Source organism: Lissotriton vulgaris, chromosome 1_1, assembly GCF_964263255.1.
Source record: "Lissotriton vulgaris chromosome 1_1, aLisVul1.2, whole genome shotgun sequence".
NCBI classification, from domain to species: Eukaryota; Metazoa; Chordata; class Amphibia; order Caudata; family Salamandridae; genus Lissotriton; species Lissotriton vulgaris.
In genome coordinates, this window is record NC_141685.1 from 942,188,287 (window position 1) to 942,260,375 (window position 72,089).

The 72,089-nt window shown below is 46.0% G+C and overlaps 1 protein-coding gene across 1 annotated transcript; it reads right to left on the reverse strand.

Annotated features, from left to right (window-relative positions):
* Positions 1 to 7,927: 7,927 nt before the first annotated feature.
* LOC147748236 (keratin, type II cytoskeletal 7-like) lies at positions 7,928 to 34,768 on the reverse strand. Its single transcript, XM_086959160.1, has 9 exons — positions 34,049 to 34,768; positions 31,341 to 31,552; positions 27,559 to 27,619; positions 26,049 to 26,144; positions 25,270 to 25,434; positions 24,544 to 24,669; positions 10,925 to 11,145; positions 9,603 to 9,637; positions 7,928 to 9,508 (listed from the first exon to the last, which is right to left on the reverse strand). Exons 1-9 carry the CDS (start codon positions 34,451 to 34,453, stop codon positions 9,300 to 9,302), a joined length of 1,530 nt encoding a protein of 509 aa, XP_086815286.1. The 5' UTR covers positions 34,454 to 34,768; the 3' UTR covers positions 7,928 to 9,299.
* Positions 34,769 to 72,089: the final 37,321 nt, after the last annotated feature.

A 72,089-nucleotide genomic window follows, 5' to 3' on the forward strand; every position in this document is an offset into this window, starting at 1 on the left:
CACCTCTAACCACTATCATCCAATCACAGGACATCACTGTCACCTCCTATGCCGATGACACCCAACTCATCCTATCCCTGATGCAAAAGACAGTCACAATCAGAACCAACTTCACCAGCTGAATGATCACAGTAGAAGACTGGATGCGGACCGGCTGCCTACTGCGTGACGGTGAAGTGCGACAAGATGGACGTACTGGTCTTTGGCAACAAGACCTCCCCATGGGACTCCATCTGGTGGCTGTCGGAGCTAGGACCAACGCCCACACCTACAGACCATGCAAGATATCTAGGGGTCATCCTAGACGACAAGCTTAACGTGACAGCTCAAGTCAATGCAGTGAGCACCTCCTGCTTCCACAACCAGTGCAAGCTGCAAAAGATCTCCAAATGGTTGCTACAGAACACCAGATGGACCGTCACACAAGCACTCATCACCAGCAAGCTTTGACTATGGTAACACTCTCTACGTTGGAATCTCCAAACAACTCCAACACAGGGTTCAGACCATCCAGAACACTGCTGCAAGACTCATACTCTACCTCCCATGCCACACCAACTTCTCACCCACACATACACAGCCCCACACAACACAGGAGCAGAATTCCTGACGATCCGCATACACTTTCACCAACAAAGCAAGACACTTACACTCTGCCTCACTCTCACTCGCATACACTCCCCACATCCACAAAAGGAAAACTGGAGGCCGCTCATTCTCCTACATCTCAACCAAGACATGGAACAACCTTCATTAACACATCAGCGACTACTCCTCACTTCTTGAGTTCCGTAAGAAGCTGAAGACCTGACTCTTCATATACGCACCTTGGGATAAAACATCTAAACACCAATCGAAGCACCTGGATACCCTCTCGGGTGATTAGTCTGATATGCAAATCAACATACCATAACAAAATTAGACGATTAATCAATTTTTGTGGAAAGTAGATGTAAAATGAGTTACATTAATCAAGCTGGTTGTTTAATAAATGCTCCCTTTAAGAATTTTGGCCTACTTAAAGGGTCAAGCCACTTGTCTTTTTCGATAAATTTTATCCTGCATAGTTTGTCAACTTGGAGACTGGTTTGAAAGGGTGACGTTTACAGTAACGATAAAACCTAGGTTTCTTGTTTGTTTTGCTGACTGGGTGACAGAGTTGTAATTTAGGAGTAGATTGGATGTGGGGGGGGGGGGGGATTTTTATATCGGACAATTTTGTGTCTTAGCGCACTACTTTAATTGTAGACATTTTAGGCACTGATTGTTTGCATTTCATTTTCAAATATTTTACATCACCCTGACCTAGTTCCAATGAGCAGCAGAGAGCTTTAGAAAGAACATCTGTGTTGTAGAAGTCCCCTAACACCAGGCCCTCTCTATAGGGAAGAATGATGCGTGGATGACCAAAACCCGCAGGTGATGGGGTGGAAACATGAAGTTCACACAACACTAAACAGCATTTATGCTGATGAGGGAAACTGCACAAGATGTGCTCCAGGCAATTTGAATTGTTTATGTGAATTCACACAGGACGCCATGGCACTAAATGTACCTCCCCACCATTTCCACATCTAACTAATCTTCCTCTGGCTGGAATACAGATGCAGAAGGCATTATGGACCACTACGAGATATGATAGCGACCACTTGGTGGTCTTATACTTGACGATGTGCTATGGATGGCAGGGCTTGCATAGCCTGAAGTGGGGTCCACAACGTGTATTAGATTAAAGATAGACCTGCTCAATAATATGATTGTCAGGAGGGCAGCAGGAAGTGTCTGCCCTCCATAACAATGCTGGGCTTGACCTAAGAGGAGTTGACCAAGCTTTATATGTGGACAATGATTCTTTAGGTACGATGTGAACAACTCGTTGGCAGAATCTGATAGGTTGGCTACCAAGTACTAGTAACTGGTTAATACTGAGTGATTTGCTGTTCTGAAAGGTACAGAAGAGTGTGATAAACATTATCTAAATTATTTTATATATTACCACAGGGGGCATAAAAATCCATTGGGTGGTCGTAGGCCTGGTGAAAAAACTTCAGTGGATAGGTTGTTTTAAAGTCCAAGGTTCTAGGAGTATTTTCTCATGCTGTAGCACGATGTGGCCATAATGGATTTACTTTTTTGCAGTGTTTCTAGAGGATTGCATGGATTCTATTTACCTGAGGCAGGAGTGAACTAGAATTCAGTGCCCTCTGGGCTTTGTTGATTATTTTCTGAAAGGCGTGTTTACTTTTTCAAGGGCTTGGATGTTTGTAAATTTAAAGTGCCCTCTCTTTACTTTTAATGGCCGCCAGATTGTAATCCTGAAAAAAATCCACGACAAACAAGGCAACATTTTAACCTCGGAAAGAAAGAAAAGCGACGTGCCAGCAGCAAGATGGCATCTCCACCCTTCATATACCTTTTATGGAAGTGGCATAGTGGTAACAAAGATCCCAGGCGGTGACTGCTTGAGGCTGCAAGAACCAGAGTAAATATTGACCAGTATCAGAAGCACAATGCTGTGGTTCGCTAGATAATCGACAGACAAGGCTGCCTTCTTGCAAGGATGGTTTGCTAAGCACACAGCAGTGTGTGCTGGGGCCCTCTCCAAGCATGCTTGGATGAAAGAGCTCCCTGGGTGCGGGGGCTCTCTGTTTGTCTGCCGTGCAATGATCTACCTGGCCCTGTGCGCAGACAGAAGGTCACAGGTAACAGCACCAACACTAGTTAAAGCACACAGCCTATGCACTTTTTATGCAGATTTATATAGCTCAAACTCGACCCGAAGGTTACATAGCACCAGTTACGTTACACAAGGACGCATTCATTTTATTGGTCGGCGATTAAGTGATGTGCTAAAAATCGCAGGTGTTGAGGCGACTGCTGATGCTGGAACCGACTGCTGAGGCTCGAATCTGGTTCCCCAACTCCAAAGTCGGCATCCCTCTCCCCTTTCTTGAGTGGGAGTGGGGCCGAGGCAGCCCCCTCTGAGCCTGTTTCAAGCCTTCTCGGAGGCTGACTGTTGCTTTTCTCAGCCTTCGCTTGAAACGTAAACAGAGTTAATACAATGAGGGCCTTTGTTGGGCAGACCGCGGCTAATGCCACAAGGCTGGGGTAGGAAAACAAGAGTTGTGTGTGCCTAAGGCCACTCCCCAGCCGCTCCCTGTCCTGATGCAACGCTTCGCCTCTCCCCGCTTCCCGCTTGCACCGTGGCTGATCCGCGACACTGATCGCAAAACAGAGTCTAGGAAAAAGAAAACGTTGCGTTTCCACTGCTCCTTCTGACTTTGTAACTCACAACCCCAAGCATCCTGGTAAATGTGCAACCTCTTACTAATTGATAACGGAACACCCTAAACGTGTGTGTGTGTCTGTGTGTGTGTATTCTATCCCACAACTGAATCTTGAAACCAAGGAACTGGACAGATACCCAGTCTTTGTAAACACTGTTATGTTGTCAAATGTTGTGTTATGTTATGCTGTTATGTTCTGTGGTATGTTATGTTATGCTATATAATGCGTTGTGTTGTGATATGGCCCGCATTTTATTTTGTGCTCCGTTATGTCATGCTATGAGCATCTTTATAGCACCCACCATTCACAGGACATCAAAGCACCCTCTTGCTCTGAGCGCCTTCTTTCGGGATGTCTACTGACCGCCCATGTCTGGTTGTTTGACTGCTGATGGTCAGCTGTCTGTTACCTGCCTCGTTGAGAATGGCTTGTGTTGGTTAACGTGAAAGTAAAGTGAGTTCAATCCTGCTAAAGACTGTCCTAGTGTGCATGGGTGGGGTATAAAAGGACGTCACTGATTTTGTTGACTACCTCACTCAGGGATGCAGGGGAGCACAGCCCATGCTCACTGCATCCTGGATGGAGGGACCTGGGCCTGGTCCACTGATGAAGGCGCTTACATCAGCATTTCAGGGACACTATGAACAACATCCTGTGCAAATGTATCCAAATAGGCTTTTATGGTATTATCCACTCATATCCTGATTCTATGCTCTCCAGTTATGCCCACGTGAATGTACACCCCCTTTTTAATCCACCCGCTGCACTTGATCCCGTCTACTGGGAGGACATTAACTGCCCCAGTGTTTGGAAGATGCCCTCTTGCTGCTCCCAAGCCCCTACCTACATTTTTAAAAGCAGGTATAAGGGATACTCTTCCAATTAAAAACAGCAGCCTCGTCTAAAGTGTGCTTATTTACTCATAAAACTGGGGGGTGTGGATATGTACACTAGAAGTGGCGGAGTGAGGCGTTATCCGTCATGGCTTAACGCCTCACTCCGCCACTTCTGAAAAGCAAGGCTGCACCATATTTACAACGATATGGTGCAGCCTTGCGTTTTCGCCTGCGATGACGCTACACTTAGCAGTGTAGCACCAACGCAGGCACCCTTGCACAATAGTGCAAGGGTGTCTGTGTGCAGGGGAGGAATGTTGATGTGTAGGAAGGTGTCCCTTCCTGCACATAAATAAGCCTGAAATACAATTTTGTCACTTTCATGTGTGCTGCTTAACACAGCTCACATGAAAGTCACAAAAAGGCTTTTTTAAAAAAAAGATTGATTATGTACAGGAAGGGGGACCTTCCTGTACATAAACAATACTTGTTCTTTTTCCATGTGTGCTGCACAAGGCAGCACACATGGGAAAAGCAAAAACGAGGAGAAATAATGCATTTCTCCTCGTTTCGCCAACTTAAGACCAGGCTTTCCCCGGTCTTAATTTTGGTGCTGCCTCCGATGTTCGCCGCCCTTGTACATAGGGGGCAGCATCAAAATGAATGGGTGTTGTGGTGGAACGCACATCGCAACACCCACTGCCCACCCCTTTCGCGCTAGCCGTGAAAGGGGGCCTCATTTACAAGGCAGCGTTAAGCAGCGTTAAGTGGTTTAACGCTGCCTTGTAACTAAGACTAAGCCCCTATCGCCACCACGTCGATAAAAGTGACGTTCCCGTGGCGATGGGGGCTTGTACATATGCCCCTGGATATCTTTAGCACATGCCTCTTTTGTCCCTTTCCATTTGTGTACAGCGTATAAACAATTAAGAAGGCTCATCTCATATCACGATAATGCTTGCAGGAAATGTAGGGTGCTATAAGAAGATGTGAAGGCAATGAAAATGACAACAAAACATGGTGCTTGTGGTTTAAACTATTCAACGCAAGGAGCTATATGATGGGGTTCTGTGATTATGTTTCAAGAACACTGAATATAGGAGGGTTCATGGCATCGTCGTCATATCTTGATATGATTGCATGGTAACGATTCACGGGGTCAAAGGCAGAAAGGTTTGCAGATATCAGCAGAACCCAGAGATAGCATTACTGGACCTTAATGACGCGTGTCCAGGTTTTGTACCTGTAAATCAGATAATGGAAGGAATTTTCCATCACTGGGCTGCATGGAAGGAGGCCATACTTCATGGAGGAACTTTCAAAACTATGAACTACAACTTTGAAACCAATAAGAATGTACACCACAATAAACAGGAATGAATAGCTCAAATGAAGGGTTTCTGTGAAATGCAAGTGATTGATCTACTGAATATAGACTCCAACAATAGTGTGGCTTGGGAGATTAGTCTCCAACTCATACCGTGGAATAAAATATCAAAGGTAAGAATGTATAGGGAAATATAGATTTACTATTCCAAACTCCATTTACGTACCTTGAAGATAGATGTATTGCTTAGGCACATATATGTGGAGTTAGGTATAAAAAATCCAGACTTGCCTGTCAATATTCTATTTTTCATATTCTGTCCTCCATATTGTTGATCCGATATTCATGGGGCAACCAATACAAGCCTAGGATGTCACTGAGGGACTCTGGTGATATTGTACGCCGAGAGACTACAGCTTAAAAATCAAGATGCAACTCTGGGCTTGTAATTCACAAGACTCTTAAGTGCTTTTATATATCCTAGCCCTCACTTTAGTTTAAAAGGGCATGAAAAGCATTTTTGGGGCATCAAAAAGGAAATAGCTTTTGGGAAATATTACACAGAATACTTTAGCACTGTGTTCTGTTTGCTAGCCTGTGGTGAAAAAAGTACAAACATTTTATGTTAAAGCGAGTCAGCTGATGAGGTTTTTCCTTTGAGTGAAAATGTGTTTATTTATTTAACAGCTAATACGTTGTTTTGTATTTTATCCAAAATTCGAATTTATTTATTTTGACAAATGATAATGTTATCAAGAAGGGGCTGAGTCTTTTCTCAACGCAGGCAGCTTTATGACAAGACCAGTGACTCCGCCAATATGTATAAGTCGGCGGGAGGATCTTTGGTGGTGGCTCAACCTCAGTTTGCATTGAAAGTGCTTTTTTGCATCGGATAGCCTAAAAACAAATGCAGTGGTATAAAAGTCTTCGTTTCACCACACCCCTGAAATATATGATATATTTCATATGTCACTGCGAAAAATAGAGAATACTTCATATGTCACAGTGAAATTTAATGAACATTTTGTTCCTGAATGGTAAAAACAACCAGAGTATTTTGATTTCAATTTGTGCTGTAAGCTGTTCTTTTAGAAAACCGTTTCTGAAGTGTCTCCCATCTAAAGACAGACTACAGGCCATATTTGCAAGCCTCTTTGCATCGCTCTTGCACCACGAAACGTGGTGACGTGGTGCAAGAGTGACGCAAATTAAAAATGAGATGTATGAAGCCTCGCAAGGAGCCTTGCATAGCCTTGAGGGGGTTCATAAATCTTGACTAAATCGCTGCATTCCATTACTCTGCGCCAGGGAGGCATTTAGATGGCGTTGCGTGGGTGTTCCCAAGCAACATCCATGGATTGTGATGCATTTACGGATTTACCATAAGTGATAGAGACCTGGGAATGCGAGAAAAACCTATGCCTCCCCAGGTGAGGCGTAATGAGTGGAAATCTGTTTATTTCTTCTTGTTTTTTCCTCTTTGCATGTGTGCTGCAGTGTGCAGCACACATGCAAGAGGTGCCCCTTCCTGCACAAATACAATCCTCCTTACAATGCAGGCACCCTTGCACCAGGGTGCAAGAGTGCCTGCATTTGCGTTAGCAGCTAAAAGAGCGCTAGCGCAGGGAAAATGGTAGGAATGTGCCGTATTGCCTTAAATACGGCCCATTCCTGCCCTTTCCCTGTTACGCAGCGCAGCAAGGTGACTTGCTACACTGCACTGTGTGACTTGCCCATAAATATGTCCCTCAGTTTTTAATAACAAAGTAAAGGGTGTTTTTTCTGCAATTCTACATTCTTATTTAAGCTTTTATCTTACCTTGTGTCTACAGGCAACTAAATGCTTTTTAATAAACATTTCCCTGTTTGGAAAAAAACCGTTCCCAAGCAAACTGACCTAAAATGGACATGTAATATACACAAATTCCAGGTCGAGCACTATAGTCGTGCATTGACATCTCGGGATTCTGGTTTCACTCAGACTTATATAGACACATGTTTGGACGCATTTGTATGCATGTATATTGAATTAATTTACAAAAGCAGTGGTTATCTTGAACATCTGGCACAGCTCTGACCTTCCTGGAACAATGTAGACACTCAACAGGCTATGGACCTTTATACCCAATTACCATGAAATGTGTATGTCTGTTGCCACACACAGCCACTTGCCATGTTCTCTATAAGCTCTCAAAGACTTTAAAAAAATGCTATTTATTGGAAAAGGATGCCATAAGCGGGGAAAGGAACTGGTTGAACATCAGTGTTGTCTCTATGTGGGAAAGTGGCCTACTTTGCAGAAACTACATTCAACAACTTTTCAACAGACATGTGACCCAATGTCTGATTAATGTCCCAGTCGCCACCCAGAATCTAAGAGCTTGGATCTGCCAACACTACCTTTATTCTTGGCACTCATTGAAGCACAGGACCAACCTGGCAGGGTTGGCGGAATGACGATAACAACAGCAGGCAGTTTGGACAGAAAGAGTCAAATTTATTTCAGAGCCTCTATGCAAACAAAACCCCCCATACAAATGAGAAGGGGCAAACCCCGCCCACATTAGGCATGCAGCACCATTAACACTTGCTAAAACAAGACAACAATGTTGTGGAGAGGGAGAGGTCTGTAAAGGGATCCTTTCTGCGCCAGCACTTTGGGGACAAAGGGCATGTGGCATCTTATACGTAGCCATTTTCTTTCTTTCTGGGTCTTCAATGTGCTGACTAGCACAGTGCTCGTTGTAACGGGGAGCTAAATTGTACCTGCGATGTTTAAATGTATTACTAAAGTGATGCCAATCAACTGGTCCATATATATTAAAGACAATTCGATTTAGCACCATTCCGCTTGCCCCACTGCATACCAATGTGTTCACATCAGATCTTTGCCTTTTTGGCACAGGAATGGTGTGAATGGCAATACTGGGGGATCTCTGAAGCCAGAAGGGGGCTGAGCCAGAGAAGATAAACCAGGGCATCATAGAACCCTGAGAAGACCCCGGTATCCCGCTCGGAGTCCTAAATGACATGAGATAGGGAAACAGCCTCAGGGGCATAGAGGTAGGGGCAAGCTAAGCATTATTATGCTTCCCAACCCACAAGAGCTTCCAAAGACACTGCAGATTCCTGGACAGAGGACAAAAGAGACAACAGACAACGAGAAAACAGCAAGGAGCTGAACAGTTGGGGGCAGGATTCAGGAAGGAGAAATGCCTTTTGACAGCTTCAACAACCAATCACGTTATTCTGTGTGGCCAGGGCCCTATGCATGTCCGGTAGGGGCCAGTCTCCCTGGGGTCTGGCACTTAATACAACCTGTGCCTTGGGACTAGCTTTTCCTTAATATACGTAGGTGGCTGCGCCTGCATTGTGGGGCGGGTTGGCATTGGCACTTGAGGTGTCAGGTGGCTTTTCTCATCACATTGCAAGCAAATCTACAACTATGATGACAACCCAACAGCAAATGGCTGCTGTAAAATGGGTTTGCAAAAGCAGTCTCTACCCAGTGGAATCACCCACACATGGACGTGCTTCGGCCTAATTGGCACACCCTTGTAGCCATTGTTGCAATGCAGGCACCAGTACCCCTTTCATCAGTCACAAAGAAACTCTGTTTCTTTGTGAAAGCCCTTGCTTGCCTGACGTTGCTCCTCAGTATTAAAGGTGCCTGAGCCACTAGAAGAAAATCTTTCCAATCATGGGCTTAAGTTGACCTGGTGTGTCAAAGAACAATGTGCCAGGCAATTTGGGTGACAGGGGAGGTGATGTGGTTTATAGCCGTGCTGTCAAAAGGCAGGGAGGGAGAGTCTTCGGGTTTAGACAGCAGGTGATTTGTCGAGTGAAACTTATTTCCTGATGCTTCTGGATGATGAGGTTGTTACGGCGTAGGTTTGAACATGGCCTCCGCTTCCGTAGCCACCAGGGCTCCCAAAGTTGAGTGAACTGTTGCCCATAGACGAGCTCAAGCCGAAGCCGCTGCCGTAGCCGCTTCCGCCACCACTTCCGTACCCGCTGCCGTAGCTGCTGCCACCACCAGCGCTTGAGTTTACAACAGCTGTTGAGGAACAATCAGCGTTAAAGACCAGGTTGTGCCAAGCCGTGAGTGAACAAACACAGAAAATATGGACCAGAGAACACAAGATACTTACACATGCTAACTTTGCTCATGGAATCGTTATTCAATCTGAAAATTGAAGGAAAATAGAATTATTACATTTATGTGCGCATGTATGTGTGTGGACCTCCATAGCATTGCAAAATTCAGGCATTGCATACCAGCGAAGGAGTACAAGAGGGTATTTGAGACAAGGGGCTGTAGGAGTGAGGATACGTGCAGGTCAGGCAAGATTGCTAAGAGGTGGAGATCAGAGAGGTATTGGGGAATCTCTAGAGCTGAAAGGATGGATCTGGTAGAGGTATGGCGATCTTGAGTTACAAGTGACAAGACTTAACAGAACCTGTATGCATATCCCCCAGATTCTAGGCAAGGCCTGCAGCCTGCAGCATGCAGTTAAGTGCACTCTTGTAGCTAGAGGGAGCCATATTAACAATTACAGAGCCTCAGCTTCTTAAAGTAGAACAGCTATTTTTCAACTAATTGTTCTGCAAGAAAAATGAGAAGAGGAAAGATCACCGCTTGTAAAAGAAACTAACGTTTGCATGCAGGATCCTTCTTAAAAGGGAGGACAGGGGCACTGCATGAAGTTCTTTTGTACATCTGCCTGTACGTGGAACAGAAGGTTTGTGGTTCGCAAACATAACTTTCTTCAATAGACAATACAACACAACTACTGTCCAGAACGCGCCATTGGCTGCTCGTCAGGACAAGTTAGGTCTTTGATCGTCCATGGCAGGAAGGCAAGTCTAATAGCGGCGACAACTCAATGCCTGGAGCACTCAGGTGCCCATTGCTCTGCTTTCCTTCAGTTTGAATGTGCATGCTCACAGCTTTTGCTTGGGCCTTGACTCTAGGTAACCTGGGCACCACAATGATCTAGTTTGTCAGACCTCACTTCATTGAGAATGCATGTGAGTGGGAAAAATGCGCCAAATACAACAACTTACCACCTATAATGCAACAGAACAAGCCAGCAAATGCACACCAAAGTTAATAAAATATAAATAAGCTGCTCTTTTGTACTGCGAGGGAGATTTGCAAACAAAATGAATTACAGTTGTGTAAATGCAACAAGCATCGGAGTAAGGTGAAACTCATCTAAAACTAACATTCTCTAAATGTGAAGTAGAAAAGATCGATTACACAAGATAGACTTCCTCCTCTAGCGACAATTGGTAAGTCCTTTTTTACGAACATACTCTACTTGCATTTTGCATTTGGGGTCAAACCTCTGGTTATAGGGCTGCAGGGCCGGACTGTGTGATGCACAGATGATCATAGGGTACATACTTCTGGCAATGCTTATTCCTGAGTGCAGCAATGCTATAAAAAACACTGCCACACACAACCCACCTGCTCTCCTCTCCCTCCAAGAGTTTCCTGTAGGTGGCAATCTCAATGTCCAGGGCCAGCTTGATGTTCATCAGCTCCTGGTACTCGCGCGCCTGTTGAGCCATGTCCTGTTTGGCCTTAAGAAGGGCAGCCTCCAGTTCGGCCAGCTTTTCCCTTGCATCCTTCAGCGCAAGCTCACCCCGCTCCTCAGCTTCTGCAATGGATGCTTCCAGCTTGGCACGCTGAAGAGAAACAACAACAAGAAGGGGTGACTGGTCATAGTCTTCCACAGACCTATGGCCACTTCAGACAAAATAATACATGAAAGTCCCCCACCCTCAATTTTCAAATCACATGCTCATGTATCTTCTTCTGCTAAGGCCTCATGGAAACACATAAAAAAGTGTCCCTGAATGGAAATCATTGTGCAGTCTGACCATGTAGGGAATGGCCTCTTCTTTTAGCTGAGAAGCAAACCTCGCCTTTCATGGCTCAGCTCCAACCCCTCTCCTTTCCTCACTGCTTCCTCCCTCGCTCACCCTTTCCTGACTCCTCCTGTCTTATATATATAACATCTTTATTTAGATATATAAAACATATCTCCTGTCTTCTTTTTTCAGTTTCAGAATTGGCATCGAGGTCTACATCTCCAGATGTACTGCACAATCCGATTATTTACTGGCCCACACAGGGAGCTTGGATCACCGGCTAGTCCAAGGGGCTCTCGGATGCAGTGTGGCCAAACTCAGTCAACCATAGGGCATAGGCAGCTCCAGCAAAATGAGTTATTTTTTACCAGATAGCTACACCTACCAAACTGCTTATACTTTACTGGCTCAGCACAAAGGTGAATAAAATCAGATTCATATGATGATGGTATATCGTGCCAATTCTATATGATTTTATTACGCATGCTACAAACAATCTGGTCCCATGAAGCTCTTAAAAGCTACGTTTTGATCTGATGAAATGGTATTATTCAGGCATTAATCGCTTAGGCTACCACTTCAGCTCCTTATCGCCATCAAAGACAACATACCAAAACAATGGCTCTGTGTGAGTGTTTTTAATATATTACTAATAAATGACAAAAGACGTGTATGGTAGTTAGAACAAGTTCAGTCATGTCCTTCCAGTTCACCAATGCATATTTCTCCAAACAAAGTTTTCTGTATTGTTCTGTATGTTTTAGTGGCTTGGCAGCCTCAGCGCCATGATTGTAATGTTTCTACTTGGCATCATCACCCAATCTGGCCAGCGGCATCTTACAGTTTGGTTTGCACCTGAACTGTGACTGGATGTATTTGTGAACTCTTACCAAAGCCACTAGTAAACTGCCTAAAATCTATACAACACATTCCGCACACACTCAAGTAAACAAGCTCAAGCAATGGAAACAAAAAGTAAAATAACAGGTGGGATTCTGTCTGACTGAAAGACCCAAAAAACAGCTAAAGGAGCAAAGTGCATTTGTGCCATATAAAATAGCTTCCAGGCGCTTACTCGGCTGCCCTGAAACATCCACATTCAGAAAGAAGAGAAGGAACTGCAGCGTTTAGCTCTCGTGATGACTGCCACGAGCACGTGTTGCACTGAGATGTACCCTTCTTCAAGATCCTAACCTCTTTAATGAGGCTCCTCCGCTACGTTTGAGGGCCCTATTAATAATCAGCTTCAGGCTCTCGCTGGCCCATCAAGGGTATCCTTCCTTTTATTACCACCTCCTCCCCAACTGATGAAAATAAGCATGGCAGCTATGATTCCATCCATCACTGACAAGAGCAATGAAAAGCAGCAAACTGGCCACTTGCCAATACTCCGGAAGCCATGACTTCTTGGATCCTCGCCCGTTTACTTCCACGACCTAAACGGAGAATCGTATGGAGGTTATCCAGAATGACTGACTGACTGACTGACCGATTTCCTGGCCCCCTAAAATTGGAAGGCAGAGTCGCACTGCTCTACAGGGAATTTGGGTGAATTTCTGACAGTCGGAAGGACAAAATGGCTCGAGTAGCGTCTGTCACACATCAAGCTGATTGACTATCCCAGCCTTACAGGCCTTTCCTAATTCCTGACATGTTGGTCGGTCACTACATATGGAAAGTCATTGGCTTTGTAGAACACTGGTTCTTTCAGCACGAACTTTAAGAAGCAGCAGTTTTGGCAGTGGCATTTTTCTTTCCGACGGCAGCTAGACTGGCACTATCAGTTCCGCTTTGGTGGCTATGTTTGTCTATGCAAAGACCTTTGGGGAACCCCTCAGTCCCCTTATTCAAATGAACATTTTTATGAACACCCTCCACTTGGTCGTGCATGTCAATCACTCTTCCTACCCTAGCAAGTCTCAGTAATCATTAGCACAATATGCACTGTACTTTCTGCAAACGTTTAAGGGGGTTACTCTTTACTTAGGGAATTATGGCTTTGGCCCTCAGCACTGAAAATGAGGTCCTTTGGAAACATCCTTTAATAGGAGCCATAGAACTCCCCTTTATTCCTATCCGGTCGAAAAAGAGAGGAACTTCATTCAAGTTAGTCCTCAGTAAAGAACATATTTGGGAACTTGAACACACATTACATTTGGGCCTCAACAACACTTCAGCATGCCAATCCTGTAAAAATCAATGTGGCTGACAAATGGTTCTGGGAAATTGGGATCTTCAGTATGTTACTGTAGGTCAGCCTCCAAGCCTTTTAGAGAACTGACTGCTAGGTTCCATCAAATGAGGCAGCTCATCGACGGGGAGGTCGCTCTGATATCAGGTGATGAACAGCACTTCTTGGCTAAATAGATAGATGCTCAGAATCAGCTTCAAAACCCTGCAAAAGCTGGACTCCAAAGCAGCTAGAAAAAGCTACAAAACCCTGCAAAAGCTGGACTCCAAAGCAGCTAGAATCAGCTTCAAAACCCTGCAAAAGCTGGACGCCAAAGCAGCTAGAATCAGCTTCAAAACCCTGCAAAAGCTGGACGCCAAAGCAGCTAGAATCAGCTTCAAAACCCTGCAAAAAACTGGACTCCAAAGCAACTTTGTGTACGTTTCAGTGACTACTTCCACCTCGTCTCAAGAAACAAGAGTCAAAGGGAATTTGTCCTCAGCCTTGAAGAGGCTGCCCGAGTCCGACAGGTTCTTATCATAACAATGGAGGGAAGAGCTTTGTTGAATTCGTGTAGGACTGGTCATTGCTAGATTTCACAGTCAATCTTTGTCAGAAAATATTCAATCCGCTCTTCAAATCACCATTTTAATTGTTCTTTTTGACCCCTTCCAGTTCAAAACCTGACATTTTTCTTCAGCCTGACCTTGCGGCCAGGAATCGATATAGATAGATAGAGATAACCCACATATGCATTAGGAAATGGTGTGCCCAGAGACATTTTAATGTATTGGCAAAGTGGCCAATTGCCCAGGGCCTCCAACTTCCGTGTGGTCCCTGGGAAAGTAAACTTTCTCTTTATCTAGCTCACCTCTGCCTATTTCCACATCTCAGCCTACCTTTACTTTTGAGTCTGTCTTGATTTTCCCAATGGCATTTTAAGACTATTGGGTGGAAATGTAAACACATATTTCAACAATTTTTATCTTTTTCCCGTTTCTTAAAGTTCGTTTGGCATCATGAAGCCTTCATTCAGCAGAAAAGAGCCTATACAATTGCAAAACAGGGGCCCAAACTGTGTCTTGCCCAGGGCCCCAAAAAACCTTAAGACGACACTGGACGTGCACTTTACAAGGTTCATCCTTGGACATGGGCTAACAAGTCCAGCAATATTAAACTTTTTAGGACTCAAGACTAAATAGTAGCCCATCCTAGGGGCTCAGATGTACCCCTTCTTCCTTGCAACTGGTCACTCTACGTCTCTCTTGCCCAGATCAAACAGTATTTTTAATGTACCTGCTGCAACCTTCTTTCATTAAATTACTTAACTTTACAGAAAGCCTGACATCTATTGCTTCAGAGATTCCACCTTTGTTATCATGTCATGTACTGTGAAGCGCTCTGATACCCTACGGCAGAGGTCTTCAATCTGTGGGGCGCGACCCCCAGGGGGGTCGTGGAGTCCTGGGAAGGGGGTCGCAGATTCTGTTGGAGCGTGCAGCAGTTCCTGGCGTCAGGCTGATTGAGGCCGGGTGATCACGGTGGAGGCCTAATTCACGCCTCATTATCAAGTAAAGGTCTTCTGAAGACCTGTGAAGTACTCGGGTGTGCCTTTCTGTGTGTCCCGAAGCTGTTTCAGCCGGGCTCACTTACACGTGCTGGGGAGTGTGTGGAGGGGGGGGGGGGGGGTTGGGGGGGGGGGGTGTCTGGGGGAGGAGGCTGTAGCCCTTTGAGTTCAATCAATGGACTTAGCTGTGGGGTTTATTTTTATATTTAACGTTTTATATAGCGCTAGCTTAACCCGTAGGTATCAGAGCGCTTTACAAACACATAGCAAACAGCAGAAGGACATTACAGTCATTGGTTCAAGTCCCACATACCTGGCGCCTGTGCAGGAGAAATGTGCCTGAAACTGTTCTTCACCGTGAGGTGTTTATACAGCCTGTCTGCCCCCCCCCCCCCCCCCCAAGCAGGGAAGCACAGAGATGCCCTCCCATGAGAGAGGAAGAAGGAAGAAGACACAGAGAGATACTGACCCCACCCCCATGAGAGAGGCACAGAAAAGGTGGGTGGATGAAGGATGAATGTATGTGTGGATGGAAGGATGAAGGGTGGGTGGATGGATGGATGGAAGGAAGGATGAAGGATGGATGGGTGGATGTAAGGATGAATAGATGGATGTGTGAAAAGGTGGGTGGATGAATGATGAGTGGATGGATGTAAAGATGAAAGGGTAGATGGATGGATGAAGGATGAATGGATGGATGTGTGAAAAGGTGGGTGGATGAATGATGAGTGGATGGATGTAAAGATGAAAGGGTGGATGGATGGATGAAGGATGGATGGATGTGTGAAAAGGTGGGTGGATGGATGGATGAAAGGGTGGGTGGATGAATGATGAGTGGATGGATGTAAAGATGAAAGGGTGGATGGATGGATGAAGGATGGATGGATGTGTGAAAAGGTGGGTGGATGGATGGATGAAAGGGTGGATGGATGAAGGATGTATGTATGGATGGATGTGTGAAAAGGTGGGGGATGAATGATGGGTGGATGGATGGATGGATGGATGGATGAAAGGGTAGGTGGATGGATGAAGGATGGATGGATGAAAGGGTGGATGGATGAAGGATGTATGTATGGATGGAAGGACAAAAAGGTAGATGGATGAAGGATGGATGTATGGGTGGATAAAAGGTTGCATGGATGAATGATGGATGCATGGATGGATGTGTGAAAAGGTGGGGGGATGAATGATGGGTGGATGGATGGATGAAAGGGTGGGTGGATGAAGGATGGATGTATGGATGAAAGGGTGGATGGATGTATGGATGGAATAATGAAAGGGTGGATGGATGAAGGATGGATAGGTGAAATGGTGGATGTATGGATGGAAGGATGAAAGGGTGGATGGATGAAGGATGGATGTATGGATGGATGGGTAAAAGGTTGCATGGATGAATGATGGATGGATGGATGTGTGAAAAGGTGGGTGGATGAATAGATGGGTGGATAGGTAAAGGATGGACGTATGGATGGAAGGATGAAAGGGTGGATGGGTGGATGGATGTGTGAAAGTGTGGGTGGATGAATGATGGATGGATGGATGTGATGAGGTCTAACAGGCGCATTTATGGTTGTCGATAGTTGTTGATGATGAGGAGTACCAGTTTCTAGAATCTTTTGTCGTAAGGGGGTCCTTACGCCTAAAAAGGTTTTACAAGGGGGTCTCAGCATCAAAAAGTTTGAAGACCTCTGCCCTACGGGGTCTAGTTCGCGCTATACAAAACACTGAATAAATAAATAAATAAATATCGCGCCCCGTGGCACCATTAATCCTAGAGTGTGTATCTTTGTCATACCTCCTCCCACCCCACATGCTACACGTGATTAGACTGCACCCAAGGTTTCTTGTGGTAATAAAATACGCATGAGTTCTGCATGCACCACAGCCGCGACCCTGCCCTGTACTGTGCCTCTATTCATCTGGACGCCTGGACATGAGAAATCCCGGTTCTGTGTAAATCTGCAAAGCAGGCACTCTACTGAAGAGTGAAGTTTAAAAAAAGAGCAGAAGAAGGTGTTGCCAGACCTAACAGTTCTGTCGCGTTCCTTCCCTCCAGCTTTTCTGCAGGCTTTGTCTCACCTGTGGCAGCCATCTTGTTTCCCTGTCTCTAACGGTTCTTTTTTGCTTTGCCCCAGGCTGGCATCTCATTGCCTGACAGTGCTGCACGGTATTGTAATATTTTAATGGAGGAAAATTGGACACAATAGAGAGCAGGCTTTACCTTGTGTCAAGTGAAGCCCTCAGTCTATGCATTATTCACAGGTGCCCTTTGAGGAGAAGCTTATGTTGTGAGCAGGTGCTCCACCCTGCCCGAAGCACACCGCTCAGGGAGCGTGAATGAAGGCGGGGCCCTCGAGCAGCCTGCTGCTGCCTGCCTCCTGTCCCTTCCAGGCACCATTATCGCTAATCAGACAAGCTCTTCAGCATCCACTCGACAAATTGCTGAAAGCTGGAGGGCGAGGAAAAGACGGCAGGAGCTCCTTGGGTTGGCAGCCGCTTAAAAGGCAGCGGTTTGTTCCGAAGCAAGATGAAACTGGAGGGGAACAGCCCATCACACCCTGGGTCGATTGAGATGCCAATAGATGCATAGTAAACAAATGGTTGAAAAGTCACCATCCCCCAGATGCATCAAGAACCCATTTTGCTATTCCTCAATAGCAAAAAATAACAATTTGCTATTAAGCAATAGCAAAATGCAATGCATGAAGAAATCACTAAAAAAATAGCGACTTCTTAAAATTCCTTAATTGCGACTCGCAAATTGCGAGTCGCAATTAAGGAATACCTCCCCATTAATTACTATGGGCCTAGAGGCCCAAAGGAATGAATGGGAAGACATTCTCAATTGCGAATCGCAATTAGCGAATCGCAAATTGAGAATGCGATTTCAAGGGTGCAGTGGTGTCCAAAGGACACCCTGTTGCACCCCTGAAATTGATCTGTGCACATATGTTGCACACACACATGCCCTTAGGGCAGAGGTCTTCAATCTGTGGGGCGCGACCCCCAGGGGGGTCGTGGAGTCCTGGGAAGGGGGTCGCAGATTCTGTTGGAGCGTGCAGCAGTTCCTGGCGTCAGGCTGATTGAGGCCGGGTGATCACGGTGGAGGCCTAATTCACGCCTCATTATCAAGTAAAGGTCTTCTGAAGACCTGTGAAGTACTCGGGTGTGCCTTTCTGTGTGTCCCGAAGCTGTTTCAGCCGGGCTCACTTACACGTGCTGGGGAGTGTGTGGAGGGGGGGGGGGGGGTTGGGGGGGGGTGTCTGGGGGAGGAGGCTGTAGCCCTTTGAGTTCAATCAATGGACTTAGCTGTGGGGTTTATTTTTATATTTAACGTTTTATATAGCGCTAGCTTAACCCGTAGGTATCAGAGCGCTTTACAAACACATAGCAAACAGCAGAAGGACATTACAGTCATTGGTTCAAGTCCCACATACCTGGCGCCTGTGCAGGAGAAATGTGCCTGAAACTGTTCTTCACCGTGAGGTGTTTATACAGCCTGTCTGCCCCCCCCCCCCCCCCCCCCCCAAGCAGGGAAGCACAGAGATGCCCTCCCATGAGAGAGGAAGAAGGAAGAAGACACAGAGAGATACTGACCCCACCCCCATGAGAGAGGCACAGAAAAGGTGGGTGGATGAAGGATGAATGTATGTGTGGATGGAAGGATGAAGGGTGGGTGGATGGATGGATGGAAGGAAGGATGAAGGATGGATGGGTGGATGTAAGGATGAATAGATGGATGTGTGAAAAGGTGGGTGGATGAATGATGAGTGGATGGATGTAAAGATGAAAGGGTAGATGGATGGATGAAGGATGAATGGATGGATGTGTGAAAAGGTGGGTGGATGAATGATGAGTGGATGGATGTAAAGATGAAAGGGTGGATGGATGGATGAAGGATGGATGGATGTGTGAAAAGGTGGGTGGATGGATGGATGAAAGGGTGGGTGGATGAATGATGAGTGGATGGATGTAAAGATGAAAGGGTGGATGGATGGATGAAGGATGGATGGATGTGTGAAAAGGTGGGTGGATGGATGGATGAAAGGGTGGATGGATGAAGGATGTATGTATGGATGGATGTGTGAAAAGGTGGGGGATGAATGATGGGTGGATGGATGGATGGATGGATGGATGAAAGGGTAGGTGGATGGATGAAGGATGGATGGATGAAAGGGTGGATGGATGAAGGATGTATGTATGGATGGAAGGACAAAAAGGTAGATGGATGAAGGATGGATGTATGGGTGGATAAAAGGTTGCATGGATGAATGATGGATGCATGGATGGATGTGTGAAAAGGTGGGGGGATGAATGATGGGTGGATGGATGGATGAAAGGGTGGGTGGATGAAGGATGGATGTATGGATGAAAGGGTGGATGGATGTATGGATGGAATAATGAAAGGGTGGATGGATGAAGGATGGATAGGTGAAATGGTGGATGTATGGATGGAAGGATGAAAGGGTGGATGGATGAAGGATGGATGTATGGATGGATGGGTAAAAGGTTGCATGGATGAATGATGGATGGATGGATGTGTGAAAAGGTGGGTGGATGAATAGATGGGTGGATAGGTAAAGGATGGACGTATGGATGGAAGGATGAAAGGGTGGATGGGTGGATGGATGTGTGAAAGTGTGGGTGGATGAATGATGGATGGATGGATGTGATGAGGTCTAACAGGCGCATTTATGGTTGTCGATAGTTGTTGATGATGAGGAGTACCAGTTTCTAGAATCTTTTGTCGTAAGGGGGTCCTTACGCCTAAAAAGGTTTTACAAGGGGGTCTCAGCATCAAAAAGTTTGAAGACCTCTGCCCTACGGGGTCTAGTTCGCGCTATACAAAACACTGAATAAATAAATAAATAAATATCGCGCCCCGTGGCACCATTAATCCTAGAGTGTGTATCTTTGTCATACCTCCTCCCACCCCACATGCTACACGTGATTAGACTGCACCCAAGGTTTCTTGTGGTAATAAAATACGCATGAGTTCTGCATGCACCACAGCCGCGACCCTGCCCTGTACTGTGCCTCTATTCATCTGGACGCCTGGACATGAGAAATCCCGGTTCTGTGTAAATCTGCAAAGCAGGCACTCTACTGAAGAGTGAAGTTTAAAAAAAGAGCAGAAGAAGGTGTTGCCAGACCTAACAGTTCTGTCGCGTTCCTTCCCTCCAGCTTTTCTGCAGGCTTTGTCTCACCTGTGGCAGCCATCTTGTTTCCCTGTCTCTAACGGTTCTTTTTTGCTTTGCCCCAGGCTGGCATCTCATTGCCTGACAGTGCTGCACGGTATTGTAATATTTTAATGGAGGAAAATTGGACACAATAGAGAGCAGGCTTTACCTTGTGTCAAGTGAAGCCCTCAGTCTATGCATTATTCACAGGTGCCCTTTGAGGAGAAGCTTATGTTGTGAGCAGGTGCTCCACCCTGCCCGAAGCACACCGCTCAGGGAGCGTGAATGAAGGCGGGGCCCTCGAGCAGCCTGCTGCTGCCTGCCTCCTGTCCCTTCCAGGCACCATTATCGCTAATCAGACAAGCTCTTCAGCATCCACTCGACAAATTGCTGAAAGCTGGAGGGCGAGGAAAAGACGGCAGGAGCTCCTTGGGTTGGCAGCCGCTTAAAAGGCAGCGGTTTGTTCCGAAGCAAGATGAAACTGGAGGGGAACAGCCCATCACACCCTGGGTCGATTGAGATGCCAATAGATGCATAGTAAACAAATGGTTGAAAAGTCACCATCCCCCAGATGCATCAAGAACCCATTTTGCTATTCCTCAATAGCAAAAAATAACAATTTGCTATTAAGCAATAGCAAAATGCAATGCATGAAGAAATCACTAAAAAAATAGCGACTTCTTAAAATTCCTTAATTGCGACTCGCAAATTGCGAGTCGCAATTAAGGAATACCTCCCCATTAATTACTATGGGCCTAGAGGCCCAAAGGAATGAATGGGAAGACATTCTCAATTGCGAATCGCAATTAGCGAATCGCAAATTGAGAATGCGATTTCAAGGGTGCAGTGGTGTCCAAAGGACACCCTGTTGCACCCCTGAAATTGATCTGTGCACATATGTTGCACACACACATGCCCTTAGGGCAGAGGTCTTCAATCTGTGGGGCGCGACCCCCAGGGGGGTCGTGGAGTCCTGGGAAGGGGGTCGCAGATTCTGTTGGAGCGTGCAGCAGTTCCTGGCGTCAGGCTGATTGAGGCCGGGTGATCACGGTGGAGGCCTAATTCACGCCTCATTATCAAGTAAAGGTCTTCTGAAGACCTGTGAAGTACTCGGGTGTGCCTTTCTGTGTGTCCCGAAGCTGTTTCAGCCGGGCTCACTTACACGTGCTGGGGAGTGTGTGGAGGGGGGGGGGGGTTGGGGGGGGGGTGTCTGGGGGAGGAGGCTGTAGCCCTTTGAGTTCAATCAATGGACTTAGCTGTGGGGTTTATTTTTATATTTAACGTTTTATATAGCGCTAGCTTAACCCGTAGGTATCAGAGCGCTTTACAAACACATAGCAAACAGCAGAAGGACATTACAGTCATTGGTTCAAGTCCCACATACCTGGCGCCTGTGCAGGAGAAATGTGCCTGAAACTGTTCTTCACCGTGAGGTGTTTATACAGCCTGTCTGCCCCCCCCCCCCCCCCCCAAGCAGGGAAGCACAGAGATGCCCTCCCATGAGAGAGGAAGAAGGAAGAAGACACAGAGAGATACTGACCCCACCCCCATGAGAGAGGCACAGAAAAGGTGGGTGGATGAAGGATGAATGTATGTGTGGATGGAAGGATGAAGGGTGGGTGGATGGATGGATGGAAGGAAGGATGAAGGATGGATGGGTGGATGTAAGGATGAATAGATGGATGTGTGAAAAGGTGGGTGGATGAATGATGAGTGGATGGATGTAAAGATGAAAGGGTAGATGGATGGATGAAGGATGAATGGATGGATGTGTGAAAAGGTGGGTGGATGAATGATGAGTGGATGGATGTAAAGATGAAAGGGTGGATGGATGGATGAAGGATGGATGGATGTGTGAAAAGGTGGGTGGATGGATGGATGAAAGGGTGGGTGGATGAATGATGAGTGGATGGATGTAAAGATGAAAGGGTGGATGGATGGATGAAGGATGGATGGATGTGTGAAAAGGTGGGTGGATGGATGGATGAAAGGGTGGATGGATGAAGGATGTATGTATGGATGGATGTGTGAAAAGGTGGGGGATGAATGATGGGTGGATGGATGGATGGATGGATGGATGAAAGGGTAGGTGGATGGATGAAGGATGGATGGATGAAAGGGTGGATGGATGAAGGATGTATGTATGGATGGAAGGACAAAAAGGTAGATGGATGAAGGATGGATGTATGGGTGGATAAAAGGTTGCATGGATGAATGATGGATGCATGGATGGATGTGTGAAAAGGTGGGGGGATGAATGATGGGTGGATGGATGGATGAAAGGGTGGGTGGATGAAGGATGGATGTATGGATGAAAGGGTGGATGGATGTATGGATGGAATAATGAAAGGGTGGATGGATGAAGGATGGATAGGTGAAATGGTGGATGTATGGATGGAAGGATGAAAGGGTGGATGGATGAAGGATGGATGTATGGATGGATGGGTAAAAGGTTGCATGGATGAATGATGGATGGATGGATGTGTGAAAAGGTGGGTGGATGAATAGATGGGTGGATAGGTAAAGGATGGACGTATGGATGGAAGGATGAAAGGGTGGATGGGTGGATGGATGTGTGAAAGTGTGGGTGGATGAATGATGGATGGATGGATGTGATGAGGTCTAACAGGCGCATTTATGGTTGTCGATAGTTGTTGATGATGAGGAGTACCAGTTTCTAGAATCTTTTGTCGTAAGGGGGTCCTTACGCCTAAAAAGGTTTTACAAGGGGGTCTCAGCATCAAAAAGTTTGAAGACCTCTGCCTTAGGGCATGTGTGTGCGCAACATGAAACTTTGAAAAATGCACTTTAGTGCATTTTTCAAAGTTTTTGCAAATTACCTTGAAGTTCAACTTCATGGTAATTTGCTAGCCCTATTAGCGAAATCGCTATTTTTAAAACTTTAATGCATTGCATTTAAGGAATCTCAATTTGAGATTCCTTAAATGCAAGTCATCGCAATTTTGCGATTTCTTAATTTGCGATTTTTGCATTCGGGATGATGCATCCCAAATGCAAAAATATACCTGTCGCAAAGAGGCAGATTCTGAGAATCTGCCCCTTGCAAGCGGATTTAACCTTGATGTATCCATGCCCATGTCCTTTAGCCTGGTCATTTCCCTGCCTCCTGCTGCTTCCTGAGACCTTATATATTCTCTGACTTTATTCTAGCTGCCCTTCAATCCTTACTACTTTTCTAGTCCAAATTCAGATTCCTCTGTGCCTCCCCCCTCTTGAAGACTTCTGTACCTTACCAGTGAGCGGGCACATCTGGACAGGATGGTTCCTCAGCATACCTTTTGGACACTCCCAAACACAGACAAGCTCCTCTCGAGAGGGCTACTGTATAGAGTAATGCCCATGGCTTCAAGAGTGAAACCATTAAAAAATGGGAATATGACCTCTCGGCGCAAAAAATGTCTCACCAGGTAATGTCTGGGATAACTATTAGCTTTTTCAGCTCCCTCTCCCCTCCTTCACTCTCTTTGCTGTAAAAAATAATTGCTCTTAAACACGCTCCCAGTCCTCCACCATCACTTTTCCCTGCTTCGTCTCTACCCCCATTTGTTGATGTCCTGAATCGTTGTTGCGAACTACTACTTTCGTACAACTACTTGCTTTGTAGCCAGGTCTACACTAAATAAATCATATATATACACACATAACGCCAAGACAGGTTAAATTATATCAAATCAGTTTATTGTGCTCGCCTATGAACAACACGAAAATTGAGACTGATGCTCAAGCCTTTAGCGGTGCCTACTGACAGTGAGCATGTATGGTTTATTTAGGTTCTCTTCAATATAGACTCCCTCTCCCACCTGACGGAACACGCCTAAGAGTGAGAGATCGATCAGTGTAAGGACTGTGGTGCCGCTACTTATTGTTCCTATCTTTACACCTTTCTATGGGAGTTGATGGTGACGCATGCTGACATTCCTCTGTGTGTAGAGTTCTATAGATGGTAGAAATGCTCAGCGGAACAAATCTACAGCTAAAAGTTCTGTGCAACCTAAAAATTGCAAATGCTCATCCATGTGGGGCATCCAGAAATTGAGTACCACCGTGTTTGTTAATAGTGTCATCATTTTTTTGTGTTCTTACTACCCCAATATGTAATTAAGACAATATATAAAAATCCCTATTCTGCCCAAAATTGATAATAAAAATCATCTTGTGATCACAGTACTCTTGGAGACACTTTGCAAAGGCTGTCACCACTGCCCTGCCAAATCTTTTGTTTTCAGGAATCTATGGACTGTTTGTAAGGCTGGAGAGTTATCGCACTGCCTTACCTGGTTCTTGACATTTTCGATTTCTGCCTGCAGCCTCTGGATCATGCGGTTGAGCTCGGAGATCTCGTTCTTGGTGGAGCGAAGGTCATCTCCATGCTTGCCGGCAGTCTCCTGCAGCTCTTGGTACTGGAGTGGGAGAAACAAACAGCAATATAACCAGGAGTCTTGCATTAAACCACGCATAGCATGTTACCACAAGAAGGCTGCAGCTTTAGAGATGGCCCTCCAATAGGGTGCAGGGTGAAGGCATGGAGAGGAAATGTTTTCGGCCACTTTCAAAGTACTGTCTAGATCCCAAGCTCCCGGAGAGGCAGCCAACTGGTCTTTTCATGAAACTGCCAGTCTACAAATTCTTAAGCATCATCTATTTTCCCTCAGGAGGGTTTACTTACTTGCAACACCAGATCATGTTAGAAGAAGCAGATGAAAGAAATGTAAAAGGAAGAGAAAGGACTAAGCATAGCTTACACTGGAATCCTCTGGTTTTCACTTCTCCTTTCAGTCAATTAAGCGTCATTGTGCCCATTGGAGACTGAAACAAGGAGTGAACGGAGGCCTAAACCACAATAGACTGGTGCATGTGGTCTAGACATATAGTTCTTAGGAAAAGCAATTTAATGCTGCTACAAAGGTGGATGCGAAGGGAACTTCAAAGATATCACTGGCTATGATGCAAAGGTCTGCAATTTTTATAGCCAGCTGTATACTCCTGTCCATTGCACTTACCTTGGATTGGTAAAGGCCCTCAGCTTCGGCCCGACTCCTGTTGGCAATATCCTCGTACTGTGCCTTGACCTCAGTAATTATGCTGTTCAGGTCCAAGGCTCGGTTGTTGTCCATGCTGAGGACCACAGAAGTGTCTGAAACCTGTGTCTGCATTTCAGCAAGCTCCTGTTGGTGAATAACGGCACAATCAGAAGGGCGGTACTCCACATACTAAATGGCTGACCTATAAGGAAATCAGCAGACTAGATCTTCTGGAAGACCAGTAGGACTCGGACAAAAACAGAAAGAAGTCAGCTTACAACCATACACATGAACTAGTATTCAGACCAAATGACTGGGAGAGGCTACAAAATATCCCGTTGTGATTTGTTCCTAAAACAAACCCAAACCTCATTAATCATTTCCCTCTACATGTAAACTGATTGTGACACATTGAATCCCTGCCTCCTCCCACTCTTTACCCATCGTTAGAAGTACAGCTCTAACTCCAAGATCTCATTGGTGACACTGATGTACTATGCAAGGCCCAGTGCCAGAATGAACCACACTAGAAATGGGATTGTAAGCTCTACAAAGAGTCAAATCCTACACTGTTTAATACATTTTTGTCAAGTTTTGGATATGCTCTCGGGTCAGGGAGCATGTGAAAAGTGCACGCTGGTTTATTGAAAATTGAATAATTTGGTGATATTAAGGTTGGTGCTTTGTTTTGTGCTGGAGCGGTCCACTGTCCGAATTGTGTTGTAACAAAAAACTGTTTAATACATTGTTGGCCTTACCGCCTCGTAGACGGCTCTCAAGAAGTTGATTTCATCAGTCAGAGCATCCACTTTGGTCTCCAGTTCCACTTTGTTCATGTAGGCAGCATCTACGTCCTAAAACAATAAAAAGTGGAGATCAGCTTGCAACAGGTTGGATCCATTGTGGGCTGCTGCTGTACTGCGCAACCTCTGTTCCATATGCCATTACTACATGGGCAATGCATAGGAAGTGGCTTGGTCTGGAAAGGCCAGTGGTAACACAAATATTCTTCGTCCTTCGTGCCTACCCTTTGTAGCCGGCAAACCACTGCCCTGCCTACCCATCTCCAAAACAAGAACACCTTTCAAGTTGTGGTTGGTGTGGGAGATTGTGAAATATCCTCATTAGATTGCATTAATTCCATTATTTAATTAAATACAATATATAAATACTATGTGTACACAAAAAGCAGGTGATTATATGTATGTATTTATACAGTCAGCCAACAGAAGCTGGTTCCCCTGACACTTGTGAAAGCGGGCTCGCTGCGAGGTATAGAACTTCTCTAATAATTCACCAAATCACTTCCTCTAATATAATTTCAACAAACATGTGGTAGCCCAAATATTTGAAGTGTGACAAATGTATTAATTGCAGCGAAAACGCTCGGCACGTTTCGGACTGGATTTATTCCTTGTTCACGGGTATTAATACAGTAAATAAGTATCATTATACCTGTACAATAAATACATTCATCAAATTAATACAGTGGATGATAACAGTAATTTAAAAATATGTTTTTTCCTTTTCTAAATTAAGTAAATTTATAAAGAAAAAAATAGTTTATCTGGTTTACATGAATATTCGTCTTGATTATATTTAATTAAAATGAACTGTTCGTTTATTAAATAGGTTGGCAAGTAAATTAAAACATTGCAATTACGGTATTAAAATATTTATATTAAAAAGCATAAAATAACATTGAGAAATAGAAAAAAAAATAACTCAGATGACATCACGTGATGTAGATATAGGGATGAAGGATTAGCTTCCTGAGTTTCTAAGAGAATTCCTTGCTGTTTCTTGGGACACATGGCGTTGCCCCTCAGTCTGTGTGAGACCACTGGCCTCTAGGCCCCTGGAGAGTTTATCCCCACCTATTGACATTTTTATGTGTTTAACTTGATAGAACCCGTCGCTTTGAATTTTGATACTTGTAGTTTTTCTCCAATATAAAAAAGGAGAAACACAAGCACCAAAGTGCAAAGCAATGTCTGCTAGAAAACCCAAATTGGCTGAACACTGCCCAAGTTACTTGAGAGATTTATGAAAGCAACTAACCCTTCTCTCCACTGATAACCATGAAGATTTCACTTCAAGCATTTTTCCTACAAGCCCATTCAACTTTCCCCTGAGCACCCTGAAGCTGCCTCCATTTTGACTGGTACTGTTCACTATGGATTGGCTGCCCATTCGAATGGCCTTCGCCAGGGTCATTCGCATCCTTAATGATAACAATAACATGTTTCATTCAAGTGGAACACTCACCTTCTTCAGCACCACAAACTCATTTTCTGCCGCTGTGCGCTTGTTGATTTCATCTTCATACCTACAGGAAGAGAGCAAGGAAGATATTTAATAATGTGCATGGCATTAAATATGGAACTTGGGATACGGTGAAATGAAAGGTGGACAGTGGCACTAAAAGCCCGCCTCATCCTGAGGTGGAGCATGTCACACGTTGGATGTATTTATCAAATCCGGCAATCGATGGAACAAGTGGCAGCCATGGATTGCCCAAGTCTGACCATCGATGGAATGTGCGGCATCCATGGAACGCCCAAGCAGCTTAGTTTGTTTTCCAGTGCTCTAAACAACCTGGTCAGTTGACCACTTGTGAAACAAGGCTTCTGAACTTTAAGATGGCACTCAACTCTCCCATGAGAGTCTTAGCAAACAACTGTTGGGAAAGGAGCAACAATTTCTTACCTGCTTGTCTGTGTGGGTATCCAGGTAGCTCCATAAACCAGTTATGCCTTTGTATGTCTTTCTGCTAATCTTGAGAGGCCATCCTTCTCTTCCGGCCCTAGCGTCTGTCAGAACCTTTGTTCCTGTAGTACCAGTGTGTTGGCTCCTTTCCTTCTCAGGCCCAGATTTAAATGGGTTATATGAAGAAAGAGGAGGGTGCATCATCCCCTGTGAACAGAGTCATGTGACTGGTTGTGCCCTGGCCCTACCCGACATGTAGCAGCACCAGTCAACCAGAAATCTCATCATTGTCCTGTATGCCTGTTGCCCTCAGAGACCAAGCGACTGAAGCTCTTGGCCCCATGTCATGGGATATATCATCATCTGGCCAAGAGTTTTAGTCAACAGCACTTTCTATTCTTGGTCTTTTTTGATACCTTTGAAAATAGGGAACCTGCGACTCGCAGAATGAAAAGTGTTCTAGGTGAGGCTAGGCTGTGGCAAACACCCTGGGGCAGATTTACAAGGCCACTGCGCCACTTTTGCGTCATTATTCCCATGTTAAAAATTACGCAAAAGTGGTTCAAGGAGCTTGTAAATCTGCCCGCCTGGTACTTCCTGGCTGCAAAGAGTGTTACCTCGGAATGAATGACCTTCTTTCGGTCTACACCCATCTTGAATGCTATCTGACCGATGCCCAATGCCACACCCATCTTGAATCCTATATGATATGCCCAACTCCATCGGGCCCTGCCTCTCCTTCAACCATGAAAGGAAGCAGCCTCTGGCTCCCGGCCCTTTTGTCCCAAGAAGTGCGAGACTCAAACTGCGCCAGGGTGTAGATTACAGAACCTCCTGTTGACTCTCCCCCGAAGGCCGCACCCTGGAGTTAATCCACGCAGTTTAGTTTTCGTTCATGTCAGTTCCTGCCGTGCCAGCTCACATATTGTTTTTCTCTTTCTCACTCTTTGTGTCCCCCTCCCCCACTGAAACCCACCCGCCCTACTTAAAGGGCGTGGCTGTGGGACACAGGCTTTTTTCTGGTGCCTTTGGCAGACTCCACTGCGGTTGGATGTGGTATTTTGTTACCTGGGGCCTGGGAAACGGAGGCAGGGCCGTGTGTCCTGCCCACTCTTCTTGGTCTTCGAGAGCTTTTCTCCGTTCCCTTTTCTCTTCTGTCAGGGTGCGGCCCTAACCTAAGGGATGGGCCCATGAATAGCCGGTCCTTGAAGTCACGGGTATACGTCATCCAGGTGCGCTCTTTCTTTCTGTGGTGTACCTCACGTCTCTGACGCAACAGGCAGCGCACAGCTCACGTTCACCACCTGAGTACAACTGAGGATCCCATAACGGAAACGGCAATTTTCTTTCATTTAAACAATAGGTCTTCAACTATTAAAATGCCATCGTTTAACGAGTGACCAAATGTGTATGTGACTATATCGTCTCTGTCAGGAGCCCTTTACAATTCAGTAGATTTTTTTTAAACCACAGCAAAATCACTGGAATAATCTGGAAAAATCTCCAGACACATTTGCGCTACGTTTCAACGATTACTGAAATGCCTAACGGTTCGTTTACTTTTTTACATCCCTAATTGGCAGAGCTTAATGAAGCAGCAGCGTCTGCAGGTAGCATGGTAAGAAAGATGCGTCTTCGTCAAAAGCTCGGGTTTCCCTCAGCCACCTCTCCGTGTGGCACAGCATTTGCACTCAGTGCGGTGCCAGCTCTGGGAACTCTGCCTCCCGCGTGCCCTTCGGAACTGGTTCATCCAGTTCACCAGGAAGCTGACGAGAAGCGGATCTGGGGATTGTAACTGTTTGAGGAGCACCTGCAGCCTTTCAGCCGGGCCACGCCCTGCCTGGTCGGAGAAGAGTTTGTGCTACCTCAGGGAATGTAAAACCGTCTCCCTTCTTCCCTACGCACATCAGCGGACAAGGTGAAGGAAAACGCGGGGGGCTGCACTGTTACGGAATAGGGTGTTATAAAAGGCCATGACTCTAAAAGGTCTACCCAGCTTTCATTGGGTCCTCAGCAAGTCTACTAATTTCACGACAGGGATGTCATCTGTGGGCGAACAAGGGGCATATTATCAACAACTAGCGATATTTATCCCTAAATAAGCTTAGCGAATTTTTTTTTATCAACGCGCATCGCCGGATTTTATCGCAGAGATAACATGCTATTAACGACGTTTATCTCCAAAGCGATAAAATATCCGGCGATAGCGGCGAAATGCGTGAATATCGCTGGAAATTCAGCGATATTCAGGCATTATTACTAATAGGGACTTAACCTGAACATCCACCTCCCATTGGATATACAGGCTAAGAAGTGGTCTGAGCAGGCGTTAGGATTTGGCGATATTAGCGCTTAGCGTGAATATTTAATCGCTATGCCTGCGTTGATAATAGGCGATATCGATGTTAGCGACTGCTTTCAGTCGCTAACAGGTTGGGTACGCCCACTTTGCCTGTCATTAGCGATAAATATCGCTGACATGCAAGGCGGGCCCCAAACCTCTCGATATCACCTATAAGCTGTCGCTAACTGATGTTAGCGACAGCTTGCTAATAGGGCGATGAAATTATCGCCGCTTTGCGCCCTAAAATGGCCGCAAAAGCGGCGATAATTTTATTTCGCCTGCCTTGGTAATATGCCCCAAAGTTTTATGGCTATTCAGATAGCAGGCACTTCGACAGAACCAAAGCGCCTGGGAGGCGTATTCAATGTGTGCCTATGTGTATTCATGTTGTGCCTCGCCAGATAAGACTGTAATAGTTCTCTACGGACACAGTGGGCCACCCACCTCCATAGTTTCTATATCGTCACTGGTACACGTTGTTGCTGAACATTTTGCATTTGTGCACACAGGAAGTGTCCCAGGAAAGGCACATATACCCGCCCAATTAATGGCCTCTGTGTGAAGATGGTGGTTCTACTGTACCTGTGGAACTGAATCAGAGTTTGACACTGAGTTATGACAGGCTAGTGTGTGCCGGCCACTTCCTTAAAGACACACCCTGTGTAACTACCAGAAGGTCTAGAAACACAGCAATCACGAATCAATCAGCATCAACACACACAAGAATCACCATACCAACCCACTCTGCATAGTAGCAGCCAACTACTTGCTTTTATCGCCAATACTTCTCCTGCTTTGCACTCTCACCCAGGACTGTAGTTCCTCTTCTTCAATGCCCATCAGTACATATGCTGCAGAAAAGCCTCAGGGCAGCAAATCCTAGAGGCTTCTCATGATATAAAACCATGTATGAACATTTCTATCACCATCAGAAACACGAGCAATGCATAATTTGTACACACATGCACACCGTGTGTGCCTCTCTCGAACCACTTACTTGTTCTTGAAATCCTCCACCATATCTTGCATGTTACGGAACTCCCCATCCAAGCGGCCCTTGTCATTGTTCAGGGTATCTAGTTGTCGCCGAAGGTTGTTGATGTAGGTCTCAAAAAGTGGGCCCAAATTGCTGGTCTTGGATGATTTCTGGTTCTGCAGCAGTTCCCACTTGGTCTCAAGCACCTTGTTTTGCTGCTCCAGGAACCTTACCTGTTAACAGGTTGGTCAAGATAAAAGAGCATTTTCGAGCATTAGAAACTTAACCTTAGGCCTTTTAGAGGAAAGCATTGAGATAAGTAGTTAAAGAGCAAAGGAAGAGCAGAAAGATGCATGGCAGCTAATAGGGCACAATCTTGGACCATTCAAGGAACACCCAGGGTGCCTCATTACGCTTAATATGGACAGAACAAAAAACTGCCCTCAAAATGTGTGTATTATGAAGTAACACTACTTGGGTTGTGAGCTCCATAATGGGAAACACACGTTTCTCTCTGAGTTTGGGACATATCAAGATAAATGACCTAGTAAACATACTTTTCTTCCATGCTTTAACCATTTTTTGTGCTCTACTATAAGTTGGATCGGGACCCTTCGTAGGTCCAACTTACACAAAATTAATAATTGTTAGAATTAGAAGGGCAAAAAATAGTTACACTTAATAGTAATGTCAAATGACCTCAAAAGTCAGAGTGTCATCCTGGAAAGAATCGTGTATGCTCTAGTTTATAGTGTATATAAAGTGGAAGAATAAAGGTGGTATGATCATAAAAACCAAGAGAAAAACAACTGATCTTATGACACTGAATAGCAGAATGGGAACTGCTATTTTTTCTTTGTAGAGTGAGTGTTAAGTCTTTAGATTAAAGATTTCTTCATAACAAACATAAGAATCATAGAAGAAAAGTTGACACGTGTTTCACTCAGACTGGCTGTGTGTCCTTGTGCTTTCTCAAGGTGATGAATGGTTTCAGCTTGCATTTTTTTGGGATGGGTAGTCTGGCTCTTCAATGGTACTGCATTACGTGTTTGTTAGGGATTATATGCAGTGTTGCATGCAATAACAGTCAACAACTGTATCCATGTCAAGAATCACAAGTAAGACTATTGAGAACAGATGACACACACCTTTTTCATTACCTCTAGAGAATCAGGCCAGCTATCTGAGCTAATTAGTGTCTACAACCACTTTTCGCATTGAGAAAGCTCATGGGCATTCAGAGCGAGTGGACCTTCTACAAGACGATCCTTATGGTCCTAATGACTGTTTGTGGGAGAAGAGGCCCGTATAGTGTCCAAGCCTCATGCACTCTATTGCATATGCTCTCATGGACTGCTTACAGAACAGGTGATGCTCTTCTCGGAGATACAGCCTGGGCACCACTTCTTGTAAGCATCTCAGGCCGCCATTATGGATGATTCACAGCCTGTTACATGACATGATGGCTCTTTCGTGGCAATTAAGCACTACTTGCTGGCCATGTAAGTATACATGAGAGCTTCTACTGCAGGCTGGACACAGCTTTGTGGAGGGTTTAAGGCTGTACAAATCTGAAACTCATAAGAGATCAACCAATGTTTGCACCAGCAGTGACAACCCCTGTCAGACATAAGCACACTTGTGAAACTGTCTACAGAGATGGTCCAATCTCAGAATGGAGCACAGGGAGAGAGGAGAGGCACAGAGAGGAGTGTGGGCAGTGTGTAGGAGGCAGTATGGGCACAGTGTAGGAGGAAGTATGGGCAGAGTGTAGGAGGAAGTATGGGCAGAGTATAGGGGCAGAGTTTAGGGTGGAGTATGGGCAGAGTGTAGGATGGAGTATGGGCTAAGAGCAGGAGGCCACAGAGCAGAGTGTAGGGTGGAGTATGGGAAGTGTATAGGGTGGAGTATGGGCAGAGTTTAGGGTGGAGTAGGGGCAGAGTTTAGGGTGGAGTATAGGCAGAGTGTAGGGCTGAGTATGGGCAGAGTTTAGGGTGGAGTAGGGGCAGAGTTTAGGGTGGAGTATGGGCAGAGTGTAGGGCTGAGTATGGGCAGAGTTTAGGGTGGAGTAGGGGCAGAGTTTAGGGTGGAGTATGGGCAGAGTGTAGGGCTGAGTATGGACAGAGTTTAGGGTGGAGTATGGGCAGAGTGTAGGGTTGAGTATGGACAGAGTTTAGGGTGGAGTAGGGGCAGAGTTTAGGGTGGATTATGGGCAGAGTGTAGGGTTGAGTATGGGCAGAGTATAGGGTGGAGTATGGGCATAGTGTAGGGTGGAGTATGGGCAGAGAGTAGGGTGCAGTAAGAGCAGAGTGTAGGGTGGAGTATGCACAGAGTGAAGGGTGGGATATTGGCAGAGTGTAGGGCGGAGTATGGGCTAAGAGCAGGAGTGCACAGAGCAGAGTGTAGGATGGAGTGTGGGTAGAGTGTAGGGGGCAGTAAGAGCAGATTGCAGGGTGGAGAATGGTCAGAGTGTAGGGTGGATTGTGGTCAGAGTGTAGGGTGGAGAATGGGCTCAGAGCAGGAGTGCACAGAGCAGAGTGTAGGATGGAGTGTGGGTCGAGTGTAGGGTGCAGTAAGAGCAGATTGCAGGGTGGAGAATGGTCAGAGTAGGGTGGATTGTGGGCAGAGTGTAGGGTGGAGAATGGGCTCAGAGCAGGAGGGCGCAGAGTGGAAGAAGGGTCACGTGCAGGGCGGGGCGCGAGGCCTGCTCCAGGCCCAGTACCTCTCACCTTGTCGATGAAGCATGCAAACTTGTTGTTGAGGGTTTTGATCTGTTCTCGTTCCTCCTTCCTCACAGTCGAGATTTGGGGGTCAATTTCCAGATTCAGTGGGGTCAGGAGGCTCTGGTTGATGCACACTTCCTGGATGCCCGCCGGCCCAGCTCCACCGCCGTAACCAGCACCATACCCGCCTCCAGCCCCAAACCCACCGCCGAAGCCGGCCCCGCCGAAGCCAGCGCCGCCGGAGCGGCCGCTGCTGACCAGGGTGGCGGACCTCCTGCTGACCATGGGCATGCTGCTGAGGCTGGAGGCGCTGTTGTAGCTGGAGCGCAGGGCCGGCCCGCTGCCCACCCGGATCTGCCTGGAGCCGCCCATGCTGCCCATGCTGCTGGTGCTGAAGCGTCCTCTCTGCATGATGCCGGAGATGGATGGGAGAGACGAGCCGACGATGCTGCAGGTGTGGAGGTGAAGGAAACCCTCTGCAGCGGCAGTGGGCGGCTGCCCCTTTTATCTACTCCCCGAGCGGCTCTCCAGTGCAAGGGCAGCGGCAGGGGATCAGTTTACAGCATTTCAGGGCTGGGTGTGGCTGGCACTGGTCCACCCTTGCAACCTGCTGAATGAGGGCACCGCCGAGTGCCCCGCAGAGGCACACGGTTCAGAACTCACAGTCACAGGTGTGCACAGAGGGACATAGCGCACACATGCACATGCACAGGAAGGAATACACACACACACACATCCACCCATACAAAAACACACACACACACACATTCACCCATACAAAAACACACACACGCATACAAACAAAAAAACACCCATATTCGCAGACACATACCTGGCCACCATTTCGTAGTGCAGTAAAGTAACCGTACGGTAACACTGTTGGCCTAGTAAAAATGTGTAAAAAAATAAAACCGGGAACAAATACACAAATGTGCAAAACGACACATGCACGCGTGCGCTTTCACACACACCAGAGCGCAAACAAAGGTGTACATAACTAAATTCTCTCTCACACACACACCAAAACACGCACGCGCATACAGAATGTTAACACATACTAACAGGCAAAACTAAACAGATGTACGCGATTATATGAAAACAAACATGCATGTATCAGCTACAGACAGGCACCTGTGCATGCATGCTGGCACAGACACACAGATCATCCTACACACACGAAAGCACTAACACACACAATCATACACGCACTTGCACACACATATACAGAGTAATAAAAACACGCACTGGCACACACACAGCCAAAATGCACAAACGTACACATGCACACACAGACGAAGCCATGCTCTCCCCACATGAACACACAAGTGCACATAGCACATGCACACACACATGCATAAAGATGCTCAAACATACAGACACACGCATGCACACACATCAGACCTAAACACGTGTGCCCACATACTCATGCCCTCACATACACGTGCAGAGTCACGGTTTATCTCATTGGCACTGCATCAGTAAAGGGAGTCCCACTGACATCTGCGAGTCTCCCAGTGGGCCACACAGACTCGATTCTCGACAACAACCTGAACCCGGATCAAATCGTTTTTATGGAACATTGACGAATTTGCCTTTTTCTCTGACTTTCTGTGGGCCACGCTTACTTCAGACCACTGACGTGGAGCCAACTCCCGAGACTGGAATCTGGGCAAGGATTTCCCACTGTCCTGGCAGCGTCCAGCCTCGTGATGAGCTCAAGAGCTGGCACCTTGGTGCCAAGTGAGCGGGGCGGACCTATGAGGAATGCCAGACATTTCAAGACTGTCTCTCTTGGGCACCAGAGCACCGTGCAAGATGCAAGTTTGCCCCAGAGAGGAGGAAAGAAACAAGGGTGCAGCGTGGATACCCAGTTTTAAGTAAGGCTGAGTCAACAAGGCGGGATTATATAGCATACTCAATAATATGTTGAATACAGGGTGTCACATCTCACTTCTGTCGTAAATAGCGGTTCTTACTGTTAACAGATTAACCAACCTATGGAAAAAAGAACTGCTGCGTCTGCCTATAAAAGACTCAAATATAAGACGTTCAGATCACAGCAACTGTGTGGGATGAACGCTCAGCCCAATGACGCTTCCTGCAGGCTGTCTCTGGAGGATTTTAAACAAGCATTTACAATGCAATGGCTTCTTCTTTGTTAAAGTTAGAGCTATTGGCATTGCTCATGACATTATTTTTGTTTATGTTTTTGTTTTTAAAACATATAAATAAATGGCATTGTCATTTACAATGCCAATAGCTGAATCTCTCGCAAATGCGAGACCTATTGCATTTGCACCCACACACACACACACACAGAGGCACACACACCCACGCACACACAGAGCCACACGCACCCACCCACACGCACCCACCCACACAGAGCCACACACACACACAGAGCCCAACACACACACACAGGGCCACCCACACACACAGAGCCACACACACACACACACACACACACAGAGCCAAGCGCCACCCATACACACACACAGCCACCAACACACACACAGCCACCAACACGCACACAGAGCCACCCACACACACATAGAGCCACCCACACACACACAGAGTCACACACACACAGAGCCACACACACACAGAGCCGCACACACATACACAGAGCCCCAGAGCATAATTCTAAGAGCTAGCAAAGGCTCGAAGCATAGGAACCAGGTTACACAGTATTTTTCTGCTGAGGGATTAAAGGCTAACCCAGCCCTGCCGGGTTTACAACAGGCAAACATCCTGCCTAGAAGCAGGACTATCTACAACAGTGAAATGTCGAAACAAAAGTTCAAAGCACCCCCATACAACTGAGTCCACCCCTGTCCGTGCACGAGACACAGGTTCAGCAGGCCTGTACTCTACTTTCCACCCAAAGCTGAAATACCGACCCCAGAGTGGAATGGATGGAATGGAATGGAAACTGTTCTTATATAGCGCATGGCTACCCGGGAGTATCCCAGCGCTTGGAACATAGGGAGGCAGAGTGGGTAGGGGTTGTTTTTTTAAGGAAAGAGCCAAGTTTTTAGTTTCTTGCGGAAGGTGAGGTGGTTGGTTTCTTGACGAAGGGGGAGGGGAAGGGAGTTCCATATTTCGATGCATTGTAAGAGAAGAGACGGCCTCTGGAGCGGGACTTCCTAATTCTGGGCACTTCTGCCAGGCGGAGGTCGTTGGAGCGCAGGCTCCTGGACGTTTTATAGGGTTTGATGAGATTGGTGAGAATGGGGGGACCTTTGCCCTGCAGATTTTTATGGGCAATGCAGAGGGACTTAAAGTGTATACGTTCCTTTATGGGTAACCAGTGAAGTGAACTTAATACTGGTTTGGCTGAGGTGCGGTTGTTCGTACCAGTCAGCAGTCTAGCCGCTGAATTCTGGACCACCTGGAGCTTGTGAATAACCAAAGTCGGGGCTCCCAAGTAGATGGCATTGCCGTAATCGACCCTGGATAAAATCAAGGCTTGGACTAAGATTATTTTGGCCTTCTCAGGCAGCTGGGGGAGAATTTTCCGTATAGATTTTAGCAGACCAAAGCAGGTGGCCGCTGTTTTCCTGGCTTGGACTTTAAACGAGAGCTCCTGGTCCCAGACTCTTAATTTCACATTTTGGAGTCGGTCCTGGGCCCATGCAGGCTGGCCAAAGTGTGGAGGAGTTAAATATTGCCTGCTTGCCTAATAGCATGAGTTCAGTTTTGTCGCCATTGAGCTTGAGTTGGGACTGACTCATCCAATTGGCGACTTCTTCCAAACAGGCACTCAGGTTCGTGGGGGACTGTTCTGCTTGATTAAGGGAGACCACGAGCTGTGTGTCGTCGGCGTAGATGACCAATTGAATCCCGTAGGGAGCCACTATCTCAGCCAGAGGAGACATGTAAACATTAAAAAGCGTGGGGCTGAGGAACCCCGCACTGCAATGGTAGAGGCGAGGAGTGGGAATTCCCTTCGAACACCTGAAAATGTCTTTCCTGAAGGAACGATTCCAACCAGGCCAGGGCCTTTCCCGAGACTCCGAGTTTGTTTAGACGAGTTAGAAGGATACGGTGATTCACCGTATCAAAGGCGGCGCTAAGGTCTAGGAGGGATGGCCACATCACCTCCCGCGCCCAGGATCCTCTTCGACCACTTTGACGAGTGTCGTCTCCGTCCTTTGTCCAGGGCAGAAACCTTTCTGAGAGGGGTGGAGGAGCTTGAAGGTTTCCAGAAAGGAGGACAGTTGGCGGTTTACAAATCTTTCCACCAGCTTGCTGATGCCAGGGAAGAGGGATAATGGACGATAATTGGATAGATCTCCCGGGTCAAGGTGAGGTTTTTTTACTAGCGGTTTGACCATGGCCAGTTTCCAGTCCCTTGGGACTACGCCCGATTCGATCGAGGAGTTGACCAGGTTGATGATGGGTGAGATGATGGCAGGCAGGGCTGCTTTTAGGATGCTAATTGGGGCAGCATCAAGTGGCGAACCACTTTTTATTGAGTTAGGAAGTAAGGGGAGCAGTTCCTCGGTAAGGGGAGTGAAGGATGTCAATTTGGGAGCATTGTTTTGCGGGGATGTTTCAAGCTGCAGGGATGGATCAGGAGTAGGCCTAGGGGGAAAGAACGAGAGTATTTTTTGGATTTTGGTGAGAAAGAAGGTTGCTAATTCTTCGCAGCGGGATTCCGTTGCACCTGAGACTGGAGGGGGGGGGGTCTAGGGCCTTTAAAAGGATTTAACAATCCTAAAAATCTCTTTAGGTGCGTTAGGGGAGGAGATGATTTTCTCTGCAAAGAAGGCAGTCTTTGCTGCCTTAAGAGCTGATTTATAGGCATTGATAGAGGCCCTGTAATTGTTTTTTTTCCGAATTGAAGTCTTTCCTACATTGTCTTTCCTCTCTTTTGCAACTCTGTTTGAGTCTACAGAGTTCGGGGCAAACCAAGGGTGATTGGTTGAGCCGATCTTTTGCATTTTAGATTTCCTGGGGAGCACTGTATCCAGAGATTGTTCAATCCACAGATTGAAATCTGTATTAGCAGCTGTAGTGTCAGGATTAGCCGAGGGGTGGGTAGCAATCAATACTTCCGACCACTCCTTCACATTAAGTTTGGGCCAATGTCGGGCTTGCGTCCTGCAGAAGGGCCTGATCGGACCCGGAGGGGGTGAGTGCCAGGTAAAAGGTATTACAAAATGGTCCGACCAAGGGACCGGAATAGGTTCCTTGGTGGTTAATTCTTTGATGTTAGAAAAAATTGGGTCCAGGAGATGTCCCTTTATATGGGTGGTTTGATGGGCTTTCAAGGGCATTTCGCATGCTGCCAGGTCTTGGGCCAGATCTTTGACTATTATGTCTTGTGGGTTATCAAAGTGTAAATTAAGGTCTCCCAAGAGGGTGAAATTCGAGGCAGTACTAGCCAAGTTAACTACCGCTTCCAGTAGTACATTGGAGAATTGTCCCGCTGTTCCAGGGGGCCGGTATACAAGAAGGCCTGTAAACGAGGCTGAAGGCGATGGGGCGATGGAGAAGTGGACATTTTCACAGTCCGTGAGAGGGCTGCCTAGGAGGCGGCATACTAAGTGGTCCTTATAAAGGATCGCAATCCCTCCTCCTATCCTCCCTTATCTGACAGTATGCTGGATCAGGAAACCCGGGGGAAGTGCCTGGACTATGTCCGGGCCCGAGCTGGGTCCTAGCCAAGTTTCTGTGAGAAACAGCACATCGAGTGCCATGTTCTGCAACAGCATTGAAATTTCTATGGCATGTTGTGGCAAGGATCTACAGTTAAGCAATGCCATATTAAGCTTGTATTCATTCTTCCGCTGATTCCTCTCCATCATGTTAAGTTGGAAGGTACACTGACGGCATCTCTGTTGTTTTTTCTCTAGATTAACCGAGTGTCTGCATGCAGTGTCAACAGCGCCTCTGAATTGCAGGAGGGTGGCGCGTGAGTACTAGAGGGAGGCAGAAATAACATGGACAAGGGACTTGGCCCCTAGGCCCCGCCTGGCGCAGACAGGCGCAGACGGGCTTGCCTTTGGCGCGCCCGCTGCTCGCGTCTGCTGCGCGAACGCATCTGGCACCCTTATATGTGGCTCGTAATCGCGATGCTTAGAACAACTAGCCTGCAACCCTTTCCTACCCCCAAGATGGCCGCTCGCTCCACCGGCTGCTTCTTGCCTGCACTCAGCCCTCAATCGGCTGAGTAAAGTGCGTGGGGTGCCTCAATAGGTTACAATTTTAAACAGACCATATTTTAAAAAGTTCCTGTGGAAATACCAGTAAAAGGTGCAAGTGGTGCAATTATAAAAAAACGAGCTCCCGGCTTCCGCCTCAGGAGTTCCTAAAGTGGCGCCTGCGCCGAGGGGTCCAGTTATATAAGGCTTGCAATCATGCTGCCAAGAACAACTAGCCTGCAACCCTTTCCTACCCCCAAGATGGCCACTCGCTCCACCGGCTGCCTCTGGGGTCGTAGGTTCTTGCCTGCACTCAGCCCTCAATCGGCTGAGTAAAGTGCGTGGGGTGCCTCAATAGGTTACAATTTTAAACAGACCAATTAAAAAAAGTTCCTGTGCAAATAGTCTTAATAAAGCTTTCGCACACCAGCCCTTCTGTTTCTCTACGTCACCTCCTATAACCCCTCCTCTAGGTTGGCCCCTCATCCTTTCTCTCCTCCCCTTTGCCAGCCCTCCCAACTCTATGCTATCTCTAAAGCTGGCCCTTAACCCATCTTTTGCTTTATTCCCCTCATCATACAGTGTTCTGCTCTCAGTCGCAAAGTTGTCCCTCATTTAATTCAACTGCACTTTCTCCGCCGCTCGCCATGAACATCTCCCACTTTCGGTTCGGGGCGCACTCAGTATGTTTTGTTTCACTGCAATGGTAACTACCTCTGCTCCTCACCTCGCCTTCCCCTTCAGTCCCATGCTTTCGTCATCTCGTGTCTTTGACACCAGCCCTGTTTCTGTCTTTGTCGCTCTTTTCCTCCCCCTAGCCCACCTCTTCAACTCTTTCCTCCCACCCCCGGTCCTGCCCTCCCTCCCCCGTCTTTCCTTGCCCTGGACTCTGATCTTCCTCCCCATATAGTTGCCTTATTGTGTGGGGCGCATGGGGCTGGGAAGCCGTGACAGCACCCGGGCAACGGCAGCGAAGCCCAGGGGGCGAGCGTCGCAGTTCACGGAGAGGAGCAGGCTTTTTTTTTTATTGGGCAAAACAGGTTCCCAGATGGAATCGAAACAAGCGGGGCAGCTGCGAGCACCGATGATGTGCCCCAAAGCGGGCACCAAACATGTGCGGGTGGGCCCCACAGGCTCGCACACTAAATGCACGCTCCCTCTTAACCCTACCCACCCGGGCCTTCGACGCACCAACTCCCTCTCCTCCGCTCTGCTTTGGGGCTGCTCCAGGCCCCCCTAATGCTGAGGGGAGCTCCCCTTCACCAGGGCTCCTCGGGGGGCCAAACTGCACTGCTTCCTCCTGCCTGGGGGTAGCAAAAATGGAGCCCGCAAGGCTCCTCTCTAGTCTCGGCCGGGCCCGCCCACCATCAGGCGCGGGCGCCGACTTTGGCTCGTTGAAGCTGCCGTAAAATAACAGAGATTGAATGCTCTGAAGTGGATTACAGTTTGCCGTTCAATTTGGACGCGATGCAAACAGCTGAAATCTGTTGCCGGTCATCGTGAATACAGCGGCTTGTTCTGCTGAGGTTAGAAATTTAACGAACGTGCGCTGGGCATTTTTAAAACGAACGCAGTAAAGTCACAGAGCTCGGATGAGAACTGACGCACAGGCGGATTTGTCAGTCACTAAGCCCCGTCCTTTTCGGATTGGGGGGTGTGTTTTGGATGGATGATGTCAGGGATAGAAAGGACAGCAAAAAACATGCCCCTCAATCCCAAACGGACACGGCTTAAAGTGACGGACACAGCTCTTCTCCAATGGCTGGCCTCCGTTTAGGAAGCCAGCTAATGGAGAAGACCTAGCTCGTTTACCTCCTTACTAGAAGACATAAGATCTCGCCAGCGAGATTGCGCATGCGCAGCCTACGCTAGCCAAGACCTAAAAAAGTAGAACTAGGGTAAGCCTACATTCCAAGCTGAATCAGCATTACCTTAATCACAGTAATGTTTCTGGCAGTGTATAGTGGTACTCTATACCTGGTCATATCCCTCAAACCCAGAGCAGACAACAATCAGGTACAGAAAGGTGAGGAGTACCAACATTAGGCATTCAAAACTGTAAAACACATAGTTTAATAGTCTTGATGCCACAATAAATTTCTTAAATAACAACAATTTGTAAGGCTGTAAAAATTGATATATTGGATTCCAAACTAAGTGATAAAGAATTATGCTGTTTTCTTTTCAACTTAATTTCAACATAGCAAACACAAGGCGATGATGGACGGAGCGCTGAAACTTTTCAGACACTCCCCCCAGTCACAGATCTGGGTTGAACCCATCATCGTTCGTTAGCTCACTTCGTCAACCCAGTTCTGACACAGCTTTATGCAAATCAGTCTTGACCCTGTGCCTCACGGGAACACTCCAGCCCGAACTGACAAGCCATGTCTTCCCTGGACCGGAAACAGGCATCCTGGATCCGGTTTTGGTTTAACGGCCCTCATCAGCCAGGCTAGCTAGGGAGATGATGGACGGAGCGCTGAAACTTTCAGACACTCACGTCCATTCATAGATCTGGGTTGGATCCATCAATGTTCTTTAGCTCACTTCGCCACCCCAGTTCAGACACAGCTTTATGCAAATCAGTCTTGACCCTGTGCCTCATGGGAATGGTCCAGCCCGAACTGCCAAGCCATGTATTCCCTGGACCGGAAATAAGGAACCTGGGACCCTTTTGGGCTATCAGCCCTCATCAGCCAGACTAGCTTGAATCCAGTGGCAAAGTGAGCAAGGGACCCACATCTGGGCATACCCTGCCAACTTAGGGTGAACAAAGCAAACACAAGGAGATGATGGACGGAACCTTGAAACTTTTCAGACACTCACCCCCAATCACAGATCTGGGTTGAATCCATCATCATTCTTTAGCTCACTTCGCCACCCTTGTTCAGACACAGCTATATGCAAATCAGTCTTGACCCTATGCCTCATGGGAACAGTTCAGCCCAAACTGCTAAGCCATGTCTTCTCTGGACCTAAAACAAGTAGCCTGAGACCAGTTTCGGGCTAACAGTCCTCTTCAGCCAGGCTAGCTTGAATCCAGTGGCAAAGTGAGCAAGGGACCCACATCTTGGCATACCCTGCCAACTTAGGGCGAACAAAGCAAAGAGAAGGAGATGATGGACGGAGCGCTGAAACTTTTTATGCACTCACCCCCAGTTTCAGATCTGGGTTGAATCCATCATCGTTCTTTAGCTCACTGCAGCACCCCAATTCAGACACAGATATTTGCAAATCAGTCCTGATCCTGTGCCTCATGGGAACAGTCCAGCATGAACTGCCAAGCCATGTCTTCTCTGGACCGAAAACAAGCATCCTGGGACTGGTTTCGGGTTAACAGCCCTCATCAGCCAGGCTAGCTTGAATCCAGTGGCAAAGTGTGCAAGGGACCCACGCCTGGGCATACCCTGTCAACTTAGGGCAAACAAAGCAAACACAAGGAAATGATGGCGGAGTGCTGAAACTTTTCAGACACTCACCACCAGTCAACAGATCTGGGTTTAATCTATCGTTTTTTTACCCACCACGCCACCCCAGTTTGGACCCAGCCATATGCAAATCAGTCTTGACCCTGCTCTTCATGGGAACAGTCCAGCCTAAACTGCCAAGCCAGGTCCTCCCTGGACCGGAAACAAGCATCCTGGAGCTGGTTTCAAGGTATCACTCCTCATCAGCCAGGCTAGCTGGAATCCAGTGGCACAGTGAGCGCGGGACCCACGTCTGCTTATACACTTCCTACTTAGGGTGACTAAAGCAAAAAGAACAGATGATGGACGGAATGCTGAACAACGAAAATATTCACCCCCAGTCAACATATCTGGGTTTAATCCATAGTTGTTTTGCCCATCCGCCACCCCAGTTTGAACCCAGCCATACGTCTTGACCCTGCTCCTCATGGGAACAGTCCAGCCTCTGCACTGGGGGTGAATGTTTGAGATTGTTCAGTATTCTGTCCATCAATTGTTTTCTTTTTAACTGAGGAGGCTACCAGTTGAGGTGATGGAGAGGGCTGTCACAGATGACAGTCCTGGTGGACCCCCCAGGCCAGTAAAAGAGTCATGGGGACATTTTAAGAACACAAGGTATTCTTCTCTAATGACCCTTCTCCAGAAACAGGACTAGCAATCTGAAGTTAAATCTAAAACGATGAAATTCATAGCCATGGGCACAAAAGAGCCACTACCAAATGAGCAAGGCTGCAGTGACCTACAGGTGAGAGCACTCGCTCCTATATCACGAGGATACTGGTGCTCTGCTGAGCTTCATAACAGAAAAGAGAGTTGTAAAGGGACATACCGAAACTCCATAAAAGGATGATAGTGTATACAAGTGCTTCATGGCTGTCAATCAAAGATGTTTACCTGTTCTGTGGATAGAAACTTAAACCGTAGAGCGACAGGTACCTTTATGTGGATAAGTGACAGGAATGTGCAGAGTTGTTGATTTTGTAAAATGTGGTCATGTGCATCCCTTAGAATATCACCAGGGGTCAGAGGAGGTGGCCACCCCCCACCTGGGGCTGAAAGGAGTTGATACCTGGAATAGCTGGCCCGACAAGCTGAGCTGCTGAGTGCAATACATAGTAATCCTATTGTGGATGCTCTTTTGAACTTCTACACCAAAGAACGCGGACTGTAAAGAGAGTTATATGGACTTGTGAAACTATAGGAGAGCTCTATAAAACATGCTGCGAACCTTGAAAAATAGTTCTACCCTGAAACATAAAAAAGATTTAAGAAACATTTTTTCTAGTTCTCTAGTTATACCCTAAAATGTTGTTAGTGTTCCAGATGCACAACACGTAGCCCCTCCTTTGGGCCCAAAGAGTAAATAAATACATTGCCATTGGGCAGGTGTGTCACAGGTCACCCCAAGGTTTGACCTTTGACCAATTACCCTAATTTAGACTCTACTTTTGTCTAGTATCCTGACTTTACACCAATGCCCTTGTAGTTGATCTGTTCCTGCCTTAAGGGTGTACAAGCTTGTGGCTATCCCTACATTTCACAAATGCTTATTTGCATTAAAGGATCGGGATTATTCCGTGAAAATTATTGTAGGACCAGGTGTTTTTTAATCAGCTTTCCTGCGTTTTGTGCGTTTTTTCATTCTAGCTTTGTGTTTGAGAATAAGAAATAGGAGCATTCATCAATTATACATTTTTGGCACAAAATACAGCCTCCAGGTCCAGACCTCCATTGATTGGTATAAATAGGGCCTTGGTTAAATATAACTCCCACTGGGATCACACCCAGGTCAAAAAGTAAGCCTAGATTACGCCTTCTGGGATCACACTCAGGGGGGAGGGGGAGGAAATAAAAAGGAAGGGAATGGAAAAAAGGTAGAGGGTAGTCCAAAGCGGGCGGCATATCAGAATATTGTATATAGAAATATTGCCCGACAATAATACTGTTCTCTAAATATTGTTTACAAACATATGGTCCGATTGAGGGCAGATTTTCTACTATTGCAAAGGGGAAATATTTTTGTAACCGATATTTAGAATGTGATATTTTTGTTCTATTATGACAATGATATTCTGGTACCACACCTAAGGGAGCAAGATGGAGGGACTTAGGGTAACAAATAATGACCTTGGTATTGATGCAGGGACAGCTGCCATCACACCTGCACATAAAACAATGTGTTCTATAGAAAAGAGACAGGAACTTTGATTCTTCACAGCCATAATTCTTAATTGAGAAAAACTCCCTAGGATATATGCAGAAAAATAAAAAAAACTTGCCTCCACTTTTTTTGAAATTCAATTTTTATTGCAGAATCAGAAATGTACAGCATACGTGTTTCCTTGCCCGTCCCCTCTTATCACCTCCCTCCTATGGTCACTTCAGAATCACACAGCCACTCAGCCCTCATCCCGGAGGCAGGGCAGCAAAAGTTAAGGATCCAGGAGTAAGCCAGGTGATAAGACATCAATGTGAACAGTAACTCGACATCTGTCTATGCGGGCTTGCCGAATCGATCTGCTTTTTGAAACTTACCCCCCCCCCCCAAACCCTCAACCAACAACTCACCCCTACCGGTCAGCATTGAGGGATAATGAGCAAGGTCAGCGCCCTCCCACTACCCAAGGAAACTGGACCACAAAGACCCGTCCACCTGCTGCGATCTGCCGTCCAATCACACAATAAGCGTCCTCGTACCTCCCTCGGGGCCCCCCCAACCCCTGCCCCCCCACCCATTCTCTGAATTGTTACTGGTGTGAGCCAACTGCAGGACTGTGAGCCGTCATTCAGGAGCTGAGGGAACAACACTCATGCAGCTGTGCGCCATCCGGGAACCCACTATCGGCCTCACTCCTAATCGTCCCCGTCCTGTGATAGATAGTCATTCAGCGCTTGCACCAAACTCTCCCACGCCCGTGCCGCTTCCAATCCTCTCTCATCAGCAGCGAGCGTTGCCTGTCTAAGCCGAGTCATACTTTCACTCCTGGCCCATTTACTCAATTCCATCGCCCAGCGCCTACTAGATGGACCCTCCGTCGACTTCCAGCGCCAGGTAAGCTGTCTTTGGGCCAGAATTAGACCTAGATCAATAAACTTGCTGATAACCTTCGTCTTCTTCGTATGAGGAAACCACAGCAGCAGGCAGGTTGCCTTGTCGAAGGTCACCTGTCTCTCCGTCACTTCATTCAAGAGCTCTCCCACTTCCGTCCAGTAGGAACCTAGTTTCGGGCAGTCCCAAAACATATGGTCCAACTCCGCCCCTGGGAGGAAGCATCTCGGGCATGCCGCCCCCGCGATGTGGAAATGCCTCTGTATCCTGCCCGGGTTAGATAGGCTCTGTGAACAACAAAAAAGTGCACTTGCTGGAAGCACGCATTCCTGCACCCCTTCCCCGCTCTCCGCAGGAGCTGACCCCACGTTGCATCCGGTATGGGTTTCCCCACACTCTCCTCCCACTTCAGCTTCAACCCGGTAAGAGGCGACAGTCCCTCGTGGAGCATTCGCGAATGCAGACACGTAATCGCCTTGAACGACCCCGCGGACGTCACGACATATTGGCACGCCATCGCGGTCGCTGGTTCCATCTGCCCTTCTCCCCAGTGCTTCTTAATTGCCGCTGTGAGGCCCCATACAAAAGGAAGTGCCCAACCGGGAGTCCGAACTGATCCTGCACCGCTTGGAAGGGCAACAGTTCACCCTCAGCATACAAATCGCCCACCACTTGGAGCCCCATCTCTTCCCACTCCATAAGAGGGGACCAATCTCCTCCATGCGGCAGCGCCGTTAACATGCCCAGAGGTATTTCCGGGGCATACGGGTGGTCCACTCCCGCTCGCTTCCGACTCCTGTTCCAGCACAGCCGCAACGTTTTTTCCTTGAGTGTTAGGTCCCGTACATCAAGCTGCTGGTTCATAATAATGTATGATAAGACGTGTCTCGGGATCCCCCTCCCTCTGTGCGAATCAGGTCCCCGAAATTCCCTAGCCACGTGCTGCGTGAGGATCTGTAGCTGCGCTGCTAAATAATATAATTCAAAATCTGGAACCTCCATTCCTCCCTCGAGTTTCGTCCGTCGCAGCGTGTCCAACGCCACCCGTCTCCTCCCGTTCCCCCACAGGAACCCTATGGTGAGGGTCCGCAGTTCCCTAAAAAACCTGGGTGGGATCCATAGTGGCAAGGTCCTAAAATAATACAGGAGGCGCGGCAAGGCCACCATTTTGAGCAGCGCCACTCTTCCAACCACCGATAGCGGGAGCGTGGCCCAGAATGCCGTCGAGTCCCTCAGGGCTCTCATACACCGACCTATGTTCCCTTCCAGCAAATCTTCAGGTCTATGGTAGATCCTCACCCCCAAGTAAGTAAAGCAGGAGTCCTCCCAGACCACATCTGCCGGTAACGGCGGTTGAGGCGTCCCGCTCTCACAGGGAAGAGGCAAGTCTTACGCCAGTTCACTCTGAGACCCGACAGGGCCCCAAACACAGTAAGCGCATTCACTGCTCCCCTCAGCGCCCCATCCATGTTCTCCAGGAACAACAGTAGATCATCCGCTTAAAGCGAAATATGATGCTGCTCACCTCGGCAGACGATCCCCCCATATACCGACCCTGACCTAGCTCGTATTGCCAGTGGTTCTATAAAAACTTGCCTCCACAATCACATTTTCTTATATTAGTTACTTAAGGAGGCTCAAGTTCTTTCACGTTAAAGAACCAGAAGGCTTCTTTCTGATAAAATGTGATTGTATGAAACCGGTGACAGCGTACATTTTGTCTTGATGGATTATGCATAAAGCTTAAATGGAAACCCTTTTCTTGAAGGGAAACTTGTGACGTTTAGTCGAATAGGTGTTCTTGCTAGGACTCCTAAAATACGACAGACATTCTGCACCACCTCAAGCACCTGAATTTAGTAGATTATGTACTAAGTTATACTTGAGTAGTGCGTCTTTACACTTCCAGACCCACACATCCCACAATCAGTGCAATGTCATCAACCTCTTCTTCATAGATGAGATCAACAAAATAAGAGGCCACATCAATAAGACCAAAGAGATATCCAATATTCCTTCTATCCCGCATTTCCCCCAGCCGCAGTGGACAACATTCAACCTCCTTTCACATGCTGAAGTCACTAGCACAAACATTTAAAAATCATTCACCATAAAGTCCCACCTGAGAGGCGTGCTCACTCCTCTCGGCAACTTTGTCAATTCTTCCCTCAGGCCAGGATGCCTACCAGATTACCTCAATGCAGGAAAGATCAGCCTCTCATCTATCTTTCATTAGAAAAATCTATACACTGCAGCACATCTCATCGAAGGCTTGATGAAGTTCAACTACATCATCCTGACACTGAGGAACAACATTGGGTCCCACTCTAAGCTTCTATTAATTTTCAAGAACAGCTGTGCCCCCAAGAAGGCCATCAGCAACTGCACTCTTGTATGCCTGGCTGAAAAATTAACCACCTCAGGTGGATGTTCCCAAACCAGGAGCCAGTACATCGCATGGACATGACGAACTGAAAGAAGGAAGAAACCAGAAGACAGACGCACTTCATGTATCCATCAGGGACTAGGAACAAATCTCCATCAACATCACAACGGATCCTACCATCCTGAAATTTTGGAATCAATCGATCAATCAATCAATAGATTTGTAGAGTACTTCTAGTTGTCCGTAAGGGTATTCAGGCACTCGCAGGGTCCAGTTGATTAGCCGAATAGCCAGGTCTTGAGGAACTATAGGAACTCCGGAAGAGATGGGGAGGTCCGTAGATGAAAGGATAGCTCATGGGGGGTGTGGCCTAGCGGTACAAAATGGCAGACACACTTTAGGCTCCTGCAGTCTCGGCTATCATCAGTCATAATCCTGCCAGAATACTAGCCAGGCACCACACAATTACCCTTTCGGACACAGACAGTACGCTATTGACTCCCTAGCCTCTATCCCAGAGAGATGGTAACCGGGGATGGCCATGAGGCCGGAACGAAATCGTCTGTGGGTGAGGCCTGTGGTGGTACTGAACACAGCCTACAGGAGAGATGGCGACTAGTGATCGAAGATCCTGGGTCCGAAGCGGCAGAAGGCGCCGGTGATCACAAAGCTACAGAGGTGACCGGAGCAGTACGAGTTGGTGACACAGCAGACCCCGAGCAGGTCAAAGATCCAATCTATTGCCACAGCTCTCGGGGACGGTGTGGCATGGGCCCAGTCCTGGACGGCTCCCGGGGAGAGGGCACAGTCGCCGATGAGGAGATATGCTCACCTGCTCCGAGACAACGCATCCGCCGGCCACAGACGGTGGCATCCTGAGGCCCTGGTGCACCTGATCATAAGGCCATGACAGACCCTTCTGGCGGTAGATGACGGCGGAGGTCTTGCCTTACAGTGTGCCGTGTTGCACGGGTAACACCACAGGGGTGTGGCCAGCGGAGGAGGATGGCGGTCCTCCTGCGGAGCCAGAGTTAATGAGGTGGGGCCAGAGCAACTCATCAGCCTAGCAGTATTCACTACTGGAAAACTCACAGCCATAAAGTCAGCGCGTGGTGGTCAAACAAGTGGCTCATTACAGGCTTCATCCAACGACGTGGGGCAGCTCCCGTTAGGGGTGGGGGCGCTTCCCTGTCCGCGGAGGTAGCCGGGCCAGGCCCCAGTGCAGCTTGTTGCTGGGTGAGGCCCCCCTGAGCTGCTCACTGGCTGAGAACCCCTAAGGACGATATCATATGGGGGATTGATTGTTTGGCAGTCTAAGCCTTGATGATCATTTGGAGACACTTGTTGTGATCGACTGATGAGGTGTGGACATTCCGCTGATACCCATATCCACTATTGGCCTGGGCTATTATCATTTCACCATGACGAAGGTCAAGCTAACAGGCCCTGCTTCAAGGCAGAGCACAATCAACAGGTTTACAAGAACTGGTGCAGGGGCGGCTGCAGTGGAGAGTGGCCATGGCAGTCCTCCTGACAACTCCACTCTACTGGCCATGATAAGCCATTCCCCGAAAATGCTAAAGGCCAGAATAGGGGCCCTGGGGTCTGATGTGGTGTTGCTGCACCAAGACCTGCGCAATGCAGTAGAGGACCTTACTCAGGCTGAATCCAGGGTCTCCTGCATGGAAGATGCGGTCTCCACTCTGCAGAGAAAGGTGAACTCCCTCAAGAAGCTTACTAAAGACCTGGCCTATGATTGGAGGGCCAGAAGGAATATTCTCCATGGTGTGGGCTTTCCTGAGGGCTGTGGAGGCACAGATATGGGCACATTCCTTGCTCAGTTGCTCCAGACGTGGATCCTGGTTGATGCTTTTTTCCTTGCGTTATCATACAGCAAGCTCATAGAGCCCTGGCTATGAGCCCCCCCCCCCCTCCAGGTGCCAGAACACGGGCAGTTATCGCTAGGATATTAGGTTATCGCTAGGATATTAAGCTTCCACAACAGAGAAAACATCCTCAAGTTGGGTAGGTCACAAGACTCACTTACTTATGACTCTCACCACATAATGATCTTTCTGGACTATACAAGACTGGTTCAGCAGGAATGCCAATCTTTCACGGCAACGAAGGCCCGTCTCTGAGACTTGAAGATCTCTTATACGCTACTGTTTCCAACCCATCTGTGAGTCTGCTATGAGGATCATACTATGTTTTTTGACATGCCAGAGGAGGTGTTTACATGGACCGATGAGACCTCCATGCCCCCACCTAAAGATTCAGACATAAGAAGGATAAATGGTGACATCAATCATGATCATCATGGCATTCTGGGATTGGTGAGGGCGACCAAGCTGGGCCTCATGGGGATTGAGCATCAGACATTTAAAAATGTGCTTACCGAATAGGGAGGAGAAAGACACAATGCATAAGGTGTGCTCGAGGTGTCCAATATGATGGGGTGTTCTTGGACTGCCCCAACAGAGAAATAAACTTTAGACATACCAACATGCTCACTGTTGTTGGGGTACTTGGGGATCCATTGGACGGATCATGTGCCTGTTCAACGTCGGGGCCGGTGCAGGGTACCTTCTGCGACAGATGCTTCAAAAAAGTTTGAGGTATTGGGCTGTAGGGGGGTTTCTACTATTTCATGCTGTCATGTTGGTTTTATGGTGCACTCTGAGTTCCTACACAGTGGCTACCCCGCTCGTCAACGATCCATACCCTAGATATTGTAAATATAGATGGCAGAACCAAATAAAGGAGCCTCAGCCGGGAGGCTGCACAAAGTGACCTGGAATGTCTGGGGAGATTTAAGCGGGGTGCTGTACTCAGACAGGCAAGGCGTATGGGGGCGGATATGCTGCTATTATTTGAATCCCATCTCTTAGGGGCTAAAACTACATGCCTTGATCGCTTCGGCTTCGCAAGCGTATTTCATGCAGGTTTCACATGGGGTTCCATTGGGGTGGACATACTGATACATCAGAGGGTCCCCTCTCAGCTCACCCGGCCATGTACTGATACACTTGGCTGGTGTCTGTTTATAATGGGTATCATTGGTGTAGAACCCATGGTGATAGGAAATGTTTATGCCCCCCACCACTAAGCCAAGCATTTGTAGAGCACATAGCAGGCACCTGGGGGTCTATATCAGAGGGGTTAGCAGTTATAGGAGGGGACTGGAACGATGTACTGTATCCCCAGCTGGATAGGGGGAGACCCTCAGGATACATGGGGCGATGCCCAAATCCTGTTTAGGACCTTTGGCAGAGAGACTAGGATGAACTGACCCATGGAGGGCCCTACACCCAACGAAAGGGGGGATACAAATATTTTTCCTCCACTCACGGTTCATTCTCCAGGCTAGATTATCTTTTTGTCGCCAGGGAGTATGCCCATAGAATCACAGACGTAGAAATGACACGTAGGGGTCGCCAGTGAGGTTGAGGCTCCTGGTAGGCCCACAGAGGTCCCCATTTTGTGGCAGCTATCGCCATGGCACATGTGTGACCAGTCCTATAAAACACATGTTCACAAGTCTCGACTTAAATACTTTTCCTTCAACGCAGAGACGGCTACCTCTGCAGAAATTCTATGGGAGGCTATGAAACCTACTATATGTGGGTACTTGGGGTTGACATTAGCTTCTGCGATGCAGAGTGTAAACGACACAGGCAAAAAGTTATTGAAAATAGAGGTCCGCAAACTGGAATTGGAGAGGCTTGGACGGGGCAGGGTGATGGCGGTGGAGCTTGCAGACAACTGAGCCTAATATACAACAGAAAATCCCTAATGCAATGATCACATCCTACAGTGATATCCCAAAGAGAGAATTAACACAATTTCTATCAAATATATATTTTTTATGATCAAGTTGAAATTTTTTCGATATAACAATATTACAAATCACATTTATTTCATTTAATCCGTAAACAGTTTTCTGAAAATTCATCCTAGACTAAGGAGCCCCAATAGCCAAAAGGAGAAAAATCACTTCATTGTGGCACATGTATCCACATAGACCAATAAATAGACATCAAAAGAACAAAACATACATTACAAAACTCATAAATTCATCCGACATTGATACTATACACAATATATAACATTATTAAACATTACTAACAATTGAAACAACACAAATGCGCCGACGCACGTTTTGGAGATCCATGTACCATCCTTCATCAGGGCGCTGATGTAGTAAGATGTTTCACAGTTCAAGTCACAATATATATTAAATCATGTATAATACATATAGAGGGTTCGTATCGATTTGTACAGTCAACTCTGTGGGGACAGATATAGCAAAATTATTCTTATTTCTTTAATGAATTATTCATAACGCTACACTTAACATTGCATGTGAGCAAAAATTAAAATAGTGACTAGAGATAGTCCGTAGAGACCAGAGGATATGTTTACAAGTCTCAACATACACTCCAACACCGGAGAGAATATATATAACACCCACACACAGTGCACTCACAGTATTCTGTGACAAACGTAAGGAAAAAAGAAAAAATCGCATAGAGAAATAGAATACAGAACCTCCACCAACTCTATAAGTATTAAGAAAGAGTTAAACAAAAATGGATAGACTCAAGAATCGCTAACTTCAAAATAGAGAATAACTATAATCAGATCAGACACTCCTCTACATACTTTTATAATACCATCATAAGTGATCATTTATATCTCTTGGAGTATTACAAGCGTCTTACATTTGTAGGTCCAACCTAGCCAAGTCTCGACCTATACATTGTGGAAACAATAAAGATATCAAAAGTCCACCCTACTCGATCGAAGTTAGTTCCGGCGAATAAGCCGTCAAGGAGAAAAGTCTCTACTTAAATACCACCAGAAACTGGCCCATTAGCAGTTCCAAACAAGATCTTATAAATCACTTGTGAAACAGATGTGTAGAACATCAACCTAGACAGACAACATGTCAGGTGCCATATTGGATTCCTATACCTAGTAAACATCAAAGACAGCCCAATCTATGTTTCTGACGCTAAAGACGCCAAATTAGCGGCCATATTATAATAGGACGAAAAAACATAATCAAGATCATAATGTTATAAAATTCATAAGAAGCTATTCACAAGACCCAAGTTTCACTAACAAATATATACACCCCCAGAAGAAATGTAAATAATTACAAACAATTCCCTCTGAGACTACCCACAACCTAATAGCAATGCATATTCAATTGGTCCCAAGCCAATAGAAACCTAATATACCAGTTATAAGATAAGGTTCTTGGTCCATAGCTACCCACAACCTAGTAGCAATGCATATTCAATTAGAGCCAAACCAATGGAAACCTGATATGCCAGTTATAAGAAAAGGTTTGTGGTCCACAGCACCCGATTAGGTACTTGCAAGAGCTACAATGGTCCAAGAAAAGTAATGATTAGAGAGGCCGAAGGAGGGACAAAAAATGTATAAAAAAGAGGAATATCACTTCAGAACAAGATAGAAATCAATATAACTAATCAAAAAAATAAAATATAAATAAAATACATAATCCAATAAGCCGCGCAAACTTATATATATATATATATATATATATATATATATATATATATATATATATATATATATATATATATATATATATATATATATATATATATATATATATATGTTTCATAAAACTGAAAAACTGAAACAACAAAATCTAAAAATTATAAAAATCAAGATACATAATGACTGTGCCTGACAGGCTTGATTTCCAAACAATACAGAGACTACTTCTATCAGCTCAGAGATAGATCAAGTAATCGCATTTTCCCACGGAATGTGTTCATTTAAACCAGTCTTTGCCGTCTGAAGAGTGTACATCCAAAAGACCTCCTTTTTACATCTAAGGGCATCTATGTTACCGTCTTTAGGAGCATGTACACGTTCCAAAATGAGCCGTAGGAGATCAATAATGGAATGCTGTTTCTTGAACCAGTGTTTAACCAAAGGTGCTCCAATAAGTTTGTTATTGATGGCCGATTTATGTTCACTGAACCTAGTTCACATTTCCATACTGGTTTCTCCCACATATCCTTTGCCCCAAGGACAAATGATAAGTAGACCAAATTTGCAGTCCTGCAATTGGTCATTTCCTTAAAAAGAAATTTCTTCTTGCCCCACTCAAGGCTGGAGGATACTATGGCAAAACAGCAAGCGTGGCAGTTGCTACATTTGTGGGTGCTGAGGATGGGATTGGTTCCAGTAATGGAACGTTGGAACATTTCATTCCTTTCTGGTATAGTAGATTTAACCAAAACATTTCTCAAATTCCTATTTCTGCGAAACGCAAAAATAGGTTTGGGCAAAATATTGTCCTCGTTACCAGCATTGAGGATATGCCAAGATGAATTAATGGTTTGACGCAATTTATTGTTAAAACTCGAGTGCTTAGTGTCACACACCAAGTTATTCTGGTTGTCCTTAGGTTTAGTTTGAAGATGGACATCACGATTATAATATTTAGCCCTCTTAAAGGATTCTTTGATTATTTTGTGCGGATATCCTCTGTTAAAAAGCTTAGCCTTTAATTGTTCAGCATTAAAATCAAAGGTTTTTATACAAGTACAATTTCTGAAAAAACGCAGAAATTGACTGAAAGGAATACTATCCTTCTGACTATGAGGATGGTAACTCTGATATTGTAATAAGGTGTTACGCGCAGTGGGTTTCATATACAAAGAAACCTCTATATGCCTGTCCACTACCTCAATCCATATATCCAAAAATAACATTTTTCCTTTGCTGATATTAGAGCTGAACTTCAAATGGGGATCACACAAATCCCATGGAAAAAATTCGGCAAGTTGTTCTTCAGATCCACTCCAGATAAAGAAAATGTCCTCTATGAAACGACAATAATAGGTGATATTTTCAGAAAATGGGGCAATCTCATTAAAAACAAATTTATTTTCAAACGCACCCATTTAAATATTTGCCACGTTCGGAGCACAGGCAGCACCCATGCTGATGCCGAGGGTTTGTTTGTAGATGTTCTTATAAAATTCAAAGTAGTTTTCTTGAAAAACTACCACAAGGCATTCTAGGATAAACAAATTATCCAACTGAGCCTAATGCAACAACAATATCAAGGGGAACTATTAGAGGAGGCCAAGTGCGCGTGGCTAGCTTTGCAGAGCAGAATTTATCAGTGGGGGTACAATTAGGGAAATTAGTACATAGACTATGCCTGCACGCACTGAACTCCACTAAGTTACCCATAATTAAAGACCGCAATGGCTTGACGCTTACAGATCCGGCAGAGGTGGCCCGTAGCTTTGTAAAACTTTATCAAACCCTATAAGCCTGATGGGAGGTCCTGATGGCACAGCAGATTAAAGACTTCTTTAGGGACCTGACTCCATGGGGTGGTCTCAGCTGATATGTGAGAATCCCTCGAGACCCCTCTTACTATATTGGGATTGGCTGTTGCCCTGTCGGAAATGAAGCCAAGAAAGGCTCTGGGCCCTAACGGATTTCCCAGTGAGTTCTTTAAAAATGTTTATGCCCCTACTAGGGCCCCGTTGATTGGCCACCATTCAAACTGCCCTGACAGAGTCGTGTATGCCCACAGATTGTACACAAGCAGAAATCGTGGTATTACTGAAACCAGGACAGCCGCTGGAACATCATGTATCATATTGTCCAATTCCTCTCTAAAATATGGAAGTCAAGTTGCTGACAAAGGTTTTAGCTAATAGGTTAAAGCTCCCTATTCCTGATCTGATACACCCGGACCAGGCGGGCTTCATGTCCCAACGAGCAGCGCGGCACAATATCCGTAGAGCTTACAATGCGATAGTGGGAGCAGATTGCTTGGGTCGACTGCCGCTCTGCTTTTTGCAGATATCGACAGGTCTCTATATTTGGTAGTGGCTTTACTTCTTTTCAATACTAACTACTCATATGAACTTTAGCGTGCTACATTGGTGGGCATGATGTCAAACATGCCAAATCAAACAGCACTATGTGTCAAGTACTGGTACTTGTGCAATGTGCACTGTTGCAAAAACAAATGTTTTCCTCAAATATTAAATTACAAAAAATTATCAATTTCTTCAAATGTGTTTCATTTCAAAACATCATACATATTAAGCAAATACAGATACAGGGGCATATTATCAAGGGGGGGCGATAATTCTATCGCCCTATTAGCAAGCTGTCGCTAACAGGAGTTAGCGACAGCTAGTAGGCGATAGCGAGCGGTTTGGGGCCCGCTTTGCATGTCAGCAATATTTATTGCTAATGACATGCAAAGTGGGTGTACCCAACCTGTTAGCGACTGAAAGAAGTCGCTAACATCGCTATCACCTATTACAAACACAGGCGTAGCGATGGAAATATTTGCGCTAAGCGCGAATATCTCCAAAAACTAATACCTGCTCAGACCAGTTCTTAGCCATTATATCCTATGGGAGGTGCATATAATGGCTAAGACCCTGTTAGGGATAATGCGTGAATATCGCTGTATTCTCAGCGATATTCACGGATTTCACCGCTATCGCCGGAAATGTTATCGCTTTTGAGATAAACTTTGCTAATTGCACGTTATCTCAGCGATAAAATCCGGTGATGCGCGGCCATAAAAAAAATTGCCGCTATCCCTACTTAGCGATAAATATCGCTATTTGTTGATAATATGCCCCACAGTTTCTCAAAGATGTACGTTAACACTTTTTATTTTGTTCACATCACAGAAGTTTAATCCTTCAATAATTCATATAGAAATGTTCGGTTCATTGTTGCCCAATGCATTTCGGGACATGTGTCCCTACATCAGGGCCCAAATCTGTGGATAACAGAAAAATCTTAAATGACAATGTGCAGGGTGTCATTATTAACACCTCAAATGCATATGAAATGATACCGTCATGTTGTTAGTATCATACCCCCAGATGAATCAAGAACCGATTTTGCGATTCCTTAATATCGAAAAATACTGATTCGCTATTAAGGAATAGCAAAATGGAATGCATCAAGAAATCACTAAAAAAATTGAGATTTCTTAGAATTCTTTAATTGCGTCTCGCAAATTGCGAGTCGCAATTAATGAATACCTCCCAATTCATTCCTATGGGCCTAGAGGCCCATAGGAATGAATGGGAAGACAATCTCAATTTGCGAATCGCAATTAGTGAATCGCAAATTGAGATTGCGATTTCAAGGGTGCAGGGGTGTTGCACCCCTGAAATTGATCTGTGCACATATGTTGCGCACACACATGCCCTTACGGCATGTGTGTGCGCAACATGAAACTTTGAAACTGTGTGGCATGTGTGTGCGCAACATGAAACTTTGAAAAATGCACTTTAGTGCATTTTTCAAAGTTTTTGCAAATTACCTTGAAGTTGTACTTCATGGTAATTTGCGTGCCCTATTAGCGAATTCTCTATTTTTAAAACTTTCATGCATTGCATTTAAGGAATCTCAATTTGAGATTCCTTAAATGCAAATAATCGCAATTTCTCGATTTCTCAATTTGCGATTTTTGCATTTGGGATGATGCATCCCAAATGCAAAAATACTGGTCGCAAGGGGCAGATTCTGAGAATCTGCCCCTTTGCGAGCGGATTTTTGTTTGATGCATCTAGCTGATAGTGCCAATCCCAACATGTCAATGTGTCAATCATGAATCTGTTAGTGCTGCACCTCGTGCATGTCGAAATTGGTGGTTAGGATGCGTGTAAAGTTATTACTATCACTGGGCTTTAAGAGCCACTTTTTATTCCACCTGCTCTTACTTGATCTTATCGCCAATCGTTATGTTATGTTTGTTATGTTATTTGGATTTTTGAGCGCACAGCTGCCCCAGCTAAGGGGCGTCCTGGCGCTATAACTGGAAAAGGTAACATAACTAATAACACAGAAAAAGTAGGGAGTGATTAATCCTGCGCTCTATTGACAATCGACACAATCGATAATCAAAAGATTCCCCTTTGTTATAAAAATCACAAGATACCATAATTTGGCCATTTAACAACCAGCTGTGCTACTCCACTGATCTTGGGTAAAATGTAACACCTTCCGATTCGAATGAATATAACTAAAATTTCATTGATGTCTGAAATTACAAAAAAACAACAGTGGTCGTGTGACTCGTAATGCTTTAGCAAAAGTCTAGCTAACGTACAAATGTACGTGAAAGAAAAACACTTCTGGATCCTAAACCTCCATTTTGGGATTGGCACCATGATCCTAACAACATGACGGCACCATTTCATATGAATTTGAGTTGTTTGGCAACGTTATATGAAGGAACATTGGGGCATATTACCAAGGGCATTATCGCCGCTTTAGCAGGAATTTTTCCCGCTAAAGCGGCGATAATTGTATCGCCCTATTACCTAGCTGTCGCTAACACCAGTTAGCGACAGCTAGTAGGAGATAGCGGGCATTTAGGTGCCCACTTTGCATGTCAGCGATAATTATCGCTAATGACATGCAAAGTGGTCGTGCCAAGATGTTAGCGACAGGAAACAGTCGCTAACATCTTTACCTTCTATTACCAACTTTTGGAAATAATCGCCCTACTTTACAGCGATATTCATGCATTTCGGCCGATCGCTTAGGAGATAAACCTTGATAATATCAAGGCTCCTAAGCGATAAAAATAGGCGAAGCTTGGCGATAATTTTTTGCCCGCTAACCAAGCTTAGCGATAATTATCGCTATAGCTTGGTAATATGCCCCATTGTTTTGTAGGAAGAAATATTGTGACACCCTGCACATTGTCATTTAAGATTTTTCTGTTATTCAAAGATTTGGGCCCCTGATGAAGGAACACATGTCCCGAAATGCATTGGGCATGGATGAACAGAACATTTCGATATGAATTCTTGAAGGATTAAACTTCTGTGATATGAACAGAATAAAAAGTGTTAATGTACACCTTTGAGAAACTGTATCTGTATTTGTTTAATATGTATGATGTTTTGAAATGAAACACATTTGAAGAACTTTTTTTGTAATTTTATATTTGGGGGAAACATTTGTTTTTGCAACAGTGCACATTGGACAAATACCTGACCGTGACACATGGTTGAGATATAGATATTCTAGAAATGCCTTAACATGGGTCCCCGCTTTTGGGCATACATACGATTATTGTACACCGACCTCACAGCATCCGTCTGAGTCCAGGGTTCAGTGTCTACCTCATTTCCCATTGGACGGGGGACCAGGCAGTGTTGCCCCCTGTCCCCCCTCCTATTCACTCTCGCCATAGAGCCCTTGGCTGCATGGGTTTGGTAGGAGTGCTGATGCGTGTCTTTGAGCGGACATCTGAATTCTCAGCTCTCATAACATTATACGCAGCTGAGGACCTTTTCTTCATCACAGACCCTCACAGATCAGGTCCCAGGATCTTGCAAATCATGCATATTTTCAGTGAGACGCCGGAACTGTATATGAATGTGTGGAAATCTATTGCATGGCCATTAAGGGGGACTCCAGGTGGTGGGCACTGAATAGAAGAATTCACCGTAGTTGTGGTTGGCCTGAAATATCTAGGGGTCTTTTTATCGGATAACCAGTCGGTTTCATGGGAGCGCCATTTGCGCAACTTGACAGATCGCGTTAAGGCAGTGATTCGAATGTGGTTGGGCCCCCCTCTTTCACTCTACTGGAAGTCAACCATATTTAAGATGGTGTCCTTGCCCTGTTCATAATACCATCTACAATGCACCTATATACGATCCTGACATCATGGTTTCGATAGATAAATGCCACACAGGGACAGTTTTTTCGGGGGGTGGGGGAGCTTCTCGAGTGGCCCTAGTCAAGGTATTGTGAAGGTATAGCAGCTGTAGGAACTTAATGAATGGTGGTATGGCTCCTGGAACAACTTGGCATACAGTGTAGAGCAATGGATTATAGGAGACCCATCTTTACGTTCATTCCTGTATAATAGGTCGGATCCACAAGACCTCACCCCAGAGTCAATCCCTCTGCTGGATGGCGCAGAGGGACTGCCTTACGCGCGAGACCCTGCTGTGGGGAAACAGACTCCTTCCTCAAGTGGCAGATCACCAAGGTTTCGATGGTTGGGATCGAATTCGAATATCCTCCATTGGGGGTGTTATGCAGGCACACACATTCAAATAATTTCACGACCTCCAAGGGGAATGTTCCATGCCCCACAGTCAATTTTATAAATACTTACAACTGTAACACGCCTTATACCCATATATCCGCGATCTCACAGCCATTTCAGAATTCGATCCATTGAAGGGGAAGATTTGGTGGGCGATTTGGGGGGAGCACAAAATTACGAAGATTTATCAATCACTAATTATAAATAGTTTGACCACTTTAGATGCCCTGAAGGCGGCCTGGAAAGTTGATCAAGGTCCCATTCCCGACAACGACAGGACTGAGGCACTAGAATCTCCATGGGGCAGCAATGTCACCATGCCTTCGACTTATACAATTTAAATACTTACACAGAGCACATTATACTAGACATAGACTTTGGTAGATGGGACTGATTGCCTTCCCGATGTGTCTATGGTGTTGGTGTACTGAGGGTACTTTCCTGCATACAGTCTGGTCCTGCACTCCTTTAGACAGGTTCTGGAGGAGGTAGTTGCAAGTCTGGCTGAGGCGCTGGCATGGGAAGTTCCCAGATCCCCGAAACTTATTTTATTACGCAGCACCTAGGGGGTGGGGGGCCAACAGATATAATTGGCCTCAAATTAGCTAAACATGATATAGTCAGACAATGGAAGGTGGAGAGCCCGCCCCTTCTATGTGTTTGGAAGAGGGACATGCATTTCAGTATGGGTCTGGAAGTACTGGTTTTTAAGGCACAAGGCTGCCCACAGAAACATTCAAAAATATGACAAAGATGGGCGGACTATCGAGGCCTAACTCGGGAGCCACGCTCTACAATTGACTAACAATTAGATGGCGAAATTAGGTTGTTTGGGCGAGACTCAATTATCACTTGATGTATTTACTGATGAATACTCAGCTAAATCAGTTCATCAATGACAAAAAAAGTGCGTGGATCCCACCCAATTCTGGTTTAGATCGGAACACTGTACCGAGACTGCGCTGATCAACGCCACCGATGAACTCAAGCTCATTTTGGATGACAGTGGATCTGCGGCCCTGATTCTGCTAGATCTATCTGCGGCATACGATACGGTGGACCATTCCACTCTGATCCGCCGTTTGGAAGAAATAGGTGTAAAAAATCTTGCCTTAAAACTACTCTTTTCTTTTTTATCAGATAGGTAGGATACAATCAATATTGATGCCTTCTCATCAAACCCCTTTTGCTTACCCTGTGAAGTTCCCCAGGGATCTTTGTTCAGCCCCACCCTTTTTAATGTGTATGTTGCTGAACTGGCCCCATTGGACCAATCCTTCGGCTTCGCTCTGACCTCCTATGTGGGTGACACGCAAATCATTCTCTCCACCTTTAACACCTCAGAGGAGGCAAGCCATTGCATCCAAAATTGTATGAGATACATCAACACCTGTATGAGCAAACATTGTCTCAAGCTTAATGCTGGGAAAACGAGGTGATTCTGTTTGGTAACAATTCAAAATTCTGGTCAGCGCCTTGCTGGCCTGCAGAAATTAGATGCCTCCTTAATCCTATTAGCAAAGCCAAAAGCTTAGGAGTCATCTTAAATGATCTCCTAAATTTAGGCAAACAAATCAACGCTGTGGATACTCATCTTTTCCCCTATTGCTGATAGGAAATCAGTTATTTCTACACTTATACTATCTAAAATAGACTATTGCAATGGTCTTTACAATGACATGAAGGCCCAATACCTGACCAAACTGCAAGTACTCCAGAACACTGCAGCAAGATTCTTACTAGGATTGCATAGACACCAGTCTGTCTCTCTTGCGCTGAAAGACTTTCACTGATTGAAGGTCAAAAATAGAATTAAGTTCCAGGCACTGTGCCTCACCTACAGAGCCCTACACAACTCGTGACCGACCTTTCTGAAAAAAAACCTTAACCTGGTATATTCCTACCAGAACAATCACTTGGGGGTATAGGGGGAAGGGGATAGGTAAGGCAGCCCCCCACTCGTACAGTGTTTAAACAATTGGAGCCTCACCTATATGTATACACATCCACATCAAAAACCACCAGGAGTAGGGACCCCTCCTTGTTAATGTCCCCAGGGATTTGTCAGTGACATGGATCCAAAGGTTAGGATGTATGTAAATACCTAAAATCACACAGGACCACTCTTACTTCATCCACCAGAAAAGTGTGAAAGATAGAGAGAGTGCCTCACGGTAGCACCACCCGAGGGGGTTCCCGGTTAGTAATTACCGGTATACCCACTTCTCATCATTGGCCACTCTCTCTATGTGAAAAGACAAAAGTGCACTAAAGGAAGATAATAGTGCAGACGTGAGAATAGTGATGTGAAAAAACACAAATAGTGACAAACGTCTCACCACTAACACATAATTTGAAGTGTACAAAGAAGATGTACAGACCCCTAACCAAACACACAAATAATATATAAGGACCAGAAGTGGCCGTATTCGAACAACGTGTCATTCAAGAGATTGAATCGCTGGAAGAGATCTCTGGACGTTCATCAGGTCATAACCTGACCAAGGAGGAATGGCAGGCAATTGGCACTCTACAAAGAAATGTGGCTATTACCATCAAGCCAGCCGACAAAGGCGGCGCCGTAGTCATACTCAACACCAGTGACTACGAAACAGAAATCTTAAAGCTTCTGGGGGTCCGTACCAATTATCAGCCTTTGGTGCGCGATCCCACGCCTGACCTTGCCAACACCATCAAGAGCATGGTATCAGATGCAGTGTCTAAAAAGTGGATCTCAGCCAAGGAGGCGGACTTTATTATCAACAGCAACCCTAGGGTGCCGGCGTTTTACATCTTGCCTAAAATCCATAAGCCCCAACGCCCGCCTCCTGGGCGCCCCATTGTCTCTGGGATCCAATCCATCCTGGAACCTTTGTCTCAGTTCGCTGACTTCTTTCTCAGGGAAGCGGTGGTAACCCAGGAGTCATATGTACAAGACACCACAGACATCCTTAATATCCTGAAGGAAACATCTTTTGACCCTGCTAGCCAACTACTGGTTACAATTGACATCGAGTCACTGTATACCAGCATCCCCCAGGATGCTACGCTGGTGGCACACCACAAACATTCGTCATGCAGTGTGTCGAACTGGCACTTACAAGGAATTTTTTTGAGTACCAGGGACAATTATACCTACAGACCTCCGGCACGTCAATGGGGGCTACATTTGCTCCCAGCCTGGCCTGCATTTATGTGGGCCAGGGTGAGAAGAATGTGATCCTCCATGAGTCGAATCCATATAGAGGGAACATCTCTCTGTGGAGACGTTATATTGACGACGTCCTCTGTATCTGGACAGGTACAGAGGACCGGCTCAATACTTTCTTACAATGGCTGAACCAGGTAGATGAGAGTCTACGCTTCACCTGGACCATCAGTAACAACTCGGTGGTTTACCTTGATGTTGACATTACAGTGTCCGATTCTCAATTGGTCACAAGTGTGCACCACAAAAGTACGGATAGGAATTCCCTCCTTCACTACCACTCTTTCCATCCCAGATCCCTCCGGGACAATCTCCCGGTGGGCCAGTTTTTGAGGTACAGGCGGAACTGCTCGTCCACAGAAACTTTTGTGGAACAATCCTCTGAGTTGGTCACTAAACTGAAACAACGGGAATACCCAACCAGAGTGATTAAACATGCACAGAAGAGGGCTTTTAACACCCCACGTGATGTTTTGTTGGAGCGTAACAGCAAAGAGAAGCAACTATGCCTCCCTGTTGTCACCACTTTTGAACCCCTTTCGACCAAAATAAGGCAGATAATAAAGAAACATTGGTCGATACTTGACACAAGGGACCACAAAATGCCAACTCCACGCTTTGCATTTAAAAGAGCCTCCAACCTGCGAGACAAATTGGTACACACCCGTAACTTCAACACGGCCAAAACGAGTACTGTTCCTTCTGGACATTATCCATGCGGCAGTTGCTCAGTCTGTGGGCTCACCACACCAACAAAAAGTGTAATTTTGCGGGGGGGGGGCAAAACCTGGTTCCTTAACAGGTTTAGCAACTGCAACACGACACATGTCATCTACAGACTCATGTGCAGTTGTGGCCTTTACTATATCGGTCTTACCACTCGCAAGGTCAAGATAAGAATACAGGAGCATCTCAGTACTATAAAAGCAAAGAAGTTAACAACCCGCTTGGTACAACATTTCAGTGTCACTGGACATGACCCCAAAAATCTGAGGTGGACTGTTTTGGAGAAGGTGGTGGCTGACAGTCACAACCTGGAAAGTATTCTAGCAAGGAAAGAAGCAAAATGGATTTTTCTGGAGAAGGCTGACCATGAGGGACTTAATGAAAATATTGAATGGAATAGGGTCAGCAGGCGATAATAGGGCTCTGTTTTCGCCTCCTCTCCATTTTCCTCACTGCTAAAACCAACATAATGGCACTAGATATAGCACCTGAATGTAATTGCCCTCGCCTCTACCACCTCCATCCCCTTCACATATGTATCACAACTAGGCACTTCCTTTGAAACACTACGGTCTATGTGCTAGAACCCACAATTGCTTACCTTGCGAAGGTTTATCTAATACCATCAAAGGGGGACTGGGTATAAATATCAGGCGCCCATGAAGCATCTGGTAACCACAGAGTTGTATTACCAGACATTTGTCTACTTCATAACAAAGCCAGAACTGTTATGTGCTCCACTGTCGATTTCTAAATCAGTCTAGAGGGGGTTGATTTATAGAATAGATAAACTCAATCAAGCTCCCTTCCATGCATCTTTGTAAAGGGTTAGAGTCCGATAGCAGCAAAGGGCTATGAAGATCGCTGCAGCCTATCAACTCTGGTGCAGTTTAGGTCCGTTTCGAACCCATTCCAAGATGGCCGCACCTCACGTTGACGTGGGGGGCGGAGTCGCGTCCCTCCACCGGCTACTTCCGCATCCCGGCAGTGAATGGATGCGTGGATCGTCGGAAGCGCCGGAGGGACTCGGCGACAGTAAGGAGGCTGGGGGGCTGACCGCTCGTGTTCTTGAGAAGGGTTTTATGTCCGCTGGTGTTATTGGGAAGGGTGTCATGTCTATACCGCCAAGAGTAAATTGACTTGATTTATGTGTTGTGGTGGCCGCGTACGCACTATTGAAGTTCTAATTTTAAATAGAGCGTCAAGCGGGAGCTCCCCTCTAACACCCCTCGCTGGCATAAGTATGTTTCTCCCCTGGAATGGGTGGTGGACCAAGTGGTCGTGTTTATGAAGACTAGAGTAGCTTATTCCACACAAGTTGTAACGTGACAGCGACCTGCATCTATGGGGACATCAGTGTGAACTTGTTCGATCTTTGTTTCCCCATATGTATAGGTGGCTGTGATTATTGTCGGTCACATGTTGGGACACGTGGACGCTTAACACGGTGCCCCCTTTTGAGTGGTGCTGGTATGTGCTAACGTAGCACCCTCAAGGTAAAGTTACCTCAAATTGCGTGTCATTAACAAGCTGCTCCAGTAATGCCCCATATGTAGGGGTTTGAATGACGCACTTTTGCGTCTCTCCTTTTTATTTCTCACACAGGTCCATAAACTTCATGAAAAGACTGAGAATTTTTGTACCCCTCATTGCCCTGATGAAATCGCTAAATTTGCAGCGATGAAACATGTCGGCTTGAGATTTAAAAGAGTTATGGTACATATTTACCATTTTTAAGAAGTGGGGTTCTGCTGCATCAGAATAAAACGGTAAAGCAAGCATAACCCTACCACACTTTTATATATTATTTGTGTGTTTGGTTAGGGGTCTGTACATCTTCTTTGTACACTTCAAATTATGTGTTAGTGGTGAGACGTTTGTCACTATTTGTGTTTTTTCACATCACTATTCTCACGTCTGCACTATTATCTTCCTTTAGTGCACTTTTGTCTTTTCACATAGAGAGAGTGGCCAATGATGAGAAGTGGGTATACCGGTAATTACTAACCGGGAACCCCCTCGGGTGGTGCTACCGTGAGGCACTCTCTCTATCTTTCACACTTTTCTGGTGGATGAAGTAAGAGTGGTCCTGTGTGATTTTAGGTATTTACACACATCCTAACCTTTGGATCCATGTCATTGACAAATCCCTGGGGACATTAACAAGGAGGGGTACCTACTCCTGGTGGTTTTTGATGTGGATGTGTATACATATAGGTGAGGCTCCAATTGTTTAAACACATATTCCTACCAGAAACCTATGATCATCATGCTCTTTTAAAGTCAATTCCATCAGAATTTGAAGAGCTAAATGGGGAGTAAGCAGTTTGTGGTGGGATCCTCCAGATCTTGGAATCTCCTTCCGCTCTCCATAAGGTCAGCCCCCTCTCTACCCCAATTAATTCAGGAAGCACCTAAACACGTGGCTTTTCAATCAGTCGGCTTTTCTTCTTCCCTTTTTTTCCCTCACTCACCTTTGCTCTCAGGACTAGCGCCAAGAAATCTTTGGGTAATCGTTATGCTCTTCAAGTTGGTTAACATAACATAGCATACTGTATCCTCTTTCGATTCATCTGGTCAATGTGGTGTTAAAATCAAATAAAATATGTTGTGAGAAAGGGTAGCTCATTCCTAATACCTGATTCTACGAAATCCTCCCACATTTGTATCAGTATGTCACACATTTCAAAAAAATTTCAATCTGTTGAATGCGTGTCCACTGATCCATTGTCATCCATATATCCTGAGCGGTGTACATAGTGTTATTTTCCAACCACATATGAGCTTGCTGACTCATAGCGAGTTGTTCCTGTGTACTACCTATCAGTCTGCGCAAGGTGCGTAGTCTGGGAGTAGGTGGTCTATGCAGAGTTACATAAGGGATATAATCACGGACCACTGACCAGGCATTCCTAATAGCCCTGCACTGGGGAAAGGAGTCGGATGACTGTCAACAAGAAATGGGTTGGTTGCAACGGGAGTTGAAGGCATATTAGGTTGGACAGGTACGGGACCAGTGGAAGGTGAAACAAGGGGAAGGGAAAGGTGGACTTCCATTGGTACAGTGGCCTGAATGAATGAATGAATGAATGATTGGGGTTTTGTATAGCGCGACGTTCACTCCAAGGAGCATATTGGCGCTTTCAGGCCTCAACAGAAGTATTTGCAGGAAGAAGGAGGAGAAAAAGAGGGGGCGGCGAACAGCAAAGAGATGGTAGGGCGGGTCATATTAGTGTCAGTATTTGAGTGTCCGGGGTGCCAAAGATCCAACTTTTTAGGAGTTTCCTGAAGGTGGGTTCGTTTCGGGTGTGCCTAAGTTGTGAAGGCAGGATGTTCCAGGCCTTTGTACCAAGTGCTGCCAAGGTTTTGCCTCCCCGGGTTTTCAATTTGAAGTTGGTGTGGTGAGGAGATTTTCTGAATAGACCGTAGTATTCGTTTGGTTTTGTAGTGCCTTATTGCATCTCAGGTATTGTGGGCCAGTTTCATTTATGGCTTTATGGGTAATGGTTAGGACTTTGAACAGGATCCTTTTATGGATAGGTAGCCAGTGGAGAGTCTTTAGTGCTTCAGCTGAAGGGGCGCGCTTAGGGAGCCCAAGTACCAACCTTGCGGCGGAGTTCTGGACTACTTGCAGTCTTTTTACCACTGTCTTTTTTGTTCCTGCATATAAGCTGTTGCAGTAGTCCAAACACGACAGGACGAGTGCCACTGCCAAGTTCTTCCTAGCATGCAGGGGAAGTAGATCGAAGAATTTCCTTAGAGTTTTCATGGTTTGAAAGCACATACCTGCCACAGTAAGTGCATGATTGTGAAAGGAAAGCGTGGGGTCGAATTTAATGCCTAGGTTTTTTGCGCTGTCTACTGTGGTGGGCGGCAGGTCTGAATTTGAGGGCCACCATAGGGTGGGATTGAAATCATTTGATTTTCCAAACAGTATCATTTCGGTTTTAGAGCTGTTGCATCAGAGATGATTTGCTTCCATCCACTTCATAACTGCGGTAAGGCAGAGATGGAGGGGCATATTACCAAGGGGGGGCGATAGGCAATTATCGCCGGTTTAGCGGCCGTTTTCGGCCGCTAAGCGGCGATAATTCTATCGCTCTATTAGCAAGCTGTCACTAACTGATGTTAGCAACAGCTTTTAGGCGATAGCGAGCAGTTTGGGGCCCACTTTGCATGTCAGCGATATTTATCGCTAATGACATGCAAAGTGGGCGTACCCAACCTGTTAGCGACTGAAAGCAGTCGCTAACGTCGCTATCGCCTATTAGCAAAACGGGCGTAGCGATGGAAATATTCCAGCTATCGCCAAAAACTAATGCCTGCTCAGACCAGTTCTTAGCCATGTTATCCAATAGGAGGATTGATAACATGGCTAAGAGCATTTTGTCGCTAAAGCGTGAATATCGCTGTATTCTCAGCGATATTCGCGCTATCGCCGGAAAAATTATCGCTTTGGAGATAAACGTTGCTAATAGCAAGTTTTCTCAGCGATAATTTCCGGCAATGATTAGCGATAAAAAAATTGCTGCAAAGCCTAGTTAGCGATAAATATCGCTACTCGTTGGTAATATGCCCCGTAATTTTTCTTCTGCTGAGGTGGAATGTTTATCTAGGGTGAGGATCAATTGAGTGTGGTCAGCATACGCAATTGCTTCAATATTGAAAGAATCAATTAGTGAAAGAAGGGGAGACATGTAAAGGTTAAAGAGGGTCGGACTCAGGGAGGAACCCTGAGGGACCCCCGAAGAAAGCAGTTTACCCTCAGATTTATAACTACCCAGTGTGACAATATGGTTTCTTTGTTCCAAGAAAGATGTTATCCAGGTGAGGGCTTTGCTGTTTATACCGACGTGCTTCAGTCTATCCAACAAGATGTGATGGGAGACAGTATCGAAGGCTGCGGACAGATCCAACAGAATCAGCACTGCCTTCCTGTCCTGATCCAGTGCGAACTTGAGGGTGTCAGAGGTATGGAGCAGAACTGATTCTGTTGAATGTCCTGGCCTGAAACCAGATTGTTTGGGGTGTAGGATGTTTGAGCTTTCCAGAAACTCATTTAGTTGAGTGTTAACTATTTTCTCTGCAATTTTACTCAGACTGGGGAGGAGGGAGATTGGTCTCAGAGAGAGTGGTTGGGTCCGAAAGTTTATATTTTGGAAGGGTTTGACAGTGGCCGTTTTCCAAAGGTCGGGGATTTTTGCGAGTTTGAAAGTAGTATTGATAATTTGGTTAATGACAGGCTTTACTATGTCCACTAATGAATGTAGGATTTTGGGCGGGCAAAGATCAAAGGAGGAGCCCGATTTGCAGCAGAGGATGGCCTTCCTGGATATTTCAGGGCTGATTTCTTTGAAATCCATGAGTTCCTCTTTAGTTCCTGAGTCTGGGGGTGTTGGGGTGAATGGTCGAGGATGTCTTTTTTGAGGTCCCTGATTTTGTTTTCAAAGAACACTGCGATGTCATCGCACAGTTTCTGTGATGGAGGTATTTTACATTCTAGGCTGGCCGGGTTTGTGAATGATTTAACTATTTTAAAAATAGTTTTCTGATTGTCTTCAGCATCCTTGATGAGATTAGTAAAGTGAATTTTCTTCTCGGTTTTGATTTGTAGCTGATAAATATTGAGGGCTGTTTTGAAGCGTTTCATATCTTCGACCTCATAATGTTTCCTCCATAGCTTTTCTAGTTGTCTGCACTGGGCTTTCATGGCTTTCAGTTGGGAGGTGAACCACGGGCTGTTTTGTGTCTTATGGTCTTAGCTTTTTTCATAGGGGCTAGAGTGTTAGCTATGGAGAGCATCCAATTGTTGAAGAGGTCGTTATCGATGTTGGGGTTGCCTGTCAGGGTAGGTTTAGTAGAGTTTGCCAGGGTCTGTAGGTCGGGATTTGCCAGCATATTATTCCAATTACGTGCAGGAATCTTGATGGTGGGTTTTTCCGTAATATGTCCATTATCATAAATGAATCTAAAGGGAATAAGTTTGTGATCAGTCCAGGTGAGGGTGCCTGAGGGGGTCGTTATTATGTTGGTGGCATTGGTACATATCCCGTCAAGGATATGTCCTGCTGTGTGTGTGGACCCTTTGTTTTGTATTACCAGGCCTAGGGAGTTGGTGATTTCCTTAAAAGTTTTAGCGTTAGGGCATTCATCTACCTCTAAGTGTAGGTTGAAGTACCCCAAGATCGTGGAATGAGAGTAACGCACCACCAGAGGGCTCAGAAAGTCTCCAATGGTGTCTAGAAAATTACCGGTTGGTCCAGGAGGTCTGTAAACAAGTACTCCGGCGAATGTTGTATGGTTATCTATTTTGAATTTGAAGCAGAGGTTTTCTGCATCTTTTAATTCAGTGGAGTGTGATGTGGAGCATTTTAGATAATCTCTGTAGATAATAGCTATCCCTCCTCCCTTTTTCCCGATTCTGTCTAGCCTGCGATGGTGTAGCCTTGGGGAAGTTCCTGCACAATGTCTGGGTTAGAGCAGTCTGATAACCATGTTTCAGTGACAAAGAGGCAGTCGAAGGCGTGATCTGTTAGCAGATCATACACATGGAAGGAATGTTTTGATAGTGATCTGACGTTTAAAAGACCGCACTGGAGCTGTTTGTGCGAGTTATCGGTCTTGTGTGGTAGATTGTACTCCCCCTTGGGGCTAGGATCCGGGTTTATGGCGCGTCTACATGTGGCACAGGTGAGGATGTTACCGTATAATTTTATGGGCGGTATGATGTTGCAGCCCTTAGCCTGTGTGTTGAAAGAATATAGTTCTTCCCTTGTGTAAGTGTATTTTGGCATGGCACAGACAGCGTTTTGGGCCCCGGCCGCGGGTCGAGCGCGGACGGGTGCAGACGGGCTTGCCTTTGGCGCGCCGCTGGCGCGCCCGCTGCGCGTGTCCACTGCACAAGAGAAAATGCATCTGCTTTTAAAGGTGGTCAGGGGAAA

Excerpts from the sequence above, each read along its gene's own strand:
- LOC147748236 (XM_086959160.1), bottom strand. The coding sequence starts at position 34,453 with ATGCAGAGAGGACGCTTCAGCACCAGCAGCATGGGCAGCATGGGCGGC. Across the intron at positions 26,145-27,558 it reads AGTTTGTGGTGCTGAAGAAG|GACGTAGATGCTGCCTACAT; the intron begins GTGAGTGTTCCA and ends TTATTGTTTTAG. Across the intron at positions 9,509-9,602 it reads CATGAGCAAAGTTAGCATGT|CTGTTGTAAACTCAAGCGCT; the intron begins GTAAGTATCTTG and ends GTTCCTCAACAG.